Below are 71,260 nucleotides of genomic sequence, written 5' to 3'. Positions count from 1 at the left end.
AAGGAATTTGTGACCCACATACACAAATAACTGTATGTGTAGCACAGTACAGATCTGGGCAGACACAGGGTTGTTTTTCTTTTCCAACTCCTGGATCAAAATTAGTCAAGAAGACACGTTACCCTGGCAAAAGATAAGTCCAGAGCTCTCCCAAGTGTACTGCTGATGAATCAACAGCGGGAGCACTCAGCCAGCTCCAGGCTGTGCTGGAGACACACAGTGAACGATGCACTTCTGCTCCTCACACTGCAGCAGCCAGGATGTGCCACGGACAGTGTGACTGGTGAGAGATGAGCAGCACACACTTCCCTGTGCGGCTGCAGAGGGTTTCTGTTCTCATCAGACTTTCCCTGATGTTTCCAACTTCTATCAAACTCCGAGATCTTTTTGCTGTTATAAATAAGTGCTTTTAAAACTGATGCATTTGCAGTCACTTTAGTCTCTAGTCCCCAAAAGAGTAACTCAGAGCAATAAACATCAACAATTTAAATGTGAGAATAAGTGCTGGGATCTTTTTCCCCTGCTATCTCAAGTTCAAACTACAATTCCTCACACAGTGCCTTGAGTCCAGGGCTTTAAGAAAAACCAGAAATTGTCCGACGGCTTGTGACAAAATCATGCAAGTTGGTAGAAGCAGAGCTGGAGGGGTGGAAGAGACTGGTGAGTCAGCTTGTCACAGAAACATATTTAGAGTTTAACTGGCTGTAAAACCCAACAAGGGCCGTGTGTTCTGGGGCACCCGGCCAAAACATGCCCCGGAGCCTGCAGCTCTGTGTGACAGAAGCAGCTCTATGGTGCAAACAAACAGGGGCGAGTTCACTCCCAGCACCTGGGACACCCGGGGACCAGGCTCTCCGATTTTATTTGTCCCAACGTACACAAACCCTCTGTTTCTCACAAATGCCTCCCGTGTTCCCAGCTGCTGCAGGAGCAGTGCTGGCAGCAGGGCTGAGCCTGGCTCAGGGCCGTGGGGAAGGGCCGCTCGTGCCTGGGACATGCAGGATGAGCAGGACCCGCCCGCCCCCGGGCCAGGGGAGCTCCTTTGCTCTCGGGTACTTTGTCTTAGCAGGACCTCACATTTCCACATCCTGCTCCAGTGCTCATTCACAAGGCTGACACGTATGGCTGTACCCTGTGTGGCCCCTGCTAATTCATGACAACACCAGTGACTGACAAGAGCTGGCACCTTCCCCATCAACACACGCTCTGGGCCAGCATGAGCAGCAGATCCACGGTCGAGGAATCTCTTAAAGAAAACGCTGGAGTGAGTGCCTGTGGCTGCATCTTGCAGGCACTGCTCAAGAGACTCGGCTCCTGGGGCTGGAGTGTGTGATCTCCAGGGCGAGCCTGGCTGATGTTAATATTAATGCACAAATATTAATGCTGCAGCAGACACAGCGGCTGCTGCACGAGGCAAACAGGAGAGTTTGTAGTAGCAGAGTCCCTGCAGCCTGTTAGTTCTCTGTGGGGCAGCAGCCTGGTCCTTCCAGATGTGCTGGATCAGCTCGACACATCTGGACACTGCAGGGCTGGCAGCTCCTCACAGCCAGACGTGTCACACACCCCTGGGAGCATCTGTGAGTGCTGCCCAGCCCACACTGGGGGCTGGCCTGTGCTGGCCCTGACACAGCCGGAGCACACCAGGGCTGCTGCTCTCAGGAATGGCCTTTGGGAGCCACTCTCCCTGTGCTCAGTCCCAGCTCTGCCATTGAGCCCTTGGCCAGGCCCTGGCAAGGGTCAGCACACACCACTAACCCTGGGTGCTTCTGTCAGGCATGGGCTCAGCAGGACAGACCCCAGAACCTTCACACAAGTTAATAAGCTTCAGTAAAGACAGTATTGCTTGGTTGAAGGGTGTTACCACAAAAATCAAGGTTTTTTCACTATATATTTAACACAAAGCTGCAATTTTGGTGGATGCTGCATTTAATTCTCATCCACACAGAAGTAATAGCCTTGCCAAAGTTGCACATTTTCATATTCCAAGTAGGAGTACTTTTTGGAAGGGAAAAGGCCATTGAGAGAGCTGCACTCCAGCCCAGAGCTGTGGCTGCTGCCCTCCCTCCCCAGTAACTCAGACCAACAAGGTCCGTCAGGGGGGTACAGGGCTGACACACTCACAGCCAGGGACAGGTCACAACCCAAACCAGAGCCTTGTCCTGACAGAGGGCTGGGAGTGTTTATTTTGGGGTGAGCTGTATTTCCAGGGAAGAGAGACAGTCACACTGAAGGTGCAGGCAGAGATCAGCTGGGGTGTGACAGAGCCATGCACTGGAAGCGTTAGTGGGGAAAAGAGGTCGAGCAAGAGAAGCGATACTTTTACAGTTGTGTGTGTACAGACAATCAATAATTAGACCTGTACTGTGTTATGTGTCAGTCTCTCTGGTGTCACTGCCCCTAACAGACCAATGCTTTCCTGCTCCTCCTCTCTTCCCACAGAAAGCTGTAAGTGATTTCTACACAGGTGGGAAACAAATTCTGTTCCACCAACTTCCGCCACATCAAACCTGACAAATCCACAAGAGATGCAAGAGTAGCTAATGCTGTGTGCTCATTGCCTCTGCTCCACATCTCCACTCAGGAGCACGTCGAGGGGGCCAGTCCAGAGCAAAACTATTGTTTGCAATTGCCTTTTCCTTTTGACATTTTCACTGTATGTTCCTTCAGGACTGTAAATCTCCTGCGATGTCTTTACAACACAGCTGTGAGGAGGCAACATCTAAGAGGCTGAGGAAGAAAATGTCCTGCCACCTGGGAGCAGCACTCTTCATCTCCCCAGCAACGCTCAGGAGTCTTGGGCCGCCCTGGCTCTCTTCTCTTCCACTCTGATATTTTTCAGTCAATGCAGGCCTGATTCTTTTTTTGTTCTTTCCTGAATTGCAGGTAGCTTTGAAAAAACACGCATGAACCAGCCCTGCCAGGTGAAAAATAAAGGCTCCTGATTGCTATCATTATTATTATTATACCACTAGACATTTTATTAACACTAAAGTGTGACATTTCCCTCCAAAGAAAGGCCTTCTCCTGCCCTTCTGCACGGCTACTTTATTGAATCCAAACTCCGTTTCCGAGGATCCTCACCTGTTTAAACGCTGCTGTGTTTCTAAAAGCAATTTAACCTTTCATCTTTTATGGATGGATCCTTTTTTAACAAAAATCCTATAGGGCCATTTTTCTCCTCGTCTCCTTGTGATCTCAGCGATATTACGTGATGTAGCTTTTGAAGAAGAAATGCCGAAACAGCAGCTCCACCACCTGCAGCTCGTGCAGCAGGAAGACGGGAAAGGCAACCTGGAAAAATCCCTTTTCAACATTTCTCTCACAAGCTCCTGGTAAGAATCCCCCAAACCGAGAATGTCTCTCGCATAGAAATGAAGGGCAAGTGCTCAGGAGGGCAGGAACAGCCTGGAGATTTTGCCAGTGTAAAACCCATCAGCTTGTTTTCCAGCCTCATCCTCTCAGTGCAGCGATGACTCGAGCACCAGCCAGCTTTAATTATTTATTTTGGGCAATGGCTGTGTGTTGTCCAAGGTAACACCAACTCCTGGGATGGGAGGAAGTCGTTCTGAACACAGCCAGTGCCGAGAGGTGCAGTGCTCAGAGACAGAGCTGTTTCCAAGGCATTGTTGGATGATTTTACTGCTTGCTTACTGCATGGCTCACATGGGACTCCTGGGTCAATAAAACAACAGACAAACTACAGACACCAGTACGCATTTTCCTCTACTAAATCCTCTAATCCAAGTTCAGTCCAGAGCACTCGGAGAAATTCAGCCTCTCTCCTTGCCAGTACATGATTGTCCCTCTCCCTGCTCAGCCCAGACACCCTCTGGGGATGGCAGCTCTGTCCTCACACCCAGCCCAGCTCCCCCTGAGCCCCCAGGCCAGGACACACCCCAGGGACACGGGGCCATGGGCTGCACTGGCACCACCACAGCAGGTCCCCCTCTCGTCCTGCCATCCACCTCAGACAGGCACTGAGGGATGGCCAGAGCCCACGGGGGCTTTGGAGAGATGCCCTGCAATGCAGAGCCCTCACAGAGCCTCCTGCCCCAGCACTGCCCGTGGAGGCACCTCCACTGCCCTCCTGGGGCTGCCCAGCACTGCCAGGCAGGCTGTCCTGCTTCCTGCTCCTTCCCCTCTCCCCTTCCCTGTCCCTCGGAGCATCAGGTGCCAGTTTTCAGTTCTGGAGCTTTTGCTTGAGTAAAGCTTCTCTCAGTCACACCTGTGAACATCCTCCTGCTATGGAAGATGTTACTGTGCCTTTCCCCCCTAAATGAAAGCCCGTGCAGTCTCACAGATGTGCCACCTCTAAGCTGTAGTTAAAATCTACATTTATCTGTAATTTACTTTATAAAACACATTAATAAAAATAATTAAAGCCACATAGCCAGAGCATCCGCCAGCCAAAGAGACATCATTAACATTCCCTGCACCTGAATAACAAGCAAGGAAAAACAACACGGGGATTTAGAGTTCAACTTGCAAAAGATAACACCATGCATTAGAAGCGAATGAGCCTCCCAATGGGAGCAGCAGTGGAGAATGGAAAGAAAATAAAGTAGGGCAGTGTGCCAAATTCAGGAGGTTTTAAAAAAATAAGCAGCACAGCCATCACAAAAGAATCCCCATTTCAGCCCAGCATGGGAGGAAGTATGAACTGAAACCCAACGAGGATTTCCACGTTACTGTCTTAATTTGTAAAGGCTTTGAAAAATAACACAATGCTGAGCTGGTCTTTCTTTTTTGGGAAGAGGGGAGAGGGTCAAAGGGAACTGTATTGGTTATCAAATAATGACAGAAAAAGCTATTCTCTCTGGCTCTCCTAAACTCCCAAGTGACTTGAAGGGACACAAAACACATCCAAAGAACCCTCAGATGGGTGGGCAAAGCAAGGCCTGCACCTTTCCCCGGCGCTGCTCCTGACACTGCGCCACTGCTCCCAGAGGGACAGGGGCACACCTTGACAGTGAGAGGGAGCCTGTCCTCACACAGGGACACAGCCCTGGCAGCCACAAAGCACAGCCAACAAGGGCCAACAGTGCCACTCTGGGCACACACACCCCCCCTGGGGCTGTCACTGCTGCTCCAGGCTGGGGCAGCGTGTGCCCCTCACACCCACGGGCACTGGGCACAGAGCCCGCTTGGCCAGGCTGGCAGGGGATGCCACACTCACCTCTAACTTTTCCTTTGCCTCCTGTTTTCAGGATTTATGCTTTTCCCCATTCTTACCCTGACGATTTTAATTGTATAAACCCAGCTTTTCACCTTTTGTTGCTCCACGGATATGGGGGAAGGCGAAATGCAGGTAGAGCACCACAAAAGCAAAAGGCAGGTGAGCTTTGAAGGAAAAGGGATCTGGGAAAGGGACAAAAAGGAGCATAGAAATGGAGGGTTGATCTCTGTTGTACTCACAGCATGGAGTAAGCCAAGCAACAGCTACTGTACCTTAACTAGGCAACCGGTAGAAAATCAAACCTTCCCTGTGATCAATAGGATAATGGTGAGAGTTTGATTAGCCTTGGAAAAATTACAATAAGGAGAGAATTTTTTCTCTCCATGGGTTGGGTGATTTCCCTGTGAAAGTTTTTACAAGAATGAGGCTGCATATAATGCGTCTTGTTAACCCAAATTACATGCACTCGAATTCCCTCTCTTTCCCCAAAGAAATCAGAGAAGAAATCAGGCGTGAAATGGCATGTGGGTGGGGCTGAGCAGAGCCAGCACCACTCTCGTAATTAAATGAGACTTGCCGAGCCCCCACTTCTCAGAGCCTTTCAGTTCTCTGGGCTCTGCTCAGAGCCCACAAACACGGGGATGTGCTGCTCGTGTCCGGAGTTTACTCACTCTGTGCAGGACCAAGGCTGTGGGCAAGGGAGAACCTCCTGCCTTCCTCCTGCTCAGGGAATCCTCAGAGCAGAGCTGCCTGCTGGAAACGTGTCCTGCTTCCTTGTCAAATCCACGTTTTAGCATCTCATACAGACAGGGCTCTGTCCTGCTCACCAGAGAGCACTAGGCAGTGTGGGGTACTGCAATTTAATTTAATCGTGTTCATAGCTGCCAACTGATAATGTCACCAACTGCTTCCCCTTTGTCCTGGACAGGGCTGACCCCACACTGCTGTGTCTGGCTGGCCCTGGCCAGATGAGTGTCTCTGAGCTGTCACTGTTCCTGGGACAGCACCTGAGACTTTACAGCACATTCTGTTCTCTGTGTTTCACTGACCTGAGAGGCTCTTGAACCTTCATGTGGTTCAATATTGCCGGGAGTTTAGAGACTGCAGGAATTTTGCAGGGGGCCTGTTGGGCCTGGTAGAGCCTCCTGGGAGCCTCTCTATTGCCGTGACACTCTGAACTTCTCCTCGTGTTTTCTCCTGTGCCACGAGGCTGCCAAAGCCACTGTGGTCTGGGGGGAGGTGACCCCAGCGTGGCTGTTCAGAGAAATGGGGCCATTCCCATGGCCAGGAGGGTCCTGCAGGGCAGAGGGGGCTGTCCCTGTTCCTCACCCAGGGGGATGGAGCCCTGCTCCGACCCCTTTCTGCCCTGAGCCGAGAGGGCTCAGGGGACCCCATGGCAAGGTGGATGTTTGGTTATGAAAAAGGCTGTTGTGGCTCTGCCCCTGACTTCTGCTCTGCCACAGGTTTTCCTCTGTTGGTGCAGAGACCTGCCACTGCCTCCAGGCTCGTGCTGCTCTGCCTGGCCCTGGCTGTCCCTGGAGCCCAGTGTCTCCCCCTGGGCTCGTGTCCCTGGATTTGCTGCTGTGCTGGCTCCCTGCCTGCTGGGGCTCCCTCCCTCCCGGGCCTCCCTCTGCTCCCGGCTTTGTTTGTGGTGACGCAAGGGAAGGCTGCGGTTGCAATAACAAGCGAGCCCTGGGGGAGAACCCGGGACAAAGTGCTGCTGGTGCTGCTGGTGCTGTTGGTGCTGCTGGTGCTCCTTCCTCGGGGAGCAGGGACAGGGGACAGGGACAAAGCAGCCGGAGGCAGCGAGGCAAGCAGGTGGCACTGGGGAGGGGCAGGTGGAGGGAGACAGGGGCACACAAAAGATGAAAAGAGGGGTGTAAGGAGAACATGAGGCTGCAAGAGATGCTCGATCTGGGCCAAGGGAGCACCGGAGAAGGAGCCACGTTTTAGGCCTTTGCAACAATAGGTTGTGAGGAGGTCTGGTTGAGAGAGGATCAGCTCTCCTCCTTGACTGGCAGCTGCTGAATGTGTCAGTAGCTCAAAAGGAGATGTTTGCAGTGCGTGCACCTCATGCTGCCTCTGCTGATCCGCTGCCTCAGGTCAGGTGTATTTTATACACCATAAAATAGCAGAATTTCCAGCAGTTCCTGAGAGTCTCCCCTCCTCGGCAGTCATCAAAATGCACTCCTCATTCACAGGCTCCTTCTGACACTGGGAATATCTCAACCCTGAGCAACAGGTGATGACAGGGCATGACATGTTGTATCAGTGTTTCACTCTCTGGAAGATTAAGATTGGATTTCTCCCACTTCTGCATTAATATCCTGTGAGATGCACGGGGCTCAGCTTGCAAGAAGAGTATTGTGTTTCCCACACACAGATGTGTGGCTGAGCTCTGCAACAACACAACTGATATGCTGGCAATCCTTTTATGTTATTTTTTCTAGTTCAGACCTTTACTTGGGGCCAACTTAATGCAGTGCTTTGACAGTCCAGATGCCACATCAAGAACACATAAACTCATTTCTCATTCATGGCTCTGCATCAGAAGCAGAGATGGGCTTGTGGGAAACATGGGCAAAGATTTTTTTTTTAAATCTATCGTGTGCATCAGAGTTTAGTACGGGCTGGAACCTGGGAGGGATGGTTCTGGCTGGGTTAGGCTGGTGAGGATATTTTTGGCTCTGCCTGCAGGACCCCTGCAAGGTGACATGGAGGTTCCCCATCCAGCTCCACCTGCTCTGCCTGAGGCCAGAGGGCTCTCACTGGGGCTGGGGGCTGTGGGGTGGGACCTCCTGGGCCAACCATCACCTGCTGATGCACTTTGGCTGCTCCACAGAGCCGACCAGGGAGGCACCCAATAAACCCCCAGAATGAGGTGTTGGAGACCAGTGCTTTTAGTCTTGGTCTGTGTCCAAAAGCAGTAAGGGGAATAAAGCAGAGGGGCTCTGTTGTTATTTAGGTATTTACTTCTTGCTCTATCTCCAAATGTTCTCAGGAACTGTCAGGAAGGCTGAGCATCGGCTGAATTCCAGGTGCTGTGCCTCTGTAAGCCCCAAACAGGAGCTCTGGGAAAGATTCTGTTCAGTAGTGGGAGAATCTGGAGACAGTGTTAATCCAAAGGAATTGCTGCAGCTGGGCCACATCAGCCCATTCCTGCGAGTGAATGGAGGAGTGGGGAGGGCACTTAACAGCACGTGGGACCCAAGGGGGGCAGGTTTGAGTGTGTCCCACCACAGGAGCATCCCCAGAGCTGTGACAGCCCTGCACACACACACTGCACTCCCTGCACCACCACATCCCACAGAGCTGAGAGCTGCCAGCCTCCCTCACGGGTCCATTACCTGGATCATTAACAGTGATCAGCTATGCAAATGGCAAAAGAGTAACCAGTTATTAACAGAGGGCTCTTTTATTGTTTCTAAAAATAGGCCTGTGCAGCGAGGTGTTTTCTTGTTCTCTGTGCACACATAAAGAGAAACTGCAGAGCAATAAACGTTAGTATTTAAAAACACCCAACTTAAGAAGGGCACGTTCACTATAACTTCCCTCTTTATGGAGGAATAACAAAGGATCCCTAAGCTGCTATGGTTCTGCAGAGACTATAAAACGATTGTGAGTTTAACTGAATCTTTCCTGGGTTTGAAGGTATAAGATTAGTGTCTGTCGAGGGAATTGGCTTTGTTAATACTTGAGGTTCAGTCCAGCTGCATTTTCCTTGCATTTTATGGCATCTGGTTTTGTCACTTTCAGCAGTTCAGTAACTCCCCAAGATAAGAAACATACCCAAAATTAAACTCTGTAAAAGGAGAGATTGGCCTTACAGCTTTCTGTCCCAGGCTTTGTAGGGCTGGGGGCTCTGCCAGGCTCGTGCAGTGACACCTCTCCCTGTCAGTTATTCCCAGGGAACAGCAGATCCACTGCTAGGGAAGCACAGTCAGCGCAGGCAGCCAGCTGACAGCAGCAGAGAGCAGTCTGGGGTACAAAGGCAGCACAGGTAACAGCCTGGGTTTGTCTCCTTTGGATTCCTGACAGGACGTTTGCAGGTGTGGAAGGGAAGGTGCAGCCCTGACACTCTCCTGCTGTCTCTCCCCTCGCCCGTGCTGGCTGTGCTCAGCCTCCCACACCCCTCCTGCACAGCCCTGTGCTCCCTCATCTGCAGGGACCAAATATAGGATCCAGTAACTCCTTCCTGGAAAACGGAGATTCCTTCAGTACCTTCCACCCTAAATTCCTCCAGTCTGTTGTGTGGGATTGGTTTGTGTGTTGTCACACATCTGCAGACCTCTCAAAGGCTGTGCAGTAGTTGCTGGTTCCTGTGCTCCAAGGCAGCAGAGCCCAGGCTGGGTCAGGCAGCACCCAGAGGAGGCTGGATGCACACAGGGGTGGTCACACACGGGTGGTCACACGCAGATGTTCCCACGGGCAGTGTAAGGACTTGCACCTTGCATTTTGCTGCAGTTTGGCACAGTTCACTCAGAACTCCAGAGCACTCTGCCCAGGTGCCATTAAGTCACCCTGGATATCTCCCTGTGCCGGCTGCAGCGGGAGCAGGAGGCAGCAGCCCTGCCCTGGCCTCTGCTCCAGCCAACAGCACCAACAGAAAGGGCAGAAATACCTGGAGTCCTGCCAGAAACACATTCTTCCCTTTAATGCCTGGCATCACCCCCAGTATAACTGTGGAATTAAGGTGGATTATATTTTTACGCAGATCTGGTGAAAGCAGCCCAGCTTTGGGGCTGTTCTGAGGCAGCTGACAGTGATGGGACCCTCGTGTGAGAGGCAGTGACACACCTTTCACTCCCAACACTGACCCCCAGGAGCTGGAGGGGTCTTGTGGGGAGAAAGTAATTCTACAAATAGCTGCCAACGTCTTTTCTGAGACTCCTCTTTTGTGCTGGAACAGCCAGAAGGGACTCTGGAGAATCCTGTCAGTGCCAGTGGGTGTTGGTGTGCACAATCTATAATCTCTGGGACAAAACAGAGAGACAGAAAGAGAGTATGAACACAAAACATGAGTAGGAACTGCCTGCACTCAGGGAGCTGAGGAGTAAAGAATCACAGAAAAGAGCATTGTGCAGCTTTTATATTAATCTAACACGGATTCCTGAATTCTGTAGGCACAATAGGGCAGAACTGGAAAAGACACACAGAGAAAGGAAGGCCACAAATGGCCTTCATTACGTTAAAAAGCCTCTCAGAGAGTGGGTGGTTGGGCTTGTTTCTGTAGCACCAGTGACAGTGGCTGCAGTGTGACTTCTGCTGTCACTCAGTGTGACACCTCACTTCTGCTGGGTGAGGTGTTGGGAGTCAATGCCTGGGTATGAAATGCAGCAAGTCTGGGTCTGCATTAATTAGGACTGACTGAAGGAGGTGGTAGGAACACGCATGCCTGATTCCCTTCAGCATAACATCAGCTCCAAAGGCACCAGCAGCTGGCCAGGCCAGCAGCCCCTTCCAAGGACTCTCCTACGAGCCCTGTCCAGATGAAAGTGAGCACTGCAGACAGTGCTGCAGGGAAGAGCCTCTGTTCAAAGAGCAGTGCAAGCTCCTGGTATGAAACATCTCATCTCCCGAGTCCACGGGCTGCTCACACTTGTCTGCAGGCTGCTCAGAAACGGCCAGATCAGACAGGAACAAAAGGGGATGTAAAAGCTTTTGAGCTACTTCTGAGGGATCCGTGCATGTGAACTAACAAAGGCAAGTCCGTGGTCAGCAGGGTTAAATCCACCAGACACAGTCTGTGCTCCAGCAGAAACTGTTCTGGGATCTACAGTGTGAAAAACCTGGAACTGCCTGTCTGGGATAATTACAAAAGCAATGATGAAGTTTAATATGACCATTAACAAATTCTCAGATGCTCTGGGTTCAAGAGGTGAGATGTCTCTGGGGACTTGGTCCAAGCAATGATGTCTGTTCACCCTTTTATCTGTCTGTGGGTGAGAGACTGGCCTTTCAGGAATTGCTCTGCCCTACATTCCCAGAATCCTCTCCCAGACTTGGGCGAGGCTTGGCATCAGCTTCTTGCTCAACCACAGCCTGCAAAGCCATATTACGGAGTATTTCTTTTGTTAGTCTTCACTTCCAGAAGAAGGACTGCAAAAACCGACCGATGAAACCCATGGAAATGACATGGGAATGCAGAAGAAGGAGCTGGTGGACACACAGTTTCTGTGGGCTGGAGGCTGCACCCAGAGAACAGCTGCCCTTGGAAAATCAAACCCTTGGAAAATCAAACCCCTCTTCTAGGAACATTAGATCTTCTCCCTGTTTCTGAACAGGAACAAAGGAACATTAATTCCCAGTAGTGACTGTGCCACGGATGGAGACCAGCCCGGGTGGTTTTGTGTCACTGAGAGAAGCAGCCGTGGCTGTTTCTGTGTTTGCAGTGCTGCAGATCCACTGTGCCTCCCCAGCACTGCTGACCCCAGGCCTGTACCACTGAGATTTATCAATTAAACCAGGTCACCATGGAGTTACATCACACTGCCCAAATATTTGTATCCCTCTTGGGTTGGCTTGTTACCTTTTTTTTTCTGTAGCTACTGGACTGAACTATGCAGGGGATAGAATAGGTTTCCCTCTTTAATGAAAAGCTTAATTATTTCTTTTTTTTCCTAGAGGTTGTTGCAAAAATGTAACTTCCTGTTAAGTGCTGGATTTTACAATGTAATAAATTGATATAGTGGCATGTAAACAAGCTGTGTAATTCATAGGCTGAGCTGTGCCTTCACAGGGACTTTTTTTATCAAAAGAAGAACGTCCACAGCAGTGGCATTCTCTGGAAATAATGATAATTTGCACAGTGTTATGCATTAGTACATTAGTGATACCACAGGGTCTGAATTTACTGACAGCAGGTTGCATATTATAAGTACTGTGCTCTGCTCAAAAGAGAACGCCCAAAATATTTACTGACCTTAGTTGCTACAGAAATCCAGTTGTCAGGCCAGAAAGAGCTGCCAACATCATACTAATCAGATCAGAAACCCATTAAATGCCCAGTGTTCCTTTTTATCTAGTCCTTGATTAAGGGAATTGTCAAATTGATAAATGCCATTGATGGCCCTGGCCCAGCTCAGCTCTGGGGTTACAGGTGGAATGGTGAGAGAAGCACCTGTTTAATTCCTGTGACAGGCTGGGGGGAGAGTACAACTGCAGCAGGAATGGCAGCAATATGCATTTCTGTCTATTAGACCTGTCAGTATTTGCTGCTTCAGTGGAAATAACTTTTGGGGCTGGGTTGTCCCTCCTCAGCGTGGAGGCAGGAGTTCCTGGGGGTGTCTGTCAAAAGTCTGGGCTTCTCTCTTCACCCTGTCTTTGATGCTATGACCCTTCCTAATGACAATTTATGTCAAATTTCATTTTAAAGAACAGAAACAGAGTGGTAAATTAGCACTGGCCTGCTGAAGTTAGAAACAAAAACCCCATAATTCACCTGCTTTCATTTGAAATCCCTCCTTCCAAGCATCACTAAGTGAGGATCATGAGCAGGGACACACAGAACCCCTCTGAGCACCGGGGTGGCTTTGCCATTGCCACACCTCAGTGGGAAGCCTCATCCTTGTTTTGATTTGTGTTTCTTCCTCCTTTTCCTTTAGATGAAGATTGTTCTTAGAGGTGCCTAAGCTTCCTTCCAACAGACAAAAAATAGCAAACAGTTATAGGAAAGTGGCCTAATTATGAGGGGGGGGTTGAACAGCCAGGAGGAAAAGACAGTTTGGAAACCAAAATATCCTGGAGGTACTTTCTGCATCCATAGTATATTTAATAAATTGACTTTTGCTTCCAGGGCACTCATTTGGCTTCTTCATTAGTATAATGATCCTTGGTCTTCTCTCCCCAAACTTAGATAATTTGAATAAAAAATAAGTTTTATGAAATGGAGCCATTAATAGTGTCAATAAATTTTAAGCTGTGATTACATATCATTTGCAGCAATCCCATCCCTCTCTGTTGTAGATCAAAATATATTTATTCAGTGTTCTTAAATTCAAATGTCCTTTGTCTCTCTTTGACAAGAACAATCCAGTGTGGTGGTGACTGCCAAGGTGACTTGAAAGTGTTTCTAGTGTGCAATCCCCTTTTATATTCTGTATTATGTATGAACTCAAAGACAAAATATCTGCATTATCTTAAATAAACTAGGTAAAATGTATTTCAAAAAGTTTCTTGAGTCAAAAAGTAGCAAATCATTGTATGTATTTCCATATTTGTATAGTTTCATTATATTCTCGTTCTAAGTTACTCTTAAGCCTCTTTCATATTTAAAAAATGAACTACACACCTATCATGCAAAATGTAAAGAAGTATGTTCAACTAGTTCAAATTAGATATACAGTAAAAATACACTTCCAAAGAAATATCATTTCCATTTTTGTTCATGTTTTTAACAGAATTCCAGACTAATACATCAAATGTGGAACTGTACAAGAATGTGAAGAAACATCAGGATTGCAGTAGTAAAAAAATGTACAGCATTCAAAACCAACAAGCTCTAAACAACCAAACAATACCACAGGATTGAAACAATCATGGGGACAACATAGGCCATCAGAGCCAGAGTGAATCCTAATGCACCTACATAAAGACCCTACATAGAATATTGTCTCTTATTTATATGCAAAATCCCTGATTTGATTAAACCAGACAATTGCTCCAATTGTCTCTATAGGTTTCAGATAAGATTAACACAAGAATATTCCCCTCCATGAACGTCAGGTGTCTGAAAAGGCAATATTGAGAGTTGATTGGAAAGGTACTCCCATCCACGTGGGTTCAGGTAGTTAAACACAAGACCACAAATAAGAGCAGTACAATGGGAGAGAACCACTGGAATTGTTTTCCGCTACATTTGCCGCAACACTTGGGGATTCGGGAGCCAGCTTTGTCAAACTGTTTACAGGTTAACACACAGGGGTTTAATTACGGGCTGTAACCATTTAACAGTGGACAAAAATTGCCTTTTAAATCAAGAAAAGATCCAGCTAAGCACGTAAAAAAAAAAAAAATCAAACCTCCAAGGTGATTGACATCGAACAAAACGTTACAAAGAGCAGAATCTCCGGGTCAGAACAGCTTTGAAAGGCAGATCTGTGCTCTGTTACAGTCCAGCAACCAGCACAATGTCCTTGTTAGACACTTGGATTACGAGGGGAAATGTCCTGGACAAACCTGTACCAGTTATTAATTCAACCCAAATGATCGTTTCTAGTGTCTCATCACTGTGCACAAACTCAAAGGGCTCTGCCAGCCCCTCGGGTTTGGTGACCAGACCTTAATCCCTCTCACAGATCTCAGCCAGTTTTCATCTTTTGAGGACTACCTTGCTTTTCCCATAGCTCACCTGTGGGGTTTTTTAAGCTGAAGTATAAAAAAGGTTAATAAATGACCTAATTATGTCAGCAATTCTATCCCACAGTCCTTATGCTCTGAAATCTCTCCCTGATCTCGACAGGAATTTGGCTTGCACAAGAATGGCAAATTTTCAGCTCAGAAAGTGGAATAAATGTGGCGCTTTTAAAACCAAAACATTGTTAGCAGAGAGTCCAGCCTGCGAAATCATCTTCAATGCCCTGAGAAGGGCAAAGAACACGAATCTTGGCACCTCTCTCGCTGTTTATTCAGAACAATCTTTTAGTAATTCTGATCCAATGGGAATGAGGGATTAGTTTGAGAGAGCTGGCCACATACACCCCAACATCTGACTGGAATAACTGATTGGAACAGGTCTGAAAAGGAACAGCCATCTGCATCTTATGGACCACTCCAAACCTCTCAACCTACTGGGCAAACAGCGTGGTGTACACTCGTTCTTATCCGTGTTTAAACTTTGCTGAGGTATTTCTTTAATTACAGAAAAGCATCCTTAAAAACAATAGAGAAAAAACTCAAAATATGAGTTATATTCTGTAGAGATTTTCAGGGAGAAGGAATTCAATTGTACTGAAAGGTCCATAATGATCAAAGGAATAACCACTTTTATTAGTGTCAGTAGTACCATATTCTTCCTTGGCTTTTTATTCCTTCAAAGCATTACAAAAAATGTAGGGCTGTGACTTCATAAAACATCATTTTGCCTTGACTTTGCTCACCAGTGTTGTAAAATAACCTGAAATCCTTCTGCCCTTTCCCCAGGGAAAACACTCCCCAGTGTCCATGTCCGTGAGGGGCTGTGGGACACCCTGCTGGGGGACCCCCCTCACCCCCTGTGACACGGGACAGGCCCCTCCTGCTCCCTCACCCTGGCTGAAGTCAGGCTTGTTCCACACAGCAACACTCAGGAGCGTCCTTCTGTTTGAATTTCAACATTATCTGATCACTTCTACCTGCAACTAACACTTATTTCCCTACAATGAAGAGACCCAGACTGTTGCACGAGCTGATTTCTCACCATATACACTTCAGGAACAGGAGGAACGTGCACATCATATTTAGGGTTTTTCCTAGGCAGATATTGTGTTTGAAGTGCAGTTTTCTAACCCTTTTACACCCACTCAGCCTACCTCGACTGTGATACTAATGTTAAATGTAACTGCAGCCATTACCAAGTAGTTTCCATAAGTGGTTTTATTACTGATTAGATTTTACAAATTCTGGTATTCGAACAGACTTCGACCTTAAAATTCTAAAACAACAAAGCAACCAATGAAAGGCTTAGGACTATCCAAAGTAACAAACTCTTTAACATTTTTGCCCTGGTCATAAATATACAGAGAGAAAAAGAGAGAAGTGGACATGGAATCCAAAGAATGTAGATAAAACAGTATATAAGGCACATGGCAGTCTTTGAAAATACAGAAGCTTTAGCCAACTTAAATTAATTGCTGTTTCCCTTGCTCAGTCCACAAAACTGTACAGTTACACAAATGTTGTGTTGCAATAGATCTTCCAAGTTATTCTTCAGTCCGTACTCCATAATACCAGAACACTACATTTCCTTCTGTTTTTTTTAGGAGAGATCCTAATTGTGGTTAGTCGGTTGCTCAAAGCCTCTATTAAAATACACTTGGAATTTCAGCTAAGAATAATTTCTTTTTTAAAGAAATTATTAAGAAAGAGTCATCAGAAAAGGTTTGTAAGAGTTGTCTGTGAAGGACTTCGAGATTCGTGAACCTCAAGGCTGCCGGGCACTGATGTCAGGACAGAGGTCACCGTAGGCATCGTGGGGTTAGTCAAGTCCGTGAGAGTCGTGGGAGTGCTGGATGGGCTCATGGAGGCATTGGATATTTCTGAGGCAGGGCCTGACGGGGTCCCTGCTTGCAGTGTGGAGTCTGAAGTCTTATCCACCCCTGTGTTTTCTTGACGTAAGAGGTTCCGTCTGAATTTGGCTCGAGCGTTTTGAAACCAAACCTGGAACAGTTCAATAGAACAGGGTAGCATTGAAAGAGCTGCAGCGGTTCGAAAAGCAAAAGCACAGTCACAAATTCATCAGTGCTGGAATTGGGAAGGGTGTTTTTACTGGTAACATGTTAGAAGAGTAGCCCTGGCCATGAGAAGTGGCCTCTGCCTGCAAAGGATTCCTGCTTCCCTCTCCTGCAATCCCCGGAAAGCGTCTGCCTGGCACAGGAGGGACTGAGCACAGAGGATGGCAGTCTGGCTGTGTGAAAGGATGCTTAGAAATGTGGCCCTGCTGGCCCTCAGTCCCACCTGTGTGGGTGAGGAGACAACCAGCACCTGATGGATATGGAACCACGAGCTGGGGCCCCCTCACATCTCAGTCCATCTCCCACTGTGAGCACCGGGGGCTCATCCCACGGCTCCTGCCTTCCTGCTCTCCCAGGAGCTTCCTCGTGTCTCCAGGTCTGCTGCCTCCCCTTTTCTAAGAGGACTGGCCCTCTTCCTCACTCTTCTCTTACTCTTCTTTCTCAGATGCTTCAGCTCCCTTCTCCTATGCCAGTTTCCCTTCTCAAATGTTTTCAGTACTGGAACAATGTTGGGAAAAGAGGCTTGAATGGTATCAAAGACCCACATTGCATCAGAAACTGTCACTACCGTAGGAATTACCTCCACACACAGAATTTTTTCCAAGGTTTCTACTTCTTGCATTCTTTGATTATTATCTGAGTGAAGGACAAAAGCTATGACTTCACCTTTCTCAGTTAAGTTCCAGTGTTTAGGTCCAATAACACTTTCCACGGTCTGCAGGAGTTTTTAAAGAGAAAATATTTTCCAACCTTTTCGAAAATAGATAAAATAAAACTGTGAAACTTGCTGAAAGCACAGGACTGGGACTAAATCTGAAAGTGTCATTAGCTACCCTGTGTTCCACACAGTATTTGTTGACACCAGGTGATGTTCCTGCTACAAACTGGGTGCAATGCCACTGGGCTTATTTATCCAAGGCCTCTGTCGTGGTTACATTCGGTGCTGATCCCACTGTCCTCACGCTGACCTGCTCTGGGGGTGGGACTGAGCCTTTCCATCCCAAATCCATGGGCCTCATCACCTCTGTGCTCCTGGGAGATGGGACAGGCTGAGTGAGGGATCTGCACTGGACGGGATCTCCACTGGGCTCCTCCTCTTGGCCTGCCCGGGGAGCTGCAGTGTGTGGGCTCCCGAGGACACCCAGCCCTGACACCGAGGGCCCTGCCGTGGATCCACTCCAGGCCGGAGCACCGGGAGCCATCGGACACACGGACACTGCCGGAGGAGCCCCCGGCACTCCCAGCTCCACCGGGAGCCATCGGACACACGGACACTGCCGGAGGAGCCCCCGGCACTCCCAGCTCGCTGCACCAGAGCTCAGGGACCTGCCCCGGCTGGTGCACCTTGGACTGGCTTTCCTCTCATCTAGGGATGCTCCAGCCACAGATTCCTCTTACCGAGCACTCCTACTCCTGCTCTGGAAAGCTTTCTCCCCAGCCAAGGGTCTTTAAGGTGCCACAAAGCCTCGAGCGCCAAGTGGTTAGGAATGGGAAAAAGCAGCAACCGGAATATTTATAGGATTTTTTACCTTTCAGTGAGAGATAATTTATACTTGTTCCACAAAGTAATGTGGGTTTGATTCTATAAAATACCTTGTGGTAGTTGTATGAAGGATGACAGCTGAGCAGGTGGAACAGGAGTTTGGGGGCAGCTGCTGTTGCTGTGTGTGTGTAGCTGTGCAATAATTAAAACACAACAGGCAAAACCACTGGTCTGGTGGCATGTGCACTTACTTGTGCACAATTACACACCTATGTTCATTAAAAATACACATATTTTTGTATGCAGTAGTGCCAAATATGGGCAACATTTTCATTCCTATTCACAAAGCAATTGTCTTGTTTAAAGGGTGTAAAGCAGTCGAAGGCACCAGAACTATTTTGTGTATTTACACTGCTCCTAAATGTCCAACTGCTCCTCAACCTCAACAGGGCCAGAGGCTCTATGGTACCTTCTGTGTTTGGGATTTGACACATGCAGGATGTAAACTGACCGACATTCTCAGTGTTTGTGTTCCCCTCATCTCCCATCAAATACAAAAACCTGAGCTCAGCTGCCCTTACCAGTGCCCAGCCTTCAGGAGCCCCATGTGTGACACGGGTCATTGTCTCTTTAATAGTGGAAATTCCTGCTAGACACAGAAAATACCACTGATCTTGTATTATTCAAATATAGAGATTATATGACTGCTTTCACTCCCTTCCTCACTGAGATATTGTCAGGGTTAATCAGCTAATCATTATAAGGCTCTTTAAAACTGTCTAATAATAAGTATTCATATTATTACTGAAAATACATCTAATTACTTGTTAATTTAAATTCTGAAAACACCCTGTCTTATGATAGAAAGGGATAACATCATTACACCATATTGACATTCTGGTATGTGCTTAAGATAAGACACCATTCAGCACAGACTTCATGTTAGAGAATGGTGAAGGATGGAAACTCTTATTCCCTGGGCTGTGGGGCTGCTCCTGCTGCCCTGGGCCTTTATTCCAGCTGGACACAGCAGTGCAGGGCCCTGCACCTGGGAGGGCATCACAGACACAACAACCCAAACACGCTGAACTGAAAGAATCCTTCCAGAAGGACCCATCTCACACCAATTGCACAATTAGGAATCTGCTCTTCGGGACTGAGGAATAAACAAAGTCACTGGGAAGTATTTAGTGGTTTTCTGTCCAACTGTATCAGCACAAGGCTGAGCTATTTCAAATCAGACGGGAAAACACGGCCCCAAACTCCCCCTGGAAGCTGAAAGCAGCTGCAGAGCCCCAGCACTGCTGCTCCCACACTCGGCTGAGCAGGGCTGGGGCTGGAGCCGGGCACTCACCACTCGGGCACAGTCACATCTACTGAGGGGAAAATATTGCACTGCCTCTTCAGCCATCTGTGCAGCCAATTCTTTGTCTCCACCAAGTCAAACAGGAATAAAATAACATCTCCATATGATAGGGAAGTATTGAAAACAAGCCCACTAAGTGTTGTAAGGGAATTGGCCGCTGCAGTGAATGAGATCATCACCTCAGATGACTTTATTTTCTGGTTTGTAACACCTCCATTGCTGCCTCTGTTACATATTAGCTCTATGAACAGCCTCTGCTAGAAACAATTTTTTAAACAATTTTGCTCATTCCCACAATCCCTGGAGACATTAATGTCCCCTGAATTTCACTAACTAGTAAGTGGAGACACAAAATCTGGAGGATGTGGCCCCTCAAAGCAGACTGTGCTCACTCACTGCACACACTGTGATTACTCTGCTGTAATTAGTGACTGCACAGGCAAAGGGGGACCCAGAGATGTTTAATGAGTGGGGACTTGGGAAGAGTCTGCAGCCCAAAGCAAACCTTCACCCAAGGGCAGTGCAGGTCCCCACACTGGGTGGGGACATTTTGGACTCGCTGGCTCCTGGACACTGAAGCAGAGAAGTCCAACTGCACACAGTGATCTGTGCAGAGTTCTGAGAGCAGCTGTACTGGGGGGTGACTCAGCAAAGAATACATGGTGCACAAGACACCCACTGGAATAAGATGCTTTATGTTCCTAAATTGCTTTGACCATGGATAAACATACTGCAGACTCCTGGGGAGAGGAGAGGTACACACCTGTAACTAGCTAACCATACCTCCTCGGGGCTATCCACCTCCCCTTTCCAAACTCAGGGAAAGAAAGATCAGTTCCCCAAATAGCAGCATTTGTGCCTGTTATGTTAGTTAGCTCACAATTAGCTGGTCCCTTTAATTATGAAGGATAGCTTACACTAAAGGGCTTCTGTTCCCCAGCTGATGTACAAGAGGTATATGAACTTAATTGCAAATATAAACCTCAACTGGAAGGAAACTAAATAGAAAGAGGTGTTAAAAATATAAATAGGCTTACTGTGATTCTAATGTGGCTGCTTAGGGACAACAGTGTGCATCACAAAGGCACTGAAGGCAGTGCACTCTGAGGAGCAGTGTTACCTTTCCAGGCCATCCCACTGCTGGACACGTGCAGCTGGTGAAATATTGCATATAAAGCAAGGACAGCAGTCAGGTCTTCCAGCTCTGGTATCCCAGACCATTAAGAATATGCTCTGTTTCTCTGCTCACCTCTGAGGCCTCTCATGACATGTCCTGTGGGACTGTCTCTATGGCAAGGGCACCACAGCTGCTCCCCAAACCCCAGGAGCTCTGCTCGGGGTGTTTAGGGAGTGCACTGGTGTCACAACAAGAGACTCTGTTTCTCTCGATCTGCTGCCCAGCATTTTCCACTAAAATATATTCTATTAAAGGTACCCAAACAGTCAGGGTCCTTCATGAGCTGAACTGAGATCTGAACACATGGGAGATCCAACAGCACACCAACACCTGCTGGGGATGGTGGAAGGGTTCTGACTCCTGCAGGTGGGTGTGGGACAGACTGATGCTGATGGTGCCTGTTTGATCAACAGTGCCAGGGAATCACCCTGTGCTCAGTGAGGGACACAGGGGCAATGCCAGCCTTTCTGGCTCAAAACAATGAACAAGGGACACTGTCTCAGTGACCATGGTGAGTTTTCCCCAGCAAGGAGCAACCCTGAAATTCATGGAGGTGAACTTCAGTGTTTGAAAAATTGCCTCTCACAGGTAGAGACGAACCAACTGGGCACAAAGGTTCTAAAACATATGAAACACAAGTTTGTTTTTTCATGGCCCAAGTTAATTTTGAAACAAAACGTCTGTGAGTAGGGAGTGCTCATAACAGACAGGAAAACTCGAGTGATACCAGACAAAGTATCACTCCAAGCCATTTTCTGGAATTGCCTCCAAGAGCATCATCCTCAGGGTGCAATTCTCACCAACAGCTATTACCTTCCACCAGTCTGCAGCTAAAGGAGCCCAGACATACAGGAGTATGTATATATTTAACTGTTACAGTAAAAGGAGTGAAGCACCAAATACCAAAACAACAACAGAAGTTTGGTGGAATTGTAAGGGTCTGCTACAAAACACACAAAAAAAAAGAACCACAAAGCATCTTAAAACTGCCAAATGTGACATGATTAAGGTGGAAACAGAAGCAATGAAGAAACACAAAGAGGAATGGAAGCGTAATGGGCGTGGACTCCAATTTTGGAGACTAGGAAATATATTCTGAAAAAGAGGCAGAGAAGATATCTTGGAAAAACAGATGGAAGGAAAGATCCATTAAGTGGAAAGAGAAGAGAGAGGTGGAAGTCAAAGTTGGTGTGGAGCAAGGAGAAGGAACAGAAAGGTGATACAAGAGAAAGACACTTTCTAGACTGATCTGATGTCTTAATGCACTCTGTGAAACTTGGCAGGTAATTGGGGTGGGAGTGCACAGAAAGAACTGGGGTGACTGGAGTGTCCAAATTCGGAGGGTAAAACAAAGAGAAGGGTCAAAGTAAGGACAGACAAATGCAGTGAATTGCTCCCCCCATGTGTGTGGATGGAGGACAAGGACAGCTGCTGGGAGAGCCACTGCACCTTCTGGGCTGTGCCCTTGCCCTGCCAGAGGACTCTGCTCCTCCACCCAAACCAGCCCCAGGAAAACAGCACCACCAACTCCAGCTGGGGGACACAGCCAAGAGAAGGGATCAGTTTGGCACTGGTTGTGTTGCTGGGGAGCCCACAAACCCCTGATTCCTCCCTCTGCTGGGTGCCAGCACTGCAGGGCCCAGGATCTCTGCAGGGAATTCAGTTTGGCTCAGCAGCTCAGCCCCTGCCCTCCCCTCACCTCACACTCTGCCCACGGCTGTCCCAGCCCTGCCTGGCTCTGGGAACATCACAAATCCTTTGTTCTACAATTAAGATCCACTTAAAACTTTCAGCAATAGATCTTGGAATGTCATGGCTCCTATATGCCCAAATTTATCTCTAGGTATAGATATTTGGATAAGTGGTCATTAAAATTGACTTCCTGAATCAGAACTATAAATTAAAATGCAGCTGAACCAACTAATATTCCCCCCTTTCCTTCCCACAATAGCTCAAATGGAGTGTGTATCCATGAAGCAAGAAAAATCCAGCTTTTAGAGAAAAAGTACTTTTAAAATGCCATCTCCTTTCATTCTAAGTTATCAACTATGAATAGAAAACTAGTTTTTGAAAAATTAAATTTATGTCCACTTCAGTTAAGAAAGAAAAGCTACTACCCTTCTTGTCCTGATAAAATAAATTCAAACTGTTGATTAATTTCTTGCAAAGGTAAACATTGACAGTAATTTCTAAACTAAGAGCTCTCTATTTACAGGGAACACACTAACTGAAATAAATCGCTTTTTCTTACAGCAGACTGAAAGCTAAAACATGCACCAGAATTAAGTGACTTCGGGAAAACAAGCAGGGCCCCAAACCTTCACAACTCTCATTAAAAATTAGAACCCAAAGGATCTGTTTTGGGGAAACTGAAAAGAGTTAACTCTTCTCACGCTTCCTGGGATTTAACTGCAGTCCCACGGAAGGTACGAATGACTAAGAAAGGCTTGAAAATCAGCAGAATCCGTGGCATTTCAACCTAAAATTGATATTTTGGTCACTTCTCGAGATAAAAGGCCGCTGTCCTTACCTGAAGAACTCTTTTGGTGAGGCCAGTTTTCTGAGCCAGCTGTTTCAAGTCCTTGGCGTCGGGGTTGTGGTTGATGGCGAAGTACGACTTCATCGTCCGCAGCTGGTGGTGCTTGAAGGACGTCCTCATGCGCTTGGTCTTCTGGTTGCTGGGGTACTGCTGGTCCCTGTCCAGGTGGTCACCATCGTTCTCATTGCAGCTCAGAGCTTGGGGCAACCAGAGGAAAAGGCCTGTGAGTGCCCTGCTCCACACCCAACCTCGTTGGGGCAGCAATGGCAGTGACACACCGGGGCGTGTGCTGGCACCAGCCCTGCTCCCTTCCCTCCATTCCACAGGTTCATGGCACAGTTGAGGTGGGAAAAGCCCTCTGAGGTCATTGTGTCCAACTGTTCCCCCAGTGCTGCCAAGGCCACCACTGACCCACGTCCCCAAGTGCCACGTCCACAGGGCTTTCAAATCCCTCCAGGGATGGGGACTCCACCAGTGCTCGGGGCAGCTGTGCCAGCTTCTTCTGGGGAAGAGAGTTTTCCTAATATCCAACCTAAACCTCCCCTGGCACAGCTTGAGGCCGTTTCCTCTTGTCCTGTCCCTTGTTCCGGGGAAGCAGAGCCCGACCCCCCCAGAGAAGCGAGAAGGTCCCCCCTGAGCCTCCTTTTCTCCAGGCTGAGCTCCCCCAGCCCCCTCAGCCGCTCCTGCTGCTCCAGCCCCTTCCCAGCTCCATTCCCTTCCCTGCACACGCTCCAGCCCTTCTGTGTCTCTTGTCTGAGGTCCCAGAACTGCCCCAGCACTGGAGGTGCCCCAGCAGTGCCAGCACAGGGAGGGCACTGCCCTGGGCCTGTGGCCCCTCTGGATCATATTTCCCATCCTCTGGCTTTCCCTCACAACAACCAGCCTGCAAGGACCTGCCCTGGCCCTCTGTGGCTTTTAAAATGTCAGGCCTGTTTCCCTTTTCCTCCCCCCCCTCCCCACAGAGCCTTTCCTGCCCTGTCTGTGGGAGGACAGGAGCTGTCCTCGACTCCGTAAAGGGTTTAATGTGCTTGGGATCACTATAAATTCACTGTAACACACAGGGAGCTGTGCAACACAGTCCACTCGAATCTCAATGGAACAGACTAGTTAAAATCATAATTATTTCCTCCATCAAACTAAACCCTGTAGAGTACAAGAGAGACTATTAAATGAAACACTATAAAAGAAATAAAGTTTGTGGCTACCAGACAGCAAATTATGACTATAATCTGACTAGCTAAAGAAATAAAGCTGTTAATACAACATATTCACTGGCATGCCAAATGAAAAATATCTTTTTAATTAGTTATGTGTTTATAATTCCATTTAAAAAAAAAAAAGTTGTTGCAAATACAAGTTTGAATGATCACTTCTGTCATATCCTTTGGAATCAGGGAATGACACTGATGGATACACTTGCAGAAATCAACCATAAAGCCCATGAAGAAGGTCTGTGAGCAAGGAACACTGTAAAATTATCAGGGAGTATTAAATGTTGAATGCCAAGCAAAATAATCTCGTAGACCAAAAGTAGTTTCTCATTTATTTGTGCATGCAGTAAACCATAGAAAACCTCTTAAAATAACATTAAGGACTGAGCTTAAATCCAATAAAAAAATCTGGGATATAACTGAAAATTAGCTCCGACAAACTGTCATTAATTAGCTTTTCCTGTTCCAAAATCTACAACTCCCTCCTTTTTTCCTACAAGTTTTATGGTAAAAGTAATGAAAAATCACTACTATCTCTGTTCTACACAGCATGCAAACAATGAGAAAAAAATCTTTTAAAACACGAATTGTTGGTGAGTTTCTTAAACACTCGAACAGATTTGTTTTCAATTGTCCACTATTTATTGCTGTTTCGTTACAACTGAGTATATCTCGTGGACATGTCTTTATAGTGTTGTCTGAATTCCTGCTGTCCATCAGTGGGGCTCAGCCCCACTAAAAATACCCACGTTCTGAAAGGCATGCATTAAAAACAGTTTTGAAAAATGCACATAAAATGCGCTCGTTCCTGAGCCAAGATGCAGATGGGCTCCCTAAACAGCAGGTTTGCAGCAGCTACAGTAGCTGCTTTCCAAACCTCAGCCTTTCAAAACCTCCCCCAAAGATATGGCACAGTGTGGAGCAAGGCCTGCAAAACCTCAGCTCCCAGCCCCAAAGCACGTTTGTTCAGCAGATCCGCCCAGAGCGGCCGAAGGCTCCAACTTTGCTGGGTGTTTCTGCACTCCTGTAATTTAAAAACCAGCCCAAGCCAATGGCCCTGCCCACAGGAACGTGTGTGTCTGGGGGGGTGTGCGTGCGTGTGCACACATTTGGATAAATCCTTTCCAGACCCCAGCATCTTGTGCCAAATTCTGGCAACAAGAAGCATTTCTGCCTGTTCTCCTGCGGCGTGGAAAGCCTGGGAGCACCTGAATTTCAAAGGTGCAGGGTGCTTAAAGGAGATAGGAACGATGGAGCAGCAACAGAGCTGGGTGGGATGCAGCAAAACCTTCACTGGTTTAAGAACTGAGATCCAGTTGCCCAGTTGGAGTCATCCTGTGTTCTCCAGTCTCCTTCATAGCTACAATTCCTGATATAAGGAGTACTAGGATGGATAACATGATAATGCCCATCGAAAATTCTGTTGTGGAAATGTAAAACCAAATCATGTTTGTTTTTAAAATGTCCTCAAAGAATTTTAGATACCAGTAATGGAAAAGACCTTTGTGTGTCATCTTAAAGGTTTTCAAACCCTCCCAGAAATAACAAGGCAGAGACACAGGAGGAAATGCATCAAAATAACTGTGTGCAGGACTGAGGTCTGTTCCTGTTAATATGCAACAAAACTAACCCTAGGGCTGCAAGCATTTGGATTTTAACATGTTTCATAGAGAATGAGATGCATTCAGAGTCCAAGGGTATAAAAGTGATTCTAAACCCTCCCAGAACGGAATGAGGGTGTCAGCTTTTCATCAAGCCCCAACAGGACAATGAACAATTTACTCTTGGAATTTCTCGTAATTTTACCTCCTCAACTACTCAGTAAAAATAATATTAAACTGACAGTAACCACGTACCATTTGGGGCCAGCAAAATGTCCTTGTCTCTGAGGGAAGTTACAGAACAGATTTTGGAAGTGTGAGAGGGCGTGAGCTGTTCCTTGTCTTGTGCAAGTGGTTTCACTTCCAGGCATCATCCAACATGACAGAAACAGTCCTGGTTGGTGCCAATCCCCCCCCAGGATTTGGCTGTGGGGCCTGGCACCATCCTCAAAGGTCTGTTCTATTTGGTGTAATGCTGCCTGCATCCCCCCCAACCCTGCAGTGTCCACGGGCGGTGCAGGCACAGACACACAGAGCGGGCCAAGGGTGTAAGAGGAGATTTGAAGAGCTGAGGAGTTTCTGCAAAAGGCATCAGGGTGTAAAACTAACACTGTACATGCTCCTCACGCAACCCTCTGTTTTCAGGCACTATCTCCCCTGTTCCTTTGTGGTGTCCCTGTGGATCTCCCAAAGGAATTGCTGAACTATCTGTATGTAACATTTCCATTCCATTGCAGTATCTCAGGCTCCTGCTGGGATTTCAGAAATACAATTGGTAGAATTCCAGCTCAATAGAGGAGCCTTAAACTAATGTTTCATTTCTATTTTATGATAAAACTAATTCTGAGTCAGTGCCAAGTCTCTTTTTTGACCCTAGAACATTTCTAAGACCCCTGGGCTTTTCCCTGGACCCCACACCCAGGCCATGGCCCTCCCACCCTCGGCTGGTGCAGCAGTGGCAGCACTTACAGCCCCCCTTAGCCCCACAGGGCCACCTGGCCACAGGGTGGTGATGGCCACAGGCTGAGATGAAAACATTTCATTTTGATATTGCTGACCAAAATACCCTCTGCAGATAATGTGGAACACCTCTCTAAACCAAGTCACAGGAACACAGAGCAGGATGTGCTGGTCCCTTTGTGACAAAGCCTGAGGAGGAGAATTTGGGAGTACTCTCCACCCTCAGGTGGCCAGAGGCCCCAGTGCCTTGGGATTCAAAGCATGTGCTCAGTAGTCAGTGGGTCGCTGAGGATATGGCACATGAAGAAGATGGGAAAGAAGAACTTCCTTCGGGGGAACTTTTGTTCTTAGTAACTTGTTTTTGACATGTTAGTTTACACCAAAAGAAAGCAAACTAATCCTGATTCTGAAAGAATGATTAAACAAGAGACACATTTGGTGTGTGCATCAGCTCTCAATATTCAGTGGCTCAGGAACATACACCCCTTTCCTTCTGTAATCGGAGTCAAGGGGGTGTTTTAACCTCCTGCTGCCTGGAGAGGGAACTTGTGATTAACCAGAGCAGGCAGGGGTGCAGCCAGATTTCCCGTTCGGTCGGACTGTGTAGAGGACTTTGTGTTACCCATATCCTCAAAGGGACAGAAGTGATACAGAGCCCTCAGAGTGGTACTTGGGACAGGAGCAGAGACAGTCTTTCCCCTTGGAGGAAGGAGAAGATGCTTGGAGGAGGCAGACGCCTGAACTGCTCCCCACAGGGCTGCAGAGGGGTGACGCTGTGGCTCTGGGAGCAGGAGGGGTACCCGCGGCTGCTCCCGCGGCACCTGGCAGCGCTCAGAGGAGGGGGCCTGTGCCAAGCCATGGAGCAACAGACACCACAGCGCTGCCTCAGCCTTGACATTTCCAGAAGTGCTTCTGGGGAGATAAAGCCTGTCTGAAGGAGCGACTATCACCCAGGCCGAGCATCACAGGGCCAGGAAGGAGGAGAGCTGGGGTTAGAAGCCTGTTCCTCCGGCCTTCCGCGGCAGCCTCGGACAAAGGGGCCGCGCGTCCCGCTGCCCCCGGGGCTGCCGGAGGGCCGGGCCCCCCCGTTCGCGGAGCCCCCCGGGGGCAGCGCGGCCGGGCCGGGGCTGCGGGGCGGGAGAACAAAGGGGCCGGCCAGGGGCGGCCGGGCCCGGGCCCCGCGGGAGGAGCCGCCGCCAGGGTTTTTCCCCTCAATTAAGCCAATTGAATGGCGCTGAATGGCCGGTGCGAGTGCGCGGTCAGTCCCTGAGCGCCGCGATTAACCCGGGCAGCCCCGGCCGAGCCGCGCTCCTCCCGCCCGCCCCGCCGGGGGAAGGGGCTGCGGCTCCGCTCCCCGGCCCTGCCCCGCGGCCCCGGCCCCGCACCCGCCCGGGCAGAGGGAGCGCCCCCGGGAGCCCCTCGGGCAGCGAGCGGGGCCGGCACCCTGCCCCGGTCCGACCCCGGCCCGACCCCAACCCCTGCGCCTGCCCCAGCCCCGACCCCAGCCCCAGCCCCCCGGGAGGGGCCACATGCGCCCGGGGACCCGAGAGGTGACCAGAGAGGGGCGGCGGGAGGAGAGAAGGGGGAGAAGCAAAGAGGAAGCGGGAAAGAGGGAAATTCTTATTTTTCCTAGGAAATCTCTCCAAGACATTCCTTTTTAGGCTGCGACTCCCGTCTGCTCGCTCTGCCCCTGGAGTCACGGGGAAGCTTCTTCTGAGCTTTCAGTCCCAAGGGAAACGAGGAGGAGAGACTCGCTCTTCAAAACTTTCCAGGCTTTTCGCATTTTTGTCAGGGAAAAAAACCCAACCCACTCGTGCCACAGCCCGTTGGGAGGGTGAGCTCCAGGCGGCCCGGGGGTTCCCCCAGCCCCGCCGGGAGCGGGGTCGGCAGCCAGGGGCCAAAAAGCGCCGCCAGCCCCGGTGCCCACGGGCCGAGGGCTCCATCCAGCCGGGCTGTTCGGGCACCCCCTCAGCGGAGCACGAGGCACCTTCCTGCTGGCAAAGGAACATCTTGGCCGCTTGTATAGATTATGGGTATTTTATCAGCTCGTCGTGCCCCAAGTTTGCTCAATACGTCTGTCATTTTCCGGGATATTTTAGTGTCTTAAAGCCGGACTAGATACAAATGAATAAAACAGCAAGCTGTGGGAGGTTTGGGGTCTAATTCACAAAGGGAGTATTCAGAATTCTTTACAGGTGCTTCTGTGTTCAGCAAGCTTTCAGCCATTGATTTACTGACCTAAAAAACCCATCAAACTCCATTCCAACAAGTGAAGGAAGAAATTATGATCACAGGAACACACTAAAAAAGAAAAAAAAAAGGGAGGAGGAAAGAAAGAAAAAGAAATCTTTTTGAAGTTCCAGCATCCTTCTAAGCTATTTTCCACTTGTCAGGCTCTATCCACATCTAAACCCATCAACCCCCTGCAAACGGAGTCTTGTTTAAGGAGGGGGGGAAAGTCAGTCCAATTCGTGTTGCAGATGAATATTTACCGCAATTTACGAGACAATTTCAGCCTCGACTTTGCCAAGTTTACGGGTCCCCCTTTTCCCACCACCTCTGGGTGTAGATTTATTTTCACAAACTATTCTACACAAATTACCAGGAGCAGATCCCCTCAGAGGACAACATCGTGCATTTCTAGTGAGTTTCTGGGAAGGAAGTGACAAGTTCCATTAAAAATAAAAAGAGAAACTATCACATTTTTAAACGGTTTCTCTTTAAAGGCACAAAATTGAAGGCTTTGCAATAATTTACTTGTTTGTGAAATTTTACATCAGCGGGCAACCTGGTCTGATTTCCAAGATCAATGGCACTTATTACTGCATAAATTAGTCGATTATTGGTCTAGTAAATAGTTAAGCAGATAAATAGCTTAAGCAAAGAAGCCAAAGGTTACTCAAGGAAGATCTCTTAAGTTTCAGTTGCAGGCTTTAAACAAAGATTAAAAGACCAAAAAATCGGAGGGCAATTATTTTGTAAACGAATTTTTCAAAATGCAGTTAAAGGCGGTTTATTTAGGAAGTCAGGGAGCAGAAAGACTTTCACAGGCTGTGCTCCCATCCAGGACAGATGCCGCTGGTTCGGTTTACAGGTCCTTTGAATCTGAACATCTGCCCTGCACAGGGAGACAGCGGAAGGACAATTAAAAGCTAATCCCTTCGAAAAGGAGACTTTTAAAACGGGAAAGACGCATATTTGATGCACGTTTTAAAGCTGAACTGTTACCCGCGAGAACACTACATCCACCTTTCATCAACCTTCACCACTGGGACTACTACTGCTTTTTGCACTATTTCCAAATTATTCAGCAATTAGTTAAACCAATAATAGCTGGCAATTTCGTTCCCGAGGTGCGTTCGCCGGTTGGAGATGCGCCTTTTCTCCCTGCCATTTTCAGCGCAAGCCACCCCATTCCGTCGCTATTGTTACTCCCTTCAGGCGCAAAACACCCGCAGCCTCCCCAGCCCGGGCCGCGTCCCCCGGCGCGAAGCCCGAGCCCCTCACCTCCCCTGCACCTCTCGGTGCCCCGCACGCTCCTTCCTCCCCCCGTTCCTCCTCCTCCTCCCCGCCGGCGGAGCGGCCGCCGCCCGGCGCAGCCCGCAGCTGTCGGGGCGCGCAGAGCTGCGGCCCCAAACCACCCGCAGCAAGCTTGGCCTTCACCGAACGCCCTCTCCGGGAAAAAGAAACGCGTTGGAGGCAAATCTGCGCCCTACGGGACTCGCCTGAACGCAGTAGATTAAAAAGAAAACGGGCTGGAAGGAGCGGAGGAGCGCAGAGGACACTGAGGCACAGAACGGCGCGGGGAAACGAGCTGGGTGCGCGGGGTCCGGCGGGACGGCCGAGCGCCCGGCCCGGGAACGCCGCTCCGGGGGGAAGCCCACCCCCGCCTCCGAGCCCTCTCGTAAAACCAACAGCTAAGAATTTTGTTTTGTCCGAGTAGTTTTTCCGGTCGCATCCAAGGAGCAGCGCGGGAAGGCCGGGGAGGGCAGCTCTGGTGGGCAGTTACACGGAGAAGCGGAGCGAGGGGAAGGGGGGGAGCAGGGATGGGGGGGGCAGGAGACTGCTCCAATTCCTTTGCCTGTAAAATTACAGTGCTGTGGCGGCCGGGAGGTTAAACGAGGAAACACATCGGAAAGTTTGCAGCTGGATACACAGAGCCCCGGCTGCTGCCAGCTCCGCTCCCCTTCCTCCCGCTGCTGGGCTCGGCTCAGGGGCAGCGGCTGCGCCGCGGGGCAGCGAGGGGGTGGAAAAGGGATGCTGCGAGTCTCCCGACTCTTCTCCGAGTCAGGTCTGAGGAACAAAACTCCAGCCGAGCGTGCCCCGTGTGAGCGGGCTCCGTGCTGCCCCAGACACCTGCTGCCCGCAGCCCCTGCCCGGGCACCCCCAGCCCGGCACCACGGCCACCTCCCACCCCGGGCCCCTGGGAAATGGCCACTTCCTTTCTCTCTCTCTCTCTCCTTCCAAAACTTTGGGGTGCAGGAGCTCAGCACAGGGCAGAATAATTCACCCGTCAGCAGCCTTTAAGTGTAGCCACTAAAGAAAATTCACGGCTCTTCGAAGTGCTAACTTAAAATCTCTGGTTTCCAGATTTTATTTCAGGCTACATTCCCCCTTCTCCCTCCCCCCTCCTAACCAGATGACCTTGCTTCAAAACATTTTATTTCCAGCTGAAGTGAAAAATGCTAACATATTAGCTTCTGTAATTGCAGTTTGACAGCACTTGATCTCAATAATTATGCTGCAGCTAAACTATTATTAACGGTTTAAGCTAAAATAAACGGAAATCCCCCTTTGGAAGTGAACAGAAACAAACCATTTGAACTGTTCCGGGGGAAGGTGGGGGTCTCTTACCTGCATTGTAGGCTGCCAGATCTGCTCCAGGCCCTGGGCTTTTCCTTTTCCTGGGTCTCCCCTTCTGGACAGTCCCCACGCCGTTGTAATAAGGCAGTCCCAAAGTGTTGGCAGAGCCCGCTCCCAAAGCCGGGCCCTTCCCAGCGGCTACATCCGAGTGATTGAAATGCACCTGGTACTCCCCCTGGATGAGAGTCTCGAAATGGAGGCGGCAGTACACCAGATTGTCCTTCATGCCAAAGTGATCGCCAGTGGTCAGCATCTTGTTGCAAGTGGTGCAAGTGAAGCAATTTAAGTGATATACCAAATCCCTGGCCCTCATGACCATCTCGGAGGCAGAAATCCCCAGGTGACATCTTGCACATCTCTGAACCGAAAACCTCCTGCAAAACAGAAAGGCCAGAGGGGATGGTGAGAGGCACGTTGCCACCACCTCGTCCTCGGTCGGGCGTGCCCGGAGGGCGGCCGAGGGCTGCGAGGCCCGGGGGCCGCCTGGCCCGGGGCAGCGGCACAAAGCCGGTTTGCAGAGCCCAGCCGGGCGGGCCCTCGGGACGGCAGCGCGGGGACGCCCCGTCCCGTTTGCACCTCGCAGGGCAGCTCCTGCCCCGCCAGATCCCACCAGGAAGAGGCACCGACCCCCGCCCCGCGAACGTCCCGCACCCCCGGGCCGGAGGGAGCAGCGCGGGCGGGCGAGGAGCGGCTCCGCCGGCCCCGCACCCCGCACGGGAGGCCCCGGTACCCGCAGCCGGGCTGGGGGAGCTGTGCCCGGGCCGTGCCCCCCTCCCGGAACACGGCACTCCTCCTCCCCGCGAGCCTCCCTCTGCAGGGGGAGGTTTGAGGAGCCCCCAGCCTGCCCCACGCGTGCCCACGGATCCCCTCCGCTGTCTCCTCAGGACGGAGGGTGCTCGGGGGGGTCGGCGGGCGGTGCCCCCTCCCCGGCTGGTGGCCGAGGGCGAGCTGTACCTGTAGTAGTCCTCCTTGCAGTAGATGCTGCCGTCCTTGCTGAAGCAGGTGAGCTCGGACTCCAGGTTGAGTTTACATTCACAGCACTTCAGGCAGCGCATGTGCCACTGTTTGTCCACAGCCAGGAGGTAATAACGGTCGGAGATTTTCCCCCCGCAGCCGGCGCACAGGGCAGCCCTGTCACTGCTGATGGAAGGCATGGTCTGCTGGGGGAAAACAATTACAGACCGTTAGCGAGAGGGAGAAACTCTTGAGCGCTGCTGGGCTCCCCCTCCCCCTGCCCGGCCGGGCCGCTGCTCTCCCTCGCAGGGGCTGCCAGAGGAGCGGGGGCTCCGCGCCCGCCGCCCCGACAGGCCCCATGCCCGGTCCCCAGGGTCCCGCCGCATCCCACCTTCCCAGGAGGAGGCGGGGAAGCGGGTGAGACAAACAGAAAACCACCCTGGGCTTTAGGGGAGGCGTCCGGACCAGACCCAGAACTTTTTTTTTTTCCTGCTGGATTTTCCAGTCGCAAAACAAGAAAAGATGCTGTTCAATAAACAGGCGCAATAATCACAGAGTAGGGCAAATCGCAGATAGTTAATTTTAAAATTTATTATTATGGATATACTGAGAGTGTCTGCATAGTTAATGCTCTGTGAGTGCGTGTATGTGGAGCGTGTCTGTGTGTGTATTTTCCTAGCTATAAAATTCCGAATGAATTACGATCAAACCCCCAGTAGTCACAGTGCTGCAGACACAGCTCTCTGCAAACTGGTCCCAAACAACACGGATCGCGATCTGCTGTGACCCAAAGTACTGAAGGGATCAGTAAATAAAGCTGCGGAGGAGACGAGCATTACTAAATCCGAGGTGCAGAATATTTTACCGGGAAAACGAAATAGTGGGAAACGTGTTGGAAAGAAAGCGGGAAAAAACGAACAGAGCACTTTAGATTATGCTGGGATAAACTTGGAAGCAATAAAACTAAATGTAAGCCCTATATAATTTAATAGTTTAGTGTCAAATCGCAATCCAATCGAAACCCTCAACCCCCCCCCCCCAAATTCATACATATCCTGTCAACTTCTACCGAAAAAGAAAGAGAGAGAAATATCGGAACCATGTGAGCACGCTTATTTATTTTAGCAGGCACCTTAAAACAGCGTTCGGTGGAGCAGGGTTTGGGGCGGACCTTGCCATACGCTGCTTTCCACTTCGGTCCCGACTCACTCTTACCCGCTCTGCACAAAAGCCCACGGCAGATCCTTTCTTGTGCGAGAGAACCCGAAGCATTTCCTTACAGCTGTGCCCAACACGCGGTTTGTTTTGCTTCGGGGCGGGGGAGAAGTTGTTTGTTTGCTTTTACCTCCTCTAGAGCCTTAAATCCTCGCGCAAAGCAAAAAGCAAAGGCGGATATCGGGGGCAATGGAAAGGGTCCGAGGCTGCGCTTCCAGCACATGCCAGACCCGTTCCTTTCATCCCCTGCTTGCGGGGATCACAAAATCCCGTCGCTGCGAGCGCTCCCGTTTGCACCGCACCATTCCCACTAGCAGAACTCCACACAAATAAAACCCTGGCACTCCACTGGTGTTAGTCACAGGAACCCACCCGGAGCTTGTTTCTTTAAGGCATTAACCGAACTCCGAGTAGGGATCATTTTATAACCAAAATAGTTTCTTGTGAAACCACTTTAAATGAAATAACGATTTTTTTCTACGTTGCTCTTCCAGTAACAAAAATATTCTGAGATTCAGAAATGGCATTCAAGGATCGAGTACTCCATCCCACTATTTGTTATGTACACACGTGTATGCATATACATTATATATAGTTAGATAAAGCTATCATGTCACAATATTTATTCCAACAAAGATCATTCGATGTTGTTTAATTGTATGGAGAAATATTAACTTTTTCAAAGAAAACCAAAATCATTTAGATTAGAAATCACGTCCCACCCTTATAGCACAAAGGCTGTTTTCCAGTCAGTATTTCAGGATTAATTCACTGTCACCTTTAAGCAAATTTCCACATAGCATTAAGAGAAAGAACACATACTGATGGAGTTTGAAAACCCGAGAACAGATCTTCCTTGCATATGCCCGTATCAGCTTACAAGACAGCATTTAACCAACGTGCGAGATCGTTTCACTTCAGAATTATTTCTTAACAAAAAAAAAAAAAAAAAAAAAGCATACGTGAATTGTTGAATCAGTTAAGACACTTCGGAAATCTCTCCCACTCTGCCAGCTTAACGCCGGTTAGACGGATGCATCCTTTTATTATCTAAACGTATTAATATACAAGCACTATGCATCCGCAGACAGAAGGTAAAAAGTGGTAAAGTTATAAAAAATCGCATCCATCCGTCTCCCTGAAACATATCTTCCAGTTCTGTTTGCCATGTTTACAAACCCACATATTAAAATTATTTTTAAAAAACAATAACTTAAAGGCACTCGGGTTTGTTTTGCTTTGGGTTTTTTTTTTAAATAAATGCTATAAAGACTGTCTCACTGTAGACATCCTACCTGAAAAATAACACAGAACTGGATTCTCTGCTGTTTGTGTTTCCATTCTGCAGACAAAAAATTCGCTGTGCCAAAATGTTACCGTTATAAAGCCATACTTCGCCTCTTCCTAAAAACTTTGGAAGGCCGGACAGGCTGGGGGAAGGGAAGGAGTTCTTGGACGCTACCAAAAGGCTGGTCTATCTTTCTGTTTTCTCGCAAGAGCAGTACCGTTCATTTCACCCAAGCGTTACTATTACTATGCATATTATTAATAATTAACAGTTTCATGCCTTTCCCCACGGTTTCATTTAATCTTTTGGGGTGCCTTTCTGCTCAGTTCTCTTCCGATTTAGCATTTTGCATACGTTTGCCCCCGATCTGTTATTTTAGGGGAAAAGCCGTATCTGTGAGGGGTTTGGTACGTTTAGGGGGGTGCCTGACTCTCCCATTCCTTCGGCTCCTACCGTTTCCGTCTCTCCCCTGTCTATAGCCGAGCTGATGGCCGGTGCTTCGCTTTTGGTTCTCCGATCCATCTCGTCGATGACCCCGTGCATCTCCGAGCCGGAAAGACTGTGGAAAAGCATCGCTGAGGAAGCAGAGGAGGAGGGCCCGAGTTGCTGCTGCTGCTGACAGTTGTCGGGGTCCCTGCAGGAGCCCAGAACTTGCATTAACCGGAGCCCTCCCCCATGCATCTAGCACGGCCGCCCCGTCTGTCCTCGGGCACCGGGCTGTTCCCCCGGCAGAGCTCTCCGGAGCGCGGCGCAGGCACTGGTCCGAGCTTTCAGGGGGATGGGGCGCAGAAAAGGCGGGCGAAGGGGCTGAGGGAGAGGGGATAACTGATGGTGTGAGCTTCGGGGCTCGGATCTAGTCTGTTGCGCGGCCCCGGCACATCCCTCTAGGAGGCTTCTTCAGTGCAGGGCTCATTGCCCCAGGTGCAGTCCCAGGCTTTATGCTCTGGCCCAGCTGGTGGAAGGCTGGGCAGGTTTACGGTTGGGAGGGATTAATAAATAATAGAAATATAAAAAAAAAATTAAACCATCTTCGGTGAGAAATAAATAATAATTGAAAAAAAAATAACGACAAGCCCCCTACATCGTACTGTGCGAAATTTAGAGGAGCAAAGCGAGGGAGAGGGAGGTTGCAGCAGGCGGAGAGCAGGCTGGTGCTGCAGGGAGGCTGGGGCGGGTGCCCACCGTACGCACTCACAGTCCAGAGGGCTGGCAGCGGCGGCAGCTCAGGGGCAAAGTTTGCTCCTTCCCCCGCTCCTCCCCCAGCCCGGTGGAGCTCATTGGGAAAAGAAAAAGCCAAGGGGAAGGAGGGAGAGTTGGACGGGCACCAGATGGGACGAGCGCTCGCGGCCCCCCTCTCTCCTTAAAGCGGCGCGGCCCGCGGGGGCCGGGGCGGGAGCGCGGCCGGGGCCGGAGCCGCGGCGGGGCTGGAGCGGCGGGGCTGGAGCGGCGCGTCTGCGGCGCGGGCACCGCGCGGGGCTCCGCGCCTTTTCTACAGCCCCGCTGACATCATGTCCTGCCCCGCCGCCATTGGCTGCGCCCGCCCGGGCCCGCCGCATGTGCTCGGGGCCGGGGCTGGCCCCGCGCTGGCCCCGCACCCTGTCCCCGCACCGGCCCCGCCCGGCCCCGCCGCCCGGGCACTGCCGCGCCCCGCGGGCCCCGCGGCCTCGGGCCCCGCACCCAGGTTGGTGTCGGTCACCCGGTGACCCTCGGCGACGTGTGGCACCGTGGCGTGACAAAGAGCGCGCGGGGCAGAACACGGCGAGGGACAAGGAGCGGCCGAAAGTTTGCACCGCTCTGAGATCGTGGCACCCCAAACTGTCATGACCAGTTGAATGCGCCCAACAACCCTCCTCATGATGAACGCTCAACGTTTGAACATAGTAATTTGAGTCATCCCAGTTCGTGGAGCCTTCCACTGACCCGGGCCTCACGTATCTCTCGTTTCCAAGTAGACTGTAAGAAAACCAGGCCAAGAAGGTCTCTGAACTAGAGGAGAAGCTTCAGAAAGCCTCCAGAAAAGACAAAGAGTACTCAGGGAGACCGTTCATGATGTCTAAATATTTATCCAGGAGGTGGGTAGTGAGGAAGGACTAATTAGTATTAAAGATGTCAAATATCACACTTCTAATTACGTTACAAAGGTAGCACAAGGGAAGGTAAATGTGAATGCACACTGAGCTCATGAGACTCGCTGCTCATGGTGACTGGGAGCTCTTACATCACTCGGGTGGTGTGTTCTGGCAGAGCCATTTGCCTCTTACAGGTATAGTGTAGTCAGGGCTATCCTTGCTAAAACCGGAATTACTCTGGTTATAGGCAAACTTTGCTGGGTTTATGTGCTCCGTTCTTACAATAATCGAGGCTTTTCATCATCTTTCTGTTGAGATTGCTCTGAGTAGTTAAAGACATTTGCATGTCACAGAGGAGAACAAAGTGTCTCTTGTAGAAATGCATATGAAATAGCCACAAGACCCCTCAAGAAACCATACAGAATGCAAGCTAATTCCACATCTGTGGGAACTATCCAAGGACTGTCCTAAAATCAGACCTTGGAAACAATGGAAGTTCATGTTTGAACTCAGATTAGAATTCTGCAGCACAATTAGAGGCACTGTATGGTATTTATCTTGATAAAATAATCTTTCCCTTGCTCTGTAAAGTCGCGAGGCGTTTCCCGACCCCGCCTTGCTGGGAGGTTTGGCTCCAGTGAGGCTGTGGGATGTTGCCCACCGGACAGCACGGACCCACCATGGGACACTGCTGGGTTAGGTTCACTTAAGTGATTTGCTGTACAGATCCTTACCCACGGCTCTGCACCACACTGTCCTTAGATGTTCTAATACCAGATTAATTCCCCATCACGGAATTGATTACATACTTTTTGCAGTTAAGAAAGGTCAGGGATTCGTACACTCTATCTGACACTGCTAATTATCAAAAAGATTTTAGATATTTAACGGCATTAAAATACAGAATCGCCTCAGTGGATGGAACCAATAAAACCAAAAGCACATTGAAAAAGTATGGCATGACCTCCAGTTCACAGGCTATCTCTGATTCCCTTCCTAATGGATATACAAACACAAGAAGACATCCAACCCTTGCTACCAAAACACAAGGAGAGTAACAGAATGTAAACATAAAGCTGCTAATGTACACACTGACACTTGAATGACATTTACATTGTTCAGAATAAAATCCAGGATATTCTTGAATAATGAGCAACAGAGAAATTGCTGGAGCAAAATCGTCTTCGGAATGAGACGCGGGCTCATTTGAAATGAGAGCTTTTCCATTAGAAAAATGGTGCAGCTAATAATAAAGTCTTTTAACCTGTATTTTGTTATAGGTGACAGGTGAACAAATCACAGGTCTTGAGTTTCTCTACCCTGCCTCTCTTGGTAACGTCATCTCCAGTACCATCTGCTACCTACCAGACAAACAGACCAACCACATAATGAGGTACCAGCTTCCACCCAGCTACCGTGACTAAATCAGAACAAAAGATTCAACGCCTCCTTCAACAAAGGAACACAAGTCTAAGCTGTCTTTGCTAATTGCTGGGTTTCAGGTTGTCTGTTACAGATTTTAAGTGAGCTACAAACTTCTATCAAATACTCATAGCTGTTGGATAAAGGTACTAAGAATAAAACATAAATGGAAGCAAAAGGTAAGAAAGAAGAGAAGAAAGCTTAGAAAATAAGTAACTACTTATGGTAATTTAAAGGCTGTGGAATAATATAAACATGAAAGACCAGGGGGCAGAGTGATTGATATCTCATATGTTTTCGATGCCCCTACGGTTATTAGACTGCAATATATGGGAACATACAATAAACTATGAATTAAAATGTAATTGTAGCTTCAGGCATCTTCTTCATTGTCTGCTGTGGTGTTATGTCTTCATGCACCGTGATTGACAAGGTGTAATTAATCATCTTACTCAGTTGTAAATATGGGCACCCTTCACAGTAGGCATCAGGAAGTGTGTACCAGCAAAGGAAGCAATAGTTGACGCTGAGATACCATTAAATCAAAATCAGAGCGCGTACATGTTCAGAAATGTGTGTTTGGTGTGATGCTGTTATCGTTTATTTCGAAAATACTGTACCAACAGATTTACTTGATTTGCAAGTTAACTACAACATTAACTGGTTTTATTTATTTTGTCTCTTCTTCATTTTTATAGGCAATGATGTTGTTCTCCCAAAATGTGAGCCAGTTTGCCTCTCATCAGCAAGTGGAGCTGAGCTCAGCTCCTGCTCTGCCCGAGTCGCTGCGGACAGACCAGCAGCCTCAGAGTCAGCTGCTCCATGGACTGGCCTGAAACGGTCCCGGGAATTGTGGCTCCATTCGTGGATCACTTCTTGCACTTCTATAGACTGAGTTGGACACTTTGGGTCATTTTAAAGTGAAAGAGAATAACGAAGTTACCTCAATAAGAAATATTGTTCTGTTTAAAAACAGGACATTTCTTGTCACCATTGCTGTCCCTTAATTGTAAATGAACATCTTTTTAAGGATTTTTTTCCATATTCCAGGGCAAGAAATACTTTCTATCTTTTTCTGTTTTGAAATGATTGCTATCCTTATCTAGTGAGTGCAGAAATGGTGTCTGAGTCATGGGAAATTGAAGTGGTTTGTCTCAGGAAAATTTGGTAGTATGCGTGTTTTTGATGCACGTAGAGCTGCTGAATGAATAATTGGCCCCTATTTAATGTCCTCTGCTTTAAAGCTGTCTGGTACATTTGCTGTTTAAAAAAATGTCTTTCAAAGCTGTTAAATATGTAACAAAAAGAGGTTGCTCTCCCCATTCTGACGTGAACAAAGCCATACAGTGAGGTGCCCGAGGTACTTCCAGCATGGCATTAATTACAAACACAATCATAAATGGAGATCTGCAAAGTTCTCCAGTTCCATTTCTCTGCAGTACCAGCTGATGAGTGCTTGGTAAAGGCACGCAGGAAAAACATCTGTCCAGGAATTAGCTATTAAATATTAAGCCAAGTATTTTTCAGAGAGTATGGGATCTGTTGGATCTATAATTCCACCATCTACCCCTGATGGAATAAGATCTCTGGCTGTCTCAGAAGCAAACCGAGCTTAAAACAGGAGTGCACTCTCAAGAAGATGATCGACTAAGAATGTGTTTTATTTTGATTTGAAAAACTGTCAATCACAGATAGAAAAGACCAAATAATATTATTATATAATACTAGCTAATTGTATTTGTCTGGTAAACCAGGAAAGCGCAGGAAAGAGGAATAATACAGTTCAGAAGGAAAATATTCCGAAGGTTTTGCCCAGATGTTGTGCTGAAATTGTTTGTCACTGGTACAAGCAATCGATTTCAGAGGAAAATACATGCATGGATGTATAGATGTGAGGGAAAATAAGCTGTCCAATGTCTCACATATTCCAGTTTATATAGCCACAGCTATTTAAACAATTCCAAAACTGCCTCTACGGGTGTCAAAGAGGGAGGGAAATCTTCAACCACATGATCTTCTCTCCAGAGTCCTGTTAAATCCACTGAACTTAAAACAGAACAAGAAGTGTGAAATATGGGTTTGAACATGTTATGTCAGAAATGTAAAGGTTGGAAGCCTTTTTAGTAACCGATATTAATATTGTATTAAATGTTATGAAAAGGTAGGTGTTGGGGAGAAGGGCTGGGCTCACGTGCAATTTTGTCAAGGTTTTTATCTGTGATTATGATTCCAGATGTATCTATTCCCTGAGGAGAAAAATGAAGTAAAGTTGGCATGTGACATGTGTTTTAAGGTGTTTGGCACAGTTTCCCAAAGTGATGACAAAATGTTCATTTTTATTACAGCGAATTGGTAAAGAAAATACGATTCTGAAGGTCAGTAGCTGTGCATTTAAGACAACTTCGGAGTTTTATTTTGGAGAATACACATTTTTGGTGGTGTGCTTAGATCTGGTTGCCTGACAGGCATCTACCAGAGTAAATAATGTGAATAGAATCATGTTTACAAAATACAGAGCGGTAATTACTGGAAATTTGGTGAATCTCACGCACAGAATATGGCAAAGATTGCAAAAATGGCTCTTTTTGGATCTAGTAGTGTCGCTGCTTCTTAATGATGTTTTTTAATCGCTTTACTACAGACTAATCTTTTTGCTCTACAGTTACAGCTCAAGGAAGTGTGAGAAGGTCCTTTGTAGGAACACGTTTTTCATGTAGATGGACAGGGTTTTTTAAATATATTTTTTTTAACCAAGCTGGGGGAGGTATTCCTTGTGGTGCAAAGTATTTGCCCAAGTGGCCATTAGGAGTGTGTGGCTGCCCCGTGCCCCCTCCCTGCAGCCCCAGCTCGGTGCTGCCAGCAGGGCACCCCGGCTGCAGCCCCAGCAAACACTCCCCCATAAACCTTTTACAAGTTGCACGTCCACCAATCGCGAGGGCTCCAGCCCGCCCTGATTGGGTGTCCCGCGGATTTGGTAAACACGGCTACACAACAAAAACAAGGTTTGGGGAGGAAAGGCTCCAATGGCATCGCCTCCTTTGAATATTCAGAGCCTGAGAATATGATTAACTCCATATTTTATAAGTAAACTCCCCCAGCCCCGGATCCATCTGCAAATATTCAGAGTGATGTGCTCAATACATTCCTTTTCTGTTCTATAACCACATTTCTTTGTGAATTTAACCACATCAGAAAGCACTTCAGGTTTCTAACACAAATATTCGATGCATTTAATGTAAGGAAGCTTCCTTTATTGGAGGTGATTGGGAACATTTTGTATTTTATAGGTATATTTAAAAGGTTAGCAGTAGGGGGGAATCGTCTGTGGAAAATCTGTCTACAGCTGAAATTTTTAGATGCAGAAGTGTTGCTGAAATGTCTGATACATTCACATTCTTTTGTTAAGTAGCTTACAGGACTATCCTCTTAGCTACCAGATACCCAGCTCCTCTTTTTTTTTTTTTTAAGTCAAATAACATTCCTCCTTTTTTCCCCCTTATTTGTTATTTTTAGTAGTTTACACTTGGTTTGGTTTTTTTGTGTACAATTAGAAGATCTTCATTTTCATGGGCTTTTTAATTTTTTTCATCAATTTGGTTGTTGTTTTCAGTAGTCTTCTGCAACTTTATTTTATCTTTGGTGCATGCAGAGAAGCCTCTCATTGGCTGGTACCTTCTTGATAGTGATTTACAAGTTTTCCCAGATTAATTTTCCATGGGGTAATTTTTCTCCAACACAACATAGCTCCAATTAAAGAAAAGAATGCTGAAGGTTAATGTATTTTATAACACAATTTAGAAATTCATTTTTGAAGTCCTTGTGTTTGTATTTTAAATTTAGAATCTTATTTATATTTCAGTATCAGAAAAATACTGTGGACAGTTTGAAAATTAGCAGGGTGGTATTTTCCAGCCATTGAAACGTGCCTGCCTAACGAAGGCAGAAGACTTGCTCACTAGATTTATTTTAAAGCAGTGCTTTTAGATATTCATAAATTAAAATGGCAGTTTTCAATGAGATACTTATTACTATTTTATTTGATATTTGTGAGATATCTGACCATTTAATATTTATCCTTTATTTCTCTGAGCTGATCTAATTGCACCTCTCTATTTCGCATTTATTTCTCTTTGCAAACACTACATTATTCACTCTCTCCTGTGCTTATTAAACAGTGCCACCTGCACCAAATGAAACAAAGCTTCTCCATCAATCTATCCCAGCTAAAGAACCCCGACTATATATTATAATTAATTGAAGCTCAATTGAACACTTGAGTCTGAACTAGATACAGTAACCTGAAAAAACATTAAAAAAATTAGGATGTACTTTAAAGAAATCTTTTAAATGAAAATGTTCACTCCAAACTGAGAACCTAACCTCGTACCAAGCACTCTTCATCAGCTCCGCACAGTACCTCAAGTAGCAATTAGCAGGTCCTTTAATTAATTAACTATTCCCTGTACATCACAGGGATTTTTGTGGCACTAACGTCATCCTCCATAAGTGAATACCAAATGCAGTCAATATTTTGTCACTCGGAGCCCTTCTCTGGACTACCTGAATGCCCACCGCCTGGCTGTGCAGCAGCACTCCCCGCCCGGAGCAGGTACGGAGCAGCGCAGGCTGTGCGGGGCAGCGGGAGGGGATGCGGGAGCGGGGTCAGGAGCGGGGGGCTCGGGTTCGCCGGGGAGGAAACCAGAGAGGACGCAAATGGAAGCGGGGACGGGGAAACCTTCCCCGTCAGGACTTCACTGCCAAGCTGGGTGTGCGGTGCAGCTCCCAGGGCTGGGGCTCTGCTGCCCGGGTGCCCCTCGCTGCCCTGCCCGCGCTCCCAGGGCACGGTCGCTCAGTGCCAGGTCAGACACGCCGAGGGCAGAGGGCACTTCCCACCCATCCGGGACACTGCGCCCGTTTTACACTTTGCAAACTTTCTGTATCTCACCGGGGCTGATTACTTCCAGTGGGATTCTCATTTGGGAAAATATTAAGTCATTTTAAGGGAATTGCCATCCGAGGATGAGACACGAGATACGTATTGCTGGGTTGAAGATTTACAAAAGATGCAGTATGTAAATTTGTTTATATAAATATGTATAAGATATATCACAGTATGAGGCTCTGTGTGTGTGGATGAACATATGTGTGTGTATCCATCTCTCTATTTGCAGATTCAGACACAGACATATGTTATCATTTCTTAGAGGCAAATATCTGCAGAAATAATTCTTTGTGTTCAGTAGTTTTCTTTAGTGTGTGGTAAGTTCCTCTTCAGAGATTTCTGTGTTCAGGAAAGATCTTGTGAATGTAATGTACAGCATGATGAAATCAAATAAAGTATGCCTTGTATGATTTTGCAAGAATTATACATTAGCACTCTCTTTAAACGTGTGTAATATTTTGAATTATGGAACCAACTTTATAGATAGTTTTAAAATAATAAATAATATATATTGTGGACTTGTAGAAACAGACACAGTAGAAATATCAAGAAAGAAGAAAAAATTATTATTCAAATAATTTGAGATATTTGCCAAGTGATATTATAATTTTAAAACCCCACCACATTTAATTTCAACTCTTCATGAGGAGTAATATGTATTCAATTACTGAAAGATAGTAACTGATTCCAGCAAAATTTGCTATTTTGTAAGAGTAAGAGAAATTTCCATTTCCACCTCATGGACTCTTCTGCATCACTGTTCCCGCAACTTCAGTTAAAAAATTTTTGGCACGAGCAAAATATAAGTACAAATATAAAGCTCAACTGATAAGCTATGACTGTATCTCTGTTTTTGCTGTGTAAATCTGCTCTTATCAATAATTCACTATTCATGTTCTACAAAGACTCCGTCTTTACATTTTTAATTAGCACGTACAGTTTTACAAAGGTAATTAGAGACAGGGAAATACTAATCTCTGTACCTGGAGTCCCCATGTCACAATTTACCACACATTTTTTCCAGTAGCTTTGGCAAATGAATGCTCTGTTTTGATACATCAATCTCAAACAAAGGTGGACTCCGATGCAATTTTTCACTGTTCATTTCCCTGAACCTTTTGGGATATAAAGAATCGTGAACAAATACTTAACAGGCTGATCAATAGCCATTGACCGGCCGGAGCCCCTCGTACCCTAACAAGCACAGCTTGATCATGTATATTTGATCATGGAAAATTTCAAAGCACCTTCAGACAGCAGAGCAAGTCTTGCCATGGCATCTTTGTGCTATTTCCTGGAGCACGTATTTCCCAGGATTTAGCTTTCCCATTAATGGGAACTTACTGCACACACGTCTGATGAAGCTCAAGATCCCCAATTTCAGTGTTATATATCCCCAGTATTTCATAGCTATGGCCAATATAAAACACCATCCTCACATTTTAGGAGAGGAAACTCTGGATGTGCCTATGGATTCAATGGACCCCAGAGTGCAAATTTAAAAAGCCCTATCGTTATAAATCTTGCATTCCTGTTAAGTGTTGGCATGCACATTACACTGAGGTGTGTTAAGTTTATCTTAGTGGAAAAATTGCAGTAAAAACCTTTCCCTTGATATCCTTTTAAATACATGTTCACATACGTATAAAATAAAAAAATATTCCAGTTCACAGCTGTGTTAGCCCTCTGCCTTATTAATACCATGGAAAGAGATAAAGATCTAAGCAAAAAATATTTACAGTGAAAAATGTCTTTGCAGAACTTTATTATCCTTCGTAATTCCACATCCAGTGTTTTTCATATAGGAATTTCAGTTTATCATTAAAATATAACACTGATGCTACATTTGTATAGCTGCCTTTTCTGCTTATAATCATAATGTTTATTCTAACTTTCTGGGCTTATTATTTTAGACAGATATCAGTTTAATTAGCTTAAGCTGTCATACTCTAATAAATACAGACGGGTTGCCTGGTTCGGGAGGAGGAAGGTGGCTGCAGATTTCAGGAGCAGAGACAGTTAATGCTTTGTACATTATCATGTAAACAGCAAAAGGACAAAAATAATTACCTGATAAACTTTCAATTTCTGACTCTCCCCTATATGCTTTCTGACCAATTTTTCTATAGAAAATCCATTCAAATTAGGCAAGTCCTCTAAATATCTGCAGCATCTGCTGGTTCAGACACCTTCCTTTATGCAGAGTACCATTTTCATATGATAATACATGTAATATGATATAGAATGACAGAATGCATGACAGTTGCCCATAATACATAGAAAGTCACTCAAAGGACAGAAGCGACATTTGGATAATTAGCATCCATTGGGCAGTCAATCATGCGAATAGAAAAAACTGCACAAAACCCACAATGGAGTTAGAAAACAAAAGGGACCCCAGCCAGTCTCAGGATTAACTGCTCTAAAGCGATCTAAATGCTTTTGTATCTAAAGAACTGAGGCTCCCAGGGCTGCCCTGTTCCCCTCTAGATACCCAGGGAACTAATTGTGGCGATCAAAGTTAAAGCATTCTCTCTTCTTTATAGACTGCTAAATACACAGAAAAATTATTTCTCCATTCGTGTTCATTAAACTATTTTAAAGTTAAAAAACTGATGCCACGTTCTTTTGCCAAGTGAAATGAGCTGGAGTATTGAGGTTGTCCTGCTTTTATGAGAATACAACAGCCCTTTTAATTTAAACTCTGTCTTTGTTTGATTAATATTATTTTGCTGTTGTCCAGTCTGCTATCTCTTTCTTTTTGGATAACGAAGGCAATTGCCATTAAAAACTCTTGTGTGAGAAAAACCTGGAAACAGGAATAGAAATAATAATGATAATAACAAAGCCCATTAAGAAAATTAAGCAGGAAAGGTCGCACAATTTCTTAGTAACTGCCACTTTATAAAATAAATAAAATATTTTGTCACTCAATATATGCAGCTCAGAATATTTCCTTTCCCCAGATTAGGTAGAAGATGAGGGCAGCCTCCTTTAAAGCTCCATCTAACAGAAGAGAGAGAGAAAGAGAAGAGATACAGAGAGAGCCCCAGGATGTGGAAAGTCATGAAAATACCTACCCTGGAGACAGTATTCCCATAGGATCCTTTTCATACAAATTCCAACTTGCCTAATGCCCTTAATGAATGAAATAAAAAGAGAATTCAGAAAGGCCCATGCTGATGGCTCCTGCTGGAAAGTGTGTGGTTTAAGGCATAGCTGCAGCAGTTCTGGGAGGGAAGCGGCTCCGGTCCCCATCAGCCAGGCAGACAGGAATCACTGGGGCGAAATCTTCCCCTCACACATTTGCAATTGACTGGAAATAACATCACGACACCTTGGGATAATTGACGCCTTCTTACCTTTCGTTGTCCTTTGTAATTAATATTGGTGGATCTAGAGGTTTCTCCCAGGCACAGATAAGAGGAAGGTGGAAGGGGTGGGGAGAGAGCGCGTGTGTGCGTGAGTGTGTGCGTGAGTGTGTGGAGAGAGACGGAGGGAGAGGGAAGGAGAGAGCAGAGAGGCTTTGGTTGTGTCTCTGCTTGGGGAATGGTGTGCTGGTGGATTCCTGGGGATGTGCACTGGGGGCTTTGCAAACCTCTGGAGTTCTAAAGGCAAGACAGAAAGTGAGCGGTAGGATGAGCTGGATCTCCCCTGCCAGTCCTCACAGAGTTCCAGCAGCCGTGACCTTCAACCTCTTGGCTGTGTGGGAGCCCCACCTCGAGCCCTTGCCCGGCTGCTGTGCCAGCTCCACCCGGCAGCGGGGACAAGGACAGCACGGGGAAGGAGGCAGGGACACACTGAGATCACAAGGGCTTTTTGCCCACTCCAATGGGCCTCTGGTGACAAATCAATCACGGCCCCTTCAAACCAATGGTGCTGCCAGTCTGCAGCTCCCCAACCCTGCCCAGCCTCCCCCGGCTCCGGCTCTCCTGCCTGACACTCAGCTGGTCACGGGGGCTCCTCTCAGGGCAGGGCTGCTGTTCACAGCTTCACTTGGTCATTAGCAGCGTTCCTTCTCCGTCTCCCTCCTGCTCTGTCTTTACCTACCCTCTATTTATTTATTAAATACTGAAAACTAATATTAGAAGGGGGATTGTGACACGCAGTGGCACTTGTAAATAAGTTGGTATCTGCCTTCTTAAAAGAGCCCAGATTTATTTATTTATTTGGTTTTATACATTAGGAAGAGCTACCTGTTCTAATGTAATGAGGCGATGTGATCAATATAATCAGGGACAAAGAAAGGAGGCCTTGCAGGATGCTCACTGCACCTCCTCCTTCCCTTTATTTTACATTAATAAAGCTGGCTTCAGTGATTTTCTCCCACTACACCCATATGACAGGAATTGTTTTTCAATTATCTTTTTTTGCAGACATTGGTTAAAATACAATTTTAGGTCCATTTTGAAGCTATGAGGCAGACCCTTAGCTGGAACAAATTTACATCGCTACTGAAATTCTCGAATTTTCAACACAAAATTGCTACTACATCCTAATAAGCACTTCTTTCAATACTGGCTTTATCCCAAATATCTGAAAAATGTTTCAAAGCAGAGAAACAGTAATATAAGAATAGTGCTTAAAAGTTTAGGAAGAACAAAGTACTCTTACAGGTTTTGTGATCTTAGGAATTGCATTCTCTGTTCCCTCCTCTCTCCCTTCCTTGCCACCCCCACCCCCCCAAACCCTAATACAAAGGGGGAAAAAAATCAAAATGAGGTCTTAACAGAGCATGCACTGCTCTTAGTCCTCTCTAACCTTAATCCCCGGAATAGAATCCTCCTACAGCCAAAGAAAAACCCAGAGTCTTGCACATCAAGGAGAAGGGAGGGGTCCCTCCCCATCCTCGCCCACCTTTAGTGCCAACCTTGGCTCAAAGCTCTACTGTCCCTGCAGCCAGAGAGGGCAGTGCACGTTTGTGCTGCCAAATTGCCAGGTTGGCCACCCCAGAGCAGTGGCCAGCGAGCCGTGGGGTGGGAGGGAGGGTGATGGACACGTGCAGAGGGGAGCTGGCTCTGCAGGCTCTGCAAGGAGAGCTTGGCGAGGCACAGCAGTGTCACAGCTCCTGCACAACGTGCTCCCTGTGCAGTGTCCCCGTGTCCTGCCTGTGCAGTGTCCCTGTGTCCTGCCTGTGCAGTGTCCCCGTGTCCTGCCTGTGCAGTGTCCCCGTGTCCTGCCTGAGCCCAGGGAAGGGAGAGCAGCCAGGCAGCAGTGTGGGTGCTCCATAGCCTGCAGCTGGAGACTGCTAGGGCTTTATCTTCAAAGCTGTCCTGTCAAACACAAGGTCTTTTAAACATCAGAGGGATAAAGTTTCTGACTCTGAAGGGTTCATTTTCCTCTCGGTTCTCCTCAGTCAGAAGCCAAGCCCACCCGACCCCCACAGTGAGCTGGCTCTGGGATTGCTGCCCTGCTCCTTGCCCCGTGATTTGGGGGTGCTCCTATAGAGCAATTTTGATTTGCTCACTGTTTGTTGAGTTCAGTTTTCTTCATGTTAGTTCTTTCTGCCATCTCACGTGTCTTGAGGCTTTTGCTGTGTGGCAGTGAATTGAATCTTATGAACTTAAAAGAAAATTGTGGCTGGGACCTGGAGAATATTCATCTGTTGCAGAAAATGCTGAAGTCTGAACATGTGAGAATTGAACTAATGAGTTTTCCCCTCATTCCAGTCCCTCAGTCTCTTTTTTAGCCATACCTTAATTGCAGTGTTTTCTGACAAAATGATCTTAGCCCCTAAAATTTTAAATGTGTGTCTTCATTTCATTGCTTGTACTTCCTTCTACCAACACAACAAAAGAAATTAAGATGATTTACAAAATAATGTGCCGTTCTGTCATCTTACTGTCAATAAATAAGTACTACACCTAAATCTAGTTGATTTCTAAAATGAAAATTCATTACATTTCTGGAAACTTGAACAATCAGTTCCATGCATTTTAATTAGATTGCCTGTTTTTTCATTTATTACTAATACAGTCCTCTTAACTATGATTTATTTGTTAAACAAAGTGCCATAATCCGTCACTTATTCATCTTAATTTCAGCAAAATTAAAGTAGTCGCTGTTATATTACACCTAATTGCACTTGCAATGAAAAGAACGGAGATGTTAATCAAAATAAATTGAAGATAAACAATAAAATCATTAAATCTTTGCTGCAGTAAGTGTAACTAATCAGTTTTGACTTGAAGCGACCGAACACAAATAATGAATCTGTCAGTGAAGACGCGCTCATTAAATCCAGCCTGGCCCGCTCGGGTCTCGCAGGCAGCCCCGCACCCCCGGCTCCGAGGGGACAGCGGGGACACCGGGGGACCTGGGACAGCGCTCGGGGTGCCCACACTGCCCCAAACGCCACAGGTCTGCGGGAACTCCGGGAAGCACCGCGCCGGGAACGCCGGAACACCCTTTGTTTCGTTCAGCACCAGCAGGTCAGGGAGCACAAACAGGGGGGAGAGGGGAAGGAAACCCAGAAATTCAGAGAGGAAGCACTTGGGTTTCAAACTTGTCAGAACTATTAGTTTCACAGCAGACCAATGAAGCTGGCCTTGTGTTAAATGATATATGCTAAATAATATGTTTTGCACCAGTTCAGGATGCTGATTGCAGCCCTGTGCTGTCCCCACGGGGCAGGGACAATGCCTGGATTAGCAACGGAAGCTGTTCATGGACTCATTGTCCTTCCACCAGTTCCCACTTCTGGCCTCCCCACCTCATTACAGGGGCCCAACTGGGCACTCCACCTATTCCCAAATCTGTTGGTACCCTGGCAAGGAGTCCTGTGTCTGAGCAGCCTGGTGAGCTGAGCTAGAGCAATCAACACGTTCTACTTCAGCTTTTAAATTGTTTACTTAATGATTTCAGCTTCCCCAGTGGAGTATTTGGGAGAAATCACTGGTGAGCAGGAATTCACATGGCAAGGAGCAGTTTCTCTTAAAACAGTTTTGTGTGCTGTGCTTTTGTCTGCCCTGAGCCAGCACCGAGTGCGGGCAGAACACACAGGCAGTGCCCCTTGGCTTCAGCCACTCGGAACCAGCTCGTTATTTGCCTGAACAGTCACCAGTTCCTAAATGGAAGATGTTGCTTTGTATTTTTATGTTTTCCCTCCCTCTATTTTATCAATCGTTTTGCTTATTTACAAATCTTACTGTCCTTTGTCTAAATCATTTACTTAAGCAATATAATTCAGCTTACAATGTTGATCAGCAGGAAGGATGTCTGCCTTGCTCCTGGAATCACAACATAACCAATTAACATTTCACAATGCTAATGCTTTCTACTGCATACTGAACAGTGGTCACTACAAATCATACAGGGATGTTTTACAGTTAATCTGCTCTAGCTCGAGTACATCAGGGACTTACACATATTTTTAAGTTTATTTTTTATTATCTTTGGATAAGAATCAGACAAGATAACCCAGTGCCCTCCGAGCAGAAGGTTAATTTCAGCTCAGTTTTCTTCTTTCTTTCTGTGGGTATAGTTCATATTTGGGCCATATCAAAAGACAATGATCATGGGACAACAAGGTTTCACAGCCCAAATCCAGGGTTGAATGACTACTGAGCAAGTCTTTTCCCCTCTATTTTTTTCATGCTAGTGAGATTTGATATCTGTGAATAATAACCTTTTAAATAAAAAGTCTGGCTGGTGGACCTTACATTTAGTTTCTGTTCTGCATCTTTCCAGCATTTATAATGCTTAACTTGGGACTTGACGTCTCTCAAGGCACTCATTTGGAATGATTTATATGGGCTTTGTTACTTCAGTAGCAGGTGGGTAATTCCAGAAATTAAATATTACCTGTTTTTTACTGATATAACTATAAGCACTTAACAGAAGTAGTAAATATTACTATTACTAATTTCTAGAAAAGGCAATAAAAATACAGACTGAAAAGTGGCTGGCAGAATAGGAACCAGGTAATGATAAAAAATTACCCAAAGGATGGACCTGATCCTTCATTAGTCAGAAACTCCTACTGAGTGCAGTGAAAATCTGGCTTGAATGGAAACCATCGAGGGCTCTGGAGCTGTGGAGTGGCCTGGGCAGAGTTAATCTGGGAATCTTATTCCAGTGGCTTTCAGCAGGTCTCTCCAAAACCTTCCCCAGTCCGAGTGCCACTAATTGCCCCCATGTCGGGAGCCTTTGCAGAGGAGCTCAGCACTGAGTGGGCCCTGGCAAGGGAAGGCCCTGTGCTGCCTGGGGGTCCCAGTGCAGGACAGGGGCTCTTTTCCTTCACCCGTGCTGCACCTTTTCTGTAGCCAGGATGCTGCAATATTCAGGTTTCTCAGTGTACCACCTTCTGCTTGCTCCATAGTTTAACTATCCTTTGTTGTCATCTTTGTTTTGTTTTTAATGTAAAGTGTTTTGGACATTCTTCAAGTAAAATGCATTTTCAAAGCAGAAGCACTGACCATCCCTGGTGAGGACCCTGAATGACATGCAGTGTGTACACAGTGATTAAGGAATGAATAGGGAAAGCCTGCAGAGCAGGAAAGATGGGAGGAAGTGTCTTTAGTCCCATTCTGAACAGCAGATGATGGTGAGATATCTACGAAGACATTTCAAGAACACAAAGTGAGATTTCAGTTCAAATAGAAGACAGGTTTGGAATAAATAAGTGGATCTGACAGTTGGCAACATAGGGATGATAGTGAATCTGTGTTTGACTATGAGATTACATCAAAATAAGATTGGATTGGAAGGGGGAGAAGGCAGCAAAAATATAACTTCGCTAAATACCTTCAGAGAGTTGGAGATGTGATGTCAGGATGAAGGATAAATGAAGAAATTATTAGAGACACAACTGAAGGACCATGAAAACACAGGGTCAGGGAAATCAAGGACAAGATGTCAAAATCTAGAATTGAGTCAACAATTCTGAGTGATGAAATGCAAAGGCAGAGGACATTGGAATGGCAGCTCTCAGCTTTCACAGAGCAGCCTGGGCTGTGCATGGATCAGACTAGTGCAGGTATTCACCATCAGTGATGGTCTGGGTGCAAGTACAAAAGTCAATTCTGGGTTTAAACCCCCTCCCCAGAGGGACACACGGCCCTGGGTTCATGCCCCTGTGCAGCAGCAGCTGGAGGCCAGGCAGGGACTGCAGAGAGCAGCACACCCGCATCAACTCTGACACAGGGCAGCAAGGCAGGTAACACAGGGGAGGTTCTTCAGAAATAGAAACATATTCAGCTGTATCAGAATGTAATTTTGAGTGTAACAGTGTAACAGATTATAGTCTTGACAAAGGAATAGAATTAATTTGAGTGCTGGGACCTCTCAGTTATGGAACGTTAATTACACAAACTTGAGCAACGTGTGCTTTCCCAAGGAACGCTGCACGCTCCCTGTCCCCAAATGTTTTTCAGAATATGCTATGCTTTATTTCAATAAAATACTGGATTTACTACTGGTTTTCCATTATCACTTTCTAACATGATTCATAAGTTACTAAAATTTCCTTTAACAGAGGTAAATATCCAGTCTGATTTCACTTTGCACAAGGAATTAAAATTTAAGCCAGCAGTGTAAAGTTTTGACACTGCAGAACAGACAGTCCTCCCCTCAGACAAAATCCAAAGATCCTGAAGTCCTTCAGGAGCTCTGTGGCCTGTGACAAAGTGTGCAATAGAGAACACAAAGGTGGGAAAATTCATGTCTTTGCTGGTCACCTTATACCATCCTTAGGTTTCTTTCCAACAGTTTTTGGTTATCTTATAGATCACCACTGACTCAAAAACATCAGTCTCTTACACGTTCACTTTACAAACCACAGAACTTTGCCACCTACTTTGCTGGTTCTGTCAACATTTCACTCTAGAAGGACAGCATTTTCTAACATCTAAACTGCAATCTAACTGTGAAAAGCAGTGTCTTCTGCAGCCCCCCAGGAGAACATTAAATGCCACACTGCACCAGGAGCCCAGCTAACCCTGCAGCCCGGCCCCAGAGATGGTGAGTCCTGGCAGAATCCCCAGGATGTTCTCCAGGGGAATCCCTTCTCAGCTCCAGGTAGGAGGGAGGTGGCTCATTGCTCCTCACCTGTGTGGTAGTTAGTGGCAGTCAGTATCCTGTAACTATACATATCCAAGTCCCCTAAGCTCCCACTCCTATGGAGAGCAGAAGGCCCTTCAGAGAGGGCTGAATGCCCCAGGTTTGGGGTGAGCCCAGGCCCTGGGGGGTGTTTGCACTCCCAACACCAAGGCAGGGCAGAGAGCCCAGGCTGCTCTGGGTCTGTCCCAGGGCACCCCTCAGCTCGGGCCAGCCCAGCCCCACACATCACATCACACACATGCCTTTATCTTCTGGTCTCTCCTTGCTCACTCTGCGGCCATTTTTAGTTGGAAACAAGTACATTTGAAAGCATTTAAACAGCTCTGTAGATATGTTGGAAGTCATTATGCTGGGGGGCTGGAGAGCAGGTTCTTTCAGGATGGGTCTCTTAATTCTGATCACATCATCCTGACCTAGGAGATGGGCAACTCTGTGAACTGGTTTTTATTGGTTATGTATATGGATCTCTGTGCTGACATTTCCAGAACTACCCTTCACACCTTTTGGAGGATAAATGCTCTCTACTTTACCATAGGTACTGATTTTAATCAGATTGTCTATTCTTGGTGGTAGTTCAGAAATTTCTTCTGAAATCCCCTTAGAATTTATTTATTTACTTTCCAGTCCTAGGAGCCTATTTTTATTTAATTTATGAATTTGTTCCAGCACATCTTTTAATTCCTGTGTTTGACAAAACCTCCTCTATATTACATAACAGGAGGAAATTTGGTGTATCTATTTTCCCCTAAATTCTATGTGGAAATGCTAATGCAAACAAGTCATTTACCTTCATTTCAGTGCCTCTGTATTCTCATTAGCTTTCTTACTTTTCTACCAAATAGCCCACTGGACTTATAAAATCTCTTGCAGGCTTGTTGCTTCTTAATACTTGAGAAAATCTTGTTTTCATGTCAGGCTATCTGCTCCTCAAATCCTCTGTCATCCTTCTAATCTCCACTGTGTCTTAGCCACTGTATTTTATCCCTCTTGACTTCACCAGTTAAAATTCTACCTTCAGAAAAATACATTTTTGACTATACAAACTTGTTGAACCTTCCCGTAGCCCTGTGGCTCATTTTTGCTTGTCAGCTTCCTTTTTTGTTTGGGATTATGCTGCCTCCTGTTACACTGTTATGGTTGCTCAAGTAGCCTCCATGCTGAGTCTAAGGATTTTAATTTCCTCACTTCTGACTTTAGGGTCTTTTTAACTAGCTTCCTCATTTTTTGTACAATCTCTCCCCTGAGGATGTTGAAGTTAATTATATTGTGGTCACTATTACTTAGTGGTTCAACTTTACTTACTTTATAAACTAACTCCTGTGTATTACTTGAGAGGCTTTTCTTGACTTAGTTCTTTATAGCTCTGCGATTACAACAACTAACATATGTATCAAAACATTTTTAACATCCGAGCAGAACTAACTGGAAAGCCCAGAAAAAGGCAAGTGCTTACAGGGGAATTAATAGCAAGGAGCAGGAGCACTCACCCTGGTGAAATGCCACCCAGCCTTCATTAACTGGGGACTAGAACAAATCAAACCCTTTAACGACGGCTCCGTTTGGAGGCAGCAGGACAGGAGCACTCTGGTATCCCCACCTTATAATTTTAAATTATACCACAAAAGTGTCAGAACCAGATTCAAAAGAGCATTTCCAGCAGGACCTTCCCCCCATTTTAGAGAAAGGAAATGTATTTGCTGGCTTACAACCCTGCCTGCTGCAGTTTACTATTAAAAGTGTCTCCACTGAATTTGGAATAGGTTGGCATTTCCTAGTTCATGGTATCACCTCATTATAACTTGATCTCGTACAGTTGCAGTAATTACATAAATAAAACTGGCTTTTTGCAAAGTATAAAATGAGTGACAAGGTTTAAGGAAGGGCACTTTGGTTTATGTTTGGGTTTTTTTTACCCCCCAATATGGAATGGAATCATTAGCATCAAAGATCTAATTAAAGTAACATCTAAAAATAAAGTAGCAATCTTATTTTTCTGAAACAATACCTATGTTTCCAGAAGAAAGCTCTCCTTTACTGTGAACTTGCAGTCTGCCAAGACTGCTGCATGTTTTAAAAAATTAAGTAAACAACAGACACTAATAAATGACAACAAACAGACAATCCCTAAGTTAGTCAGGAAGCCCTGAATTCTCAATAAAATGAGCAGGGCTCTCCCCCCAGGTCCTGGACAGGAGGCACATCTTATCTGACCTTCTGGGACAAAAGGGGAGCACAAACCAGAGTGCACAGGTCTGGAACTTACCCTTGTATCAATCAGGGCAACATTGCTGATGCCTCCTGTCCATCAGTGGGGAATCAGGGGCAGGAATTGGTGGTCCAGCAGCTCCATTTGCTGTCTGTGAGTTCACAACAGCTACTGGCTGCCCAGAAAGGTAAGTTGGAATGTCATGCTTCAGCAATCATTTGGAATTACACTCATATAAAATGGGTATAAATTACATAAGACTCAGGCCCCTACTATTAAATCGTTGTTATGCTGTTGAAGATTGTAATAATTTGCATATTTGATCAGTTTCCCACATAGCCATATGAATTAAATCTTGATTTTAACATTAGGTTGCTCAATTTTGATATCAACACATACTTTCTCATTGTTAAAACAACCACCTCACATCACAGAAGTGCTATTTGATGTTTTCTGAATAACAATTTAAAAATAATAGCTTATGACAACATGTTGTCTGATGACAGCTTAATAAGTAGTGGGCCATCAATAGCTATGATGTTCCCACATCCTGTGGCAGAAAGGATAAGCAGATTCCCCCTTAGAAGGGCAGTGAAGCTGACACTGCTAGTGGTCTTTTGATATCTGGTGATTGTAGTGATTATATTTGAAGCCAGGCTCAAAACACGCTTTAATTTTACATTAAAAAGTTGTTGTAATTGCTACTGAAATCTCAAGAAGGACAAACCTGAAATTAGGATCCCATCAACTCTGTGAGACCCAGGAAAACCCAGAGAAAATAACACAGCTTACACCAACATTTCATACAAGATTTTATTGTTTTTATTTTTAAAAAGAGTGTAACAAAATATAAAATCACGTTTCAAATAATAAACATTACCGAGTTAGAAATGCTGTGTTTTATAAATTCCTTGTTCTTTTGTCCATTCATTCGTTTGTTCACACCTTCCTTTCTTACTTCTTTTGTTACCTCTTTCTTTTTCCTTCCCTTCCTTTCATGCTCTCTGAGTTCACCAGCTTAAGCCAGGCACTGCTGTACAAGAGTTTAGTATCATCTGAAGTAAGTACTTCCCTCTGCTCCAACAACTTACGTCTTGCTGTTCTGGATTTCTCCTAAGTATCCTTGTTCTTCCAGGCTCATTAGTAACTTAGAGGGACTTGAATGTAGCAGTCTGATTTACATCAGTGATCTTATTCCTTTCAGCTCAGGAGGGTTGTCTTGTCTGTGACAAAGGCTATCGCACATATGAATAACTATTTTCATACTGGGCTTTTTTTTTGTCTGGCTGGAGTCACACCATCATAGATTTTGCCTCACAAACCTGCCTTTGCTTTATAGAGCAATAACGGTGCAGTCAGCACTCTGCCATCACAGCACGGGGAACAGAGAAGAGGAACTTAGGTCAGTTGCTTCTTTTTTATTGGCACATGAAATAGTGTCTTCAACAGCTTCAGAGCAAGAACCAGCCAGGCAGTGTGTTTGTGCAGGGAAGGCTGTGCCGTTCCGAGGAGCCACAGCCAGAGGATTTCTGCTGGATGCAAGGAGGGACACAGAAACCACCCAGGAAAGCAAATCACTGAGTGGGTAACCCACTGTTATTACCTACCTAGTGCTAATTGAAAGCTGCTTGGGTGAAAATTTGGAGAATGAAATATGTGTGAGACATTATCAGGCAGCACAAACACAGGAGTTCTGTTAACTCTGGCAGCCTGCAGGATGAGGAGGATAAATCTGCAAAGCCAATTCCATCCAGTTAGAACTGTATTAAACCAGGCAGGACAAGCGCTGCAGACCCTTGGCTGTGCCTCGGAAAGACAGGTATTCCATGCTTTTCAGAAGACTGGAGTGCTCCACTACAGCCTTCCTCCCCTCCTGCTCTGTGTTCTTCCTTCAGTCCCCTCCTGGTACCTGGGATGACACACACGGGTGTGTTCACGGGCAGCTGGAGGGGCCTTGGGGGTTTCAGTCCCTCGGTTCTGCAGTTAACACAGAAAGCTCTACAGGGTGCTTCTGACTTTAAACTTGGATTTGCATCATCTTCAGCAAATCAAAGTTGACCTGTGAGGAACATGGCCCATGGAAGGTTTGACCTGAACATGACATGTGATGTACAGAAAAAACGTGGCACCAAAATAGGGTTCCTTTGCAGCCAGCCATGGGTTGTTTCCAAGGACATGTCGTAGCTCTCACTGGTTGCTACCAATATTCATATTTATGTTTTTGTGTATTGATAAGAATCATTTCTTCATAAAAACCTGTTCTTTTCCAGCAGCCTCAGTTGAATAGTGATGGACATTGATACTTGGAGGCATGCCAACTGTATAAGACAAATGTGCATGGCTAGAAATAGGGATGCATTTCTGCTAAAACAGAATGTAAGAAACATTTTCAGATATATTATAGTAATTGTCTGTAAGAAAAGAACTTGACAACCTTTAGAAATCTTCAAAACTTAGAGTGTAAATTTTGAAAATGTCAGATAAAGTATGGTTAAAGAAAACATCTTCAATTTAAAAATACACTTAAAAACATATTACCATATACAGTTCTAATTTAAGTTTACTTTGGTAGGTAATTGTCTCCTTATGAAGAAAATCTGAAGTTGCCATGCTGAAGGCAATAATGAAATATGGGTCTTCAAGACAAAAACTGCTATTCTTGGCTGGAGAGTGCTCTGAGGCAAAGGTGATGGTAAAAGCTGAAGACATTTATAACAGGAAGAATTTCTGAAATGATAAAAGATTACATGATAGAGGCAAACAGATAGAGCAGGTGAGAATAAAAGTGATTGTGGGGAAGATGCTGGCAGGAGACTATGAAAACTGTGCCTGCATGCACCAAATATGTGACAACCAACAAAGGGTGCCCACTCTTTTACCACAATACTTCTCTAAGCACTGACCCCTCGATGCTGAATTGGCTGCTTCTCTCTTATGCAAACAATGGAAATAAGTAAAGAGAAAAAAAATTCTGACAGGAAAATCACTGCACAGTGAAAGACAAAGAATAAGTAGTTGTCATGGCCATTTTGCTGGTTTCCCCATAAAATTAAATAACCAATTCTTGTTAATCATAAGATATTCTGATGGGGGAGATGTCATCTGTTGAGAGAAATGTTTGCCATATTTAGATCTCCTTTCACTAAAAAATGAAGAGGTCATTTCAGGTCAATCATCCAGGGCTCTTTTCTTTAGGGGAATGACTCTCCAGCACGGCTCATTATATTAAAGGATTTCATGGGCCTGAGTTACAGCTATTGGTATAATCACAGGTATCAGAAATAAGAATAGTTATTTCTTATTTCTTTGTGAATGGAAAATGAAAAGGTCATTCAGTGTATGGTACTTCAAACACTTGAAAGGGAAGGTATTTTACTGCTTACTTAGCTTTTTAAAGAAAGCCTACAGAGGGTGGAAGCAAGGACAGGTACCCTGAGAGGAATGCAGAGAAATTGTCTGAAAAGCCAGGGATCAGGGTAGGAAAGCTATAGCCCTGAGAGAATTAAATCTGGCCAGAGACATCAAGGGCAACAGGGAAAGCTTCTATAGGCACATCAATAAAAGGAAGAGTGGGGAAAATGTGGCTCCTCTCAGGAAGGAGAGGGGGGATGTGGTTACCCAGGACATGCACCAATCTGAGGGAAGCAATGGCTTTTCTGCCTCGATCTGCACCACCACGTGCTCCGGCCACTCCAGCACCTGGCAGAGGGCAAAGGCACTGGGAGGATGAAGAACCACCTGCTGGGGGAGAAGATCAGGTTTGGGACCATCTGAGGAACCTGAAGGTGCACAAGTCCATGGGAACCGACGAGATGCACCCACAGATCCTGAGGGAACTGCTGGATAACACTGCTAAGCCTCTATTCACCGGATCTCGGAAGTCATGGCAATCCAGCACAGTTCCCTCGGATGGGGAGACAGGATGATCAGTCTCACCTCTGTGCTGGGCAAGATCATGGAGTACATGCTTTTGGAAACTCTGCTAAGGCACACCAAAAATAGGGAGGTGCTTGGTGACAGCCAACACGGAGTTGTGGTCAGTGGCTGGGCTCAATGTCTGAGTGGAGACCAGTGCTCGGTCCCCCAAAAGCTGCTGCTCAGAAGCAGCACTTGAGGCTGAGAAAACACGTTAATTTATTGGAGGCTGGGAGAGAATTCTGCATGCATCCACATTCTTATACTCTTCCTTAAACATCTGCCAGTCTCCAGTTTGGGAGACAGAATGCTTTTAATTTGACTCTTTGGTTATGTCCTTATAACTGATTTTTTTTTCTTTCTTTTTTTTTTGATCAGTTTTTCTATTTTCTTCTGTATTTGTCATAAATCGGTTTCACTCTGTGCAACTACCAGGATAGATTATTGTTTCTCAACTTGTGATGGAAAACAAGTCACTGTAGTCCATTTCCACCCATATAAGTAGGTACATAGGCTGATTTAAACATCTCCCTTGTTTCAGAGCATAAATAAATGTCTCTGAGGGTAACCAGCTATCCTAACAATGCCTGATGAATCCCAGTTTGGGAGCATTAAGAACAGGCTTTTCTCTAAAGCAACATATGTGAACACTTGCAATGTTTGCAATGACCTGATTCATAACTCATGAGGTTTATTGTTTGATAACCACAAGAATTACAAACTTGAGGCTGATGGAATAATTTCTGCTTCATATTTAAGAAATATCTTTAATAGGCTTTCCATCAGTTTATAAACATTGGTAGAGATTTTCCTAATATTCACCCACTGAGAAATTAGGAAAAACGCACATGAACATTATAATCAATATTAGTCAGGTAGCAGGATATTCTCTTTCAAGGCATAACCTTTTAGATGAAGCTTTACTATTGATCTCTAAAGTCAGCATTTTCCCCCTGCCACTGCCATTGGCTGAGCTGCAGCAGGGAGAATTTCCCCATACACTCAGGTTACAGGATGCTCCAGAAGGGCTGTCACCGCAGGAGAGGGAACAGTAACTGTGTTCTCCTGGAGATCGGCTGCTGGGGGTGTGTTACAGATTAAAACACGGGCTCAGCCACACTCCCAAATCCTTCCTGGAGTGCACAGTATCAGCCCTCTATTTCTGTGGTATTGAACTAAGACTTTCGGGTCAATATGGAAGCATCCTAAGGCTTTCACCAAGCTTTTAATTCCTGGATTATTTTCTTCTGGCTGAAGTTTCCCTTCTGCTTCCCTTTTGTTTGCTATTAATGCTTCATCTCTTCTGGGAGGGCGATTCAGAGTTAATCAGCTCATCTATTCTGAGGCAGTGCAGCCCAGGCCAGGCCAGCAGGCACTGCTGGAACCCTGGGCTGTCCTCGGGGGCTTCGCTGTCCCCGCTGCCCTGTCACTGGGACACAATTACCACCGACCACCGACCACCTGCAGACAGGGGCACCAGCAGCACAACGGCAAAAATGGGACCGGGGGGACCTAATGAGCTGCTTGTTTACATAAGTACACCAGGTAAAGCAGGGGAAAAAAACACTCCACAGCTTGGAACACAAATTAGGCAGATAGAGAGAAGAACTCCCTGCACTTGAACAGGAATGTCTACATCATGTTTAACATTTTTGTTTTCCCGTCGGCTTTTGCACAGAAAATGCAGTTTTCACGATTTGAATAAATATTTAAATATTCAGCATCTATTTAGTTGAAATTTTGAATGAATGCTCCTATTTTATTATTGACATTTGGAGAGTACAAGCCGTGTTCTGTACTCTGAATTCTGGAATATACCTGACTTTGCTTGTTTCATGTATACAAAATAAAGTGGAGTGCACATACAAATTCCATATTGAGAGCCTGCTTTATCCTTTAACTAGAATAAATTCTGGACACTCATCCTCTTGTCACCTTTCTGGTTTCCTCTGACCTTGCATTACCAGATTTACAAGCTCACATCTGTTTTATTAGGCACTCTTTTAAACTGGAGTTTCCACAGAATGAATTTGCAATGCTCGTGTTGCCGGACCCATTACTGCGTCTTCTGCAGCAAGGACAGAACCTCATAATTTCCATACACATTCCCATTTATTTTTATTAATCAAACTCCTCTTTATTAACTGTGAGCTTGAGGTAGATCATTCTCTTCTTGAAACACAGAATCATATTGTTTTCAGACTGATTGTCTCATGTTTATCACATAACCTATGTGCCTGTAGCATTTCCTGCTCAGAAATTCAGGCATACACCTGCACAAGATCCAGGATCGGTCACCTACAAAACAGATATTTCACCGAGACATATTCAAATGAAGTTACTAAACACTAATTTTGCAGCCATTTTTCCTGGCATTTGTTAGTTATCAGCCACTATCAGCTCATCCACCACCTCGGCTATCCAGTCCAGTTCTCAAAATCCAATTTTTATACCCTATTTTTCCCCCATGCTGGGGCGAATGCCTACTTGTTAACCACTCATTTACTCTGTGAGAGGATTCAAATTGCTCATTTGAATCACCCAGCACTTTATTCCTTAGTATGTCCGGTCTAAAAACCATCAAATACAAACCAGTCTGCTACTCTTGCACACTACATCATCCCCATTAAACATTCACTAGATCTGTTCTTATTAATAAATCTACCAAATCCTTAAAGCGCACACTAAACAGAACAGAGCAAAACTAAAACTGTGAGTCTGTAGCTCCACCTCTTAAATTTAAGATCAATCCCTGTTCCAAAAAGGGTGATGAAATTTAAGAAACCCTCTTAGCCACTCCCAAAATGTTGTCATTTCACACTGCATCAGCATTGTATTTACCAGCTTCCTTATTTTTTTCCTCATTACTGACCACGGGGTTTTTTTTGCTTTTGTAACCAATTTTAACGATATTTTTATGAACTTACCTTCATTTGACCATTATAGGTATAACCCCTAGTGCACTGATTGGTTCAGTTACAATACTCATGGTCTGAACACAGTAATTTCGGTTACAAAGCTACTTTACATGGCTACGGGTATTGGTGTGTGAGACAGGGAACACCAGCCCAGATCAAACAGTAATTCAGGACAGGGCACAGGTTCATCCACAGCACTGCTCCAGGCAGGACTCAACGCTGAGGGCTGAGCTGACACCCAGCTCCTGTGGCAGAGCCTGTGGGTGGAAGCACCTCATCCTGAGTACCCAAACGTGCTAGAAACACTCCTCCTCATCTGCCCAAACATCTCTTCCACTTACTGTAACTGTGAACAAATCCTCCAGGACTTTTTGCATAAATGTTTAACGCGTTTTATATTTGTTACTTGAACGAGGGTGGTATGATTTCTCCTACCCAGCCTCTCTGGGGAGCAAATGGGATATTAAAGTATCTCAAATGGGATATCCTCTCTCTCTCCCCCATCTGACCAGACTCCTCAGCCAAGCACTTGGCTTCCACAATGATTTGCAGTTTAGGGGCCTTCTTAGGCCAAATTACCAGGTCTTTCATTCCTCACTGCAGATCACCCCCAGCTCTAAAAAGTTAGAAATTTCTAAATTATGTTAGAAATTCTCCAAACCTTCCTGAAAACTTCTTGTAAAACACGTTTAATAAAATCATTGGGTACCTGTTTGTTCTTGTTGGCCAACTCCAACACGAGCTGTCTGTCTGCAGTTTTTGAGTCAACACCAGCCCTGTTTCCAGCAGACTGCATTCCATCTCTCCTGCACTTTCTGAGTAGTCTCCAGTCCCCTTTATGACCTTTCTTGGGCTGGCGATCCTTTCTAGGTCTCTCCTGGTCTCTGTGCCCAGCAGTGCACAATGTTCTGTGTCAGCTCTGTGAGGGCAGCGCTCACCGCTCCTGTCTGCGCCTCTTTCCTCTGGCTCCTGCAGTCCCCGGGCACCGCATGAGAGGGGATATCCCGGGCTTGGGATACGCTGGCAGGGCCTGTCCGTGGGTCTCTCACGACTCCTGCCCAGCCCCGGGTCATCCCAGGCCGCCCTTCAGCCGCTGAGGAGCCCTGAGGGGAGCGGGCGCGTCCCGCCTAAACCTCCGTGAGGGGATCGGGGCTCCCGCCTCACTGTCCCTGAGGGGAGCAGCCCGTCCGGCCTAAACCTCCATGAGGGGATCAGGGCTCCCGCCTAAATGCCCCTGAGGGGAGCGGGCCCGTCCCGCCTAAACCTCCCTGAGGGGATCGGGGCTCCAGCCTCACTGTCCCTGAGGGGAGCAGGCCCGTCCTGCTTAAACCTCCCTGAGGGGATCGGGGCTCCAGCCTCACTGTTCCTGAGGGGAGCGCGGCCCCGGGCGGGGAGGGAGCGCCCAGCGCTGCCATGGCGGATCCCCGGCGCTCCCGCTCACAGAGCCGCTGGATGGGTCAGGCTGCAAGGGCACCCTGCGGCTCCGCTGGTCCCACCTCCCCGCTGCAGCACGGCCATGCCGGCGCACGTGCCACAGGACTGTTTCCAGACGGTTCTGGAACATCCCCAGCGAGGCAGACTCCGCACCCGCTCTGGGCAATCTGTCCCAGCGCGCGGTCACTCGCACAGGGAAGAAGTTCTTCCCCACGTTCAGGCGGGACTCGCAGTGCAGCAGTTCGTGCCCGCTGCCCGTTTTCCTGCCGCCCGGCACGGCGGGCAGATCGCGGAGCCCGCGGGGACGCTCCCTCAGCGCGGAGCCGCCGCACTACAGCTCCCGGCAGCCCCCGCGCCGTGACTCGGCCGGGGCGCCGCGGCGCGGGCCGGGATGGAGTGAGGGGCGAGCGGCGGACAGAGCGCGGCCCTCGGCCCCCGGCCCTGCCTCGCTCCACGCGGGTCTATGCGGCCCCCCGGAGACCATGGGATCCAGGATCAAGTGAGTGTCCCCCGCGGCTCTGCGGCCCCGCTCCGGGGCCTCGGCAGAGCGAGAGGGGGACTGACTTCCCCGCCCTCCCTGCGCTCCGGGAGAGGCCGCGCGGGCGGGACCCCGCCGAGCCCGCGGGCCCCGGGCAGGGCGAGGAGGGGGGACAGGGAAGGGGCAGAGCGCTCCCGGCCCGCGGGCCCCCGGGACGGGCAGGACGGGCCGTGAGAGCCCGACCCCGGCGGGACCCCCGGCCCTGCCCCGGGAGGGGCGAGATCCGGCCGTGCCTCACACCCACCCCCGGCACCGCCGCCCTGGGGCCGGGCGGGGAGCGCAGCGCGGCGTTATCGCTGCGGGCCCGGGCAGGGCGGGGGTGCTGCGCTGGGAACAGCTCCACGGCCAGAGCCGGCGGCGCCTGTCCGGGGGCGCGGAGCGGTCCAGGGAGCTCAGGGCTCTTTGGCCAGGTCAGAGTGCGCTCGTGGAAGGACCGCGGTCTGTCCGGGAGACCTTCAAACTGCACCGGCAGAGGGGCTTGGGGGAGGGAGAAGAGTGGTGCGAGTGATGGATGTGTTGGGCCTGCAGATCCATGCTCTCAATGTTTTTTTTAGTTTTCAAAAAACTGGTGGTTGATTTATTGGTAAGCCCTGCTGGTATGTTTGGTATTGTCACGTTAAAGGTCTCAGTTCATTCATGTGCCATTCCAGGAAAATTCAGTTCCTCTGAGACAGGCAAAGGTGTAATGAAGCCATCACCAAGCAGGGAGTGCTGACATCTCTGTGTGTGAAAGGGTGATAGAGGGGAGAGACCTAGTCAGGTTCTGGTTTATTCAGCAGTTTCAGCAGGTGCTGTTGAGCAATTGTTCTTCCTTCTTGAACACAGTGATCTTCAAGATTACGCGGAGCTTTAACTTTTCCCTTCTTTTGTTTAGCTTGAATACAGGACTAGAAGGGACATAGTTTGTGTGATGACACATCTTCGTGTTCCCAAGCCCACGGGCTGGGTAGGCATACACATGTGTCTGTTCAACCAGGTGTTTTAGGAACATGTAAGTGGATAATGAGTGTTTATAGTGATGGCACTGAGGCATTTGGTTGGTTCCAGAAAGCCTTCCTTCCTTGGGCGTACTGTGGGCATTAGCTTTGCACTTTTTTGGCATATATGTTCTCAGCTGTTGCTACAAAGAAATCAAAGCCTGAGAAACTAGTGAAACTCTCACAGTCAAGTACAGGTAGAATCTAAGACTGCTGGTATTTTTGGCAGCAGAGCAGGCTGTGTCTCTAACCTGTGCCTTCAGTTCTTGCAGTGGTCACCCTTGTTTGAATCACTTCAAGTTCGTGATTCAGAATGACTTCTTAGGATGACCTTATCTTAAATCTATTCAAAGGTTGATGCTTTAAATGCAGAGGGGTTTTGTGTGCATACTGAGTCCATAAGCTGTGTTTACCATCTTTGGGTTTGTGATTGCTAGTTGGACTTCAGCCTTTGAGTAGACTTTGCTGAATGAGAATGCCATCAGGCAGGGGAGATGCTCCAACCAGAAACTGGTGTCAGGGAGGAGATGTAGCTGTTAGGAATATTTAGTGCAGCCAGTGGACTTTAGGACTTTTTCTGTGCAAATTCCTTCAGTGTGAACTTGTCTTTCAAGATTGCAGATAAAACCCATGTCTTTCCCAGTCACCAGGAAAACACAGATGATAACCCCAGATAAATATTGCTTTTCATTCTTCTTGGACTTGGTGAGAAGGCATTTTGGCCATTGAGTGATTAAGCAACTTTACCTTGAGCTACACTTAATAAATTGCATTTTTCCGTTTTGGACAGAACACTGTGCCCAACTAGAGTAAGGACAAAACTTCAAACCAATCTTGAAGTATATTAAGAATGAGAGAGCCTGTCGAGTAAGAGGCTTTTTTGGTTTGCTTTTCTGAGCTGGATGTTTAATCCAGCGAAGATTTTAAAGTTGCTAAGTAGCTCCCTTATTGGGGCACGTTGGGAGTGTGAATGAGAAAACTGTTTGATAATTGGGTGTGCTGATAATTGGGTGCACTTTAGGGGTGTCACCGATATGTGCTGGAGCCCCAGTAAAAAACCAGTACTCAGATCTCTTGCTTCTTGCAGTAGATTGATAACTGTGAGGGTTTATTACACTCTTGGCACGGGATCCCTTGCACACACTGTGAGAGATCTGCAGGGAACCCGGGCATATCTGTCAGTGAGGTTGCTGATGGGTGCATAATAATGAGTCATCTGAGTGAGAGATTGCTCAGAGAAAAGTATCAGTGGCTGCATCAGACTGAAGTGAAGGAAATCAAGGACTTGCCAGCAGTCCTGTGAACTCTTGGCTTCTGTATAGCTGCAGGGGAGAAAGCAGGTACAGGGAGTGTTGGGTTACAGAGCTGGGTTAATCTGTGGCCCAGGAACGTGCCAGCGCTCGTGCCAGCCAGGGAGGGAGGATACAGGATATAGGCTATAGGATAGCAGCCTCATTAACCTGCTGTATCACTGCTCCACAGCCTTTGTACTCCACCTTCCAGGGCAGAAAGGATCCTTGCTTGCTTTATTTTAAATGAGGTGTCAGTAGCAATCTGTTCAGCAGAATTCCTTGCCCTGTGACAATGTTGGGCAAGTTCCTTTCCAGGGGTGGTTGTGTCTCTCTGCTGACACAGGAGATACCCCATATCCTCCTGGGAAAGCTTTCAGATATTTAACAGAAAGTTTGCCACATACTAAGATGGGATATTATCTGCCTAGGGAATACCAGGCAGAAGAAGTTAAATATATGGAAGTTAATCAAGGCTTCAGTTGCAATCTCTGAATTGAATTAGCCACTACAGATTTCTGCTAATAATTTTATTTCTGCGAGAGTTGAGCGAGTAATCTTGTTACAAGACAATTAATTATCAGGCAGTGTCAGGCTCCTCTCATGCCTCAATTTTTAAGTAGAGTGATACTTTCTGTCATGAGTGCTGTTACACTGGGAAAAAATGCTCCTGACAGAATTGAAATAGGCTGTAGGTATGTAAGATATGTGCTTCCATCATACAGCTTCGGAGCAGGACTTGGTTTAATTTTATTCTGCATAAATCTCTTACAGTTTGATAAAATCTAAAATTTTTCATAGTAAAAGGTACATAAATACCTTATTTGAAATACTATATTACTTCAACTTAAAATTGAATTTCATATTGATTGCTTTGATACTGAAGTTATTTCTACATCTGAGATTTGAAGTAATTCATACAAGTGGCATTTATCACAGAAGCATTATTTCCTCATACAGCTCCTTCCTAAATTTCTATTTACAAAGGAGTATTGCATTTCCTTCTGAAATTATCCAATTCTCAAATAAATGAGTGTGGTGGGTTGACCATCTCAGGCAGACCCAATACAATGAGGTACTATGTATTTTTGTACATACCTGTCCTATGCTTTTTCTGTTTTATGGCATCTCTGTATTCACTTGATAAGTGACTGAGGGTCTGTAAGTGGTTTTGGGGAGGAAAGAAAACTCAGTGTGTGTGTTTAGGGCTCTGCTGCTGGGGAGGATTGCAGGGGGTGAGGTCTCAGTGCGAGGCACAGGTGGCATTAGATGTCTGCAGGTCAGTTTAATAGTCATAAAAGTGGACTGCAGAATATACACATTATGATCATGTTTATGCTGTATTTGCAAACTGTATGAAGTCTCACAGTGACTTGTTTCCTTAATTCCACTGCAAAGTTATAAACTATCCCCAGTCCAACAATGGCTCCATTCTCATACTGAGGTGTTGGTCGTTGAATGCAGCCTTTAATACCGAGTTTCTCACTTGGCAAAGCTACCTCAGCTTCACTGTTCACAGAAATCAATGGACATTTGTCAGGGAAAATTAAAATACAAAATGTAATGTCTTTTTGTCTGAAAGTTTTGGTGTAGTCTGTGCTCCTGCCAGCTGTGTGACACAGTGCTTTCACTAAGGAACTGGGACATGGGCTCTAACATAATGCTAACAGGGTGTTTGTTATTTTAACCATTAGCTGTAAAAATATTATAAAATTCATAAACTTTTAATTAAGGAAACGGGGTGCTAAAAATAAAGGCATAAACAAGGAGGGTATGATAAGGCTGCACAGCAGTATGTGTGAAAGGAAAAATACATTTCTGCGGCTGTGGGATATCATTCCATCCTCATCCTGTACCGTGATTGTTGGAATGTGGCTAAACCCCAGTATTTGCAGCAGATTATGGGCAGCAACTCAAGTAGCACAGCGAGAATTGTGCAAGTTTGTTTTATATTGCACAATAACAGCTGACTTTGGATTTCTCATAACCTATGAATGTAGTTTTCTGAAGAAAAAAAACCCAGCTACTTAAGACAAATCAGTTGGGAACTGGTGGCAAATTAAATTACCATTAATTGAATTGTGAAGCATTGTTGCTCCTGAGAGGTGCTCTGTAAAACTGAGGAGTGTGATCCTGTGCTACTGAAAGCAGTGGGGGCTTTTCTGTCGGTTTAAATAGGTGTGGGCTTTGGCTTAGAGCCACTTGAGTTAGACTAAATGGGCCTGTGGCATGGTTAGAAATGTTTTCCTTAATCCCTTTTGCTGTTAAAGTAGGATTAAAAATAATAGAAATTCTCTGAGGAGTAAGCTGAACTCCTTGACACGTTTATCTGTTTGGTTTCAGATGTTGGGTAAGATGAGTTTAATTTTTCAGGTTACTGTTCAGTTAGGAATTCTAGCATATGTATTTGTGGGTCTTGTCATTATTTTCATCCTTAGCTGTAAGGGAGTTACAAAATTCACAAGTTAATTATACCTCAGCAATTTTCTAATGTTAGATCGTTTGCATTAACACATAGGAGACAACATTATCACTGTACAAGCAGCCATAAATTTGGAGCAGTAATTATGCAATTTTGAGTCTTGACTTTAACCAGAAAGTCTAAGAATAAAGTGTCACATGTTCAGACCTGCAAAATCCTTATTTCAGTAACTAAACAATTACAGTGTAATGTGTGATTCTCTTTAATCTCATAACAAATTTCTGGAGTAGCTAAAATTGTTAGTCAGGGACTAACTCAAAATATTCTTTCTTATTTAATCACCTACTGCCTTTGCATCCTCATTGCATTGTGAAATGTAATTCCAGAGCATCACTCACGGAGTTATATTAGTAAGGACCGAAAATATACACTAAATGGCTTGTTTGTTTGTTTTGAAGTAATATCATCAACTTTTTACTTTTAGTACTGGTATATTTATAAATCTTGCACAGAGTATGTCTCTTTCCTCAAGCTTTATTTGTGTTTTGTGGCTCAGTTTGGTGTTGGTTTTGACTGTTGCACCCATTTCCTTGCATCTGGCAAATTTCTGGATTCAAGGCCCTGGAGACTCAGGAGGCCAAACCTTGTGCATTTGTAATATTTTCCAGCACAGCCTTTTTTTTGACAGAGATAGAAATATTTTGACAAGTATTAAGAAGGGGAACTGTCTTCATCGAAGTACAGCCACTCAAGATTCTCAGTAGTGTGTGCATGAAATGATTTCTCCTCCTCTTGGCTGCAGCTTCTTTATTTTTCCTTCTTCCTGGGCAAATAGGTGTCATGAAGTTGAACTCGAGGGTCACAGCAATGAAAATGTGAATCTGGGTTGTTTGTTCCTTGTTGGACAATGTGACTGTTTTCAGTTTGGTGAAAAGAGTATTCAGGACTTTTTTTTTTTTCCTGAAAAAAATCCCTGTGTTTAGCACAAAGGTGATTTAATTTGTCATTTGAAAATGAAGGTGAGGTGAAAAGAACTTGCTTTTCTAAGTTCCACGTGTAATCAAATTTACTGCTGTGGGCAAGAGCTGGACTAACTTATCTCTCTGTGTGAGCACCACTCTGACAGGGGAGATCAGGGATGGGGTTTCCCTGGCTCCTGTTGTTCCCTGTGTGTTCCCAGAGTGCTCTGTGACTGTGGAATGGCAAGTGCACTAAAACCACGTTCTCAGTGTGCTCTGTGCTCTTCTTTCCTTTCAGACAAAACCCAGAAACTACCTTTGAGGTGTATGCAGAAGTGACCCACTCAGGAATCAGCTGCCTTGGGAAAGGTACTGCTTTGCACTGTAATTCTGCCTGTTTGTTGGTTGAAACTGTTGGTAAGAACCATGTACTGGGACATCATGAAGTGTAATTAATATTATGCTGTTCTAGCTCTTAGAGATATCCTAATCACTGGTTCTGTGGAATCCTGTACAGTTAGGACTAATAAAGAGAAATTCTTGCCTCTGTCCCTGATTGTGGGCAATTTTCAGATTTCTTTGACTGTTTTGCCCTTTTTTTGTCTTTTAAAATAGAAATAACTTTCTTCATTAGGTTGAAAAAGTGCTTTTTCAGGTTGGTATTTGCTGCTCATGTAAGAAAGGGTAGTTAAAATAAAAAAAATGCTCTTAAAATATCTCGTGTGGAATTTATTTTTACTTCCTCTTTCTTACTTGTCTACAGAACTATTTTTATCTGCTCCCAGAATTCTTTGATCCAGTGACTTTATCTGGAAATAAGACATGGACACAGCTTGTGATTTGGTTAA

General features: G+C 46.4%; 2 protein-coding genes across 7 annotated transcripts in view; one reads left to right on the top strand and one right to left on the bottom strand.

Moving 5' to 3' along the window:
- Positions 1 to 14,071: 14,071 nt before the first annotated feature.
- Positions 14,072 to 63,848, bottom strand: LHX2 (LIM homeobox 2). 6 transcript variants are annotated; one of them, XM_027687875.1, is made up of 5 exons: positions 63,503 to 63,848; positions 32,760 to 32,965; positions 31,797 to 32,179; positions 23,162 to 23,367; positions 14,072 to 16,531 (listed from the first exon to the last, which is right to left on the bottom strand). In XM_027687875.1, the coding sequence occupies exons 1-5, from the start codon at positions 63,587 to 63,589 to the stop codon at positions 16,244 to 16,246; spliced, it is 1,170 nt and encodes a 389-aa protein (XP_027543676.1). In that variant the 5' UTR covers positions 63,590 to 63,848; the 3' UTR covers positions 14,072 to 16,243. The 6 variants fall into 6 exon arrangements, with proteins under 6 accessions (XP_027543676.1, XP_027543679.1, XP_027543674.1 ...); XM_027687878.1 differs by having other exon boundaries at positions 32,760 to 32,968; positions 63,510 to 63,596; XM_027687873.1 differs by lacking the exon at positions 63,503 to 63,848 and adding an exon at positions 35,716 to 36,476.
- A 744-nt stretch (positions 63,849 to 64,592) lies between these two features.
- DENND1A (DENN domain containing 1A) overlaps positions 64,593 to 71,260 on the top strand; it is a 150,485-nt gene continuing 143,817 nt past the window's right edge. Inside the window, exons 1-2 of the mRNA XM_027687938.1 lie at positions 64,593 to 64,726; positions 70,711 to 70,781. Of these exons, the coding sequence (XP_027543739.1) occupies positions 64,710 to 64,726; positions 70,711 to 70,781 (88 nt within the window). The 5' untranslated portion in view covers positions 64,593 to 64,709. The remainder of the gene's footprint in view (positions 64,727 to 70,710; positions 70,782 to 71,260) is intronic.

This window comes from Neopelma chrysocephalum, unplaced genomic scaffold (genome assembly GCF_003984885.1).
Source record: "Neopelma chrysocephalum unplaced genomic scaffold, ASM398488v2 Primary Assembly neopelma1_74, whole genome shotgun sequence".
Lineage (NCBI taxonomy): Eukaryota > Metazoa > Chordata > Aves > Passeriformes > Pipridae > Neopelma > Neopelma chrysocephalum.
This window is presented reverse-complemented; position numbering and strand designations above follow the sequence as displayed.

What these genes read in the sequence shown, in the direction of transcription:
- LHX2 (XM_027687873.1), bottom strand. Translation starts at nt 35,943, where the DNA reads ATGCATGGGGGAGGGCTCCGGTTAATGCAAGTTCTGGGCTCCTGCAGG. An exon ending in TCTGGCAGCCTACAATGCAG is followed by an intron (nt 23,368 to 31,796) that starts GTAAGAGACCCC and finishes GGTTGCCCCAAG; the next exon opens with CTCTGAGCTGCAATGAGAAC. An exon ending in TCACCAAAAGAGTTCTTCAG is followed by an intron (nt 16,532 to 23,161) that starts GTAAGGACAGCG and finishes GAACTGTTCCAG; the next exon opens with GTTTGGTTTCAAAACGCTCG.